The sequence below is a fragment of the Numenius arquata genome, chromosome 3, assembly GCF_964106895.1.
Source record: "Numenius arquata chromosome 3, bNumArq3.hap1.1, whole genome shotgun sequence".
NCBI lineage: Eukaryota > Metazoa > Chordata > Aves > Charadriiformes > Scolopacidae > Numenius > Numenius arquata.
The window spans coordinates 51,406,198-51,462,359 of record NC_133578.1 but is presented as its reverse complement, the minus strand read 5'-3'; the positions used below and the strand labels follow the sequence as shown (position 1 = coordinate 51,462,359).

Here is a 56,162-nt window from a genome sequence, read left to right as displayed (position 1 = left end):
TGTCCTTCCTGTCCTCCTCAAAACCCCCACCATTTAAGACACTTTTTTAAATTAAAAAAAAACCCAAACACCTCTACTCCTACACACAGCATCAAGGATGTTTCACAAAAAAAATGTCAGAAACTCAAAACAGTCTAACAAGAAAATGACCCTTATAATTTTTCTAGCGTGTCCTTGTACTAGGGGGGGTGGAATATCACTTGTTATGTCGGGGAAAGCTACTGTTCTTCCAGAAATTACAGAATCTGCAAAACCCGAGCATGCTAGCAGAATCATGACATCCAGTTTCTTCCCTATTAAAAACAAACAAGCAAAACTTTTACTGGGTTGCCACAGCTAAAAGATAAAACCTAAAATTCAAAGGTTTGGGATATCCAGAGGGTAATTTTCCTTAAGAATCTTTTCATTATTGTTTTTACTGAACAGCCCAGTTTTTCAGGTTGGATTTAAAGTATTATTTCACTGCATTTTTCAGCTTCTTGTCCCATGTAGGTTTTTTTTCCTCAAAGATCTCCATGTTGACTCTCATTCTGCAGTTGCCTGCAAAAACTGTGATAAAATGTTCCAAAGCAGAAGGATAACGTACTCAAGCAGCAAATCGAGCAGACAGCAAATACTGCAACTGAACCAGTGACATAAAACACAGTACACCAAACACTGATAAATATATGTTATCAGATATTAAAATAAAGTTTTTTAAAATCCGTTAAAGTAGTTCTACCAACCAGTGAAGAAGGTGCAAAGGTGGCTGCCAGAGAAGCCACTACCCAGCTCTGTCTCTCGGGGACCTCACCCAACCCCGAATGTTGGAGGCTGCTGGGCACACAGTGCAATTCTTCACAAGCATATGAGGTGTAAAGGCACACACATTAAGGCCTGTACAAAGATGTGTATCAATAATTTTCAGATAATTAAGTAAATTCATTAATACTCCAAATTAAGAAGTGAGCAATCTAAGTACAAAAGTGACCACAACACGATTTGCCACAAATAAACTGATTTATTACTTTTTGGCAAGTCCTATACGGCGCGAGCAAGGATCTTTCACTCACTATATTAAAACATTATTTTGCTTTATACAAATTGTAAACATCTTCAACAGGGCAAACTGTTGGTACGGGCATTCCACAACTCCAACATCTTTCCTCCGTCAGTTAATCAAACAAGAATGAAAACCCAATAAACCGAAGGACTTTTTTTTCACAGGGTATCTATAAAATGCAGCATGTGCATTTCATATCACATCAATTCTAAGCAACACAGAGAACAGTATATCTGACTATTATTTTTAGTGAAATTTATAGTGGTATTACAAATAAACACACCTTTTCCATAGTGTTGCATCCAATTTTTTGTTTGAAATTAAAAACATTTGTTTTATACAATCAAGGTAGTAAAGCAAATTGTACAGTAAACCAGCTGCTATAAATACAGCTATATTTGCTATACTGTATCAGATAAATAAGGATGTAAAAACTCGTGATCTGGTTAACGTTTTCCTGGCAGGCTCCAGTCTAAAGAAGCCATAATTCAAGTTCTGCTTGTCCAAAACCCCCTGCTATAACGGTCTGACTCTTTTTCCCCCACCCTTTCTCTCAAAGTGCTTTAAGTCAGACATAATCTGATCCACGAAGTGAACACTTATCTCCTCCTTCTTAAGTAAGAGCAGATTTTTCCTTCTAAGTCCCACAAATGTCAATCTGCTGGCTGGCTTTACTGAAGGACTACACGATGCACACTGGTAGCTCATAATCCTCAAACCAGGGCAAAGGCATTTAAACTTGACATGAAATGCTTTTCTCCAACCAACTCATCAGCACTAAAATGCAGACAAATTATCATGTTATTGACTAAGGCTTTTAAAAAATAAAAAATAAATAACTCACTTCTATTGTTATAAAACAATTGCATTGCAACTTTGGTTTCAGTATGCTGCTAATTTTGGAGTCACACTTACAGTGACTTAAAGACAAAAAAAAAAATAAATCTATGTTTCTAATGCAAAATGTCAAGACATTAAAAAAAAAAACCACAAAAACCCCACACCTTTCCAGTCTCTGTGCATCATAAGGAACAATGAAAAAAAAAAACTTAATTCTTCTGCAGATCACCTTTAAAGTTACTGACAAAACCTAAGGTGGTTATTTTTCAACCTGTATGCAACCAGCTGTTTTAAGGATTTTAAAACATCACATTTTAGATCACGAAGTGCTTAGATCAGCAGATCCATAAACGATGAGTTCAGATGACTTTCACTACCTGACGTGAGGACACTGAGGAGCTTTTTGTTTATAAGATTTCTGTATCACAGAAACACACAGATGAAAGGCTAAGAGGGACGAACAGCAGAGTTAACTTTCATCAATGTTATGATGTATAGTCAAAAACAACGACGCTCTTCCTACAGATTCAGTACTAGGATCAGCAGCAAGCATTCAGTTCCTACTGTCAACTGCCAAACAAAAAAAAAAAAGTTAAGTCCTCAAACTTTGGTAAAAATCTTAGATGAAAGTCTTTAAAATAAAGTTTGTGCAATTCCTTCAGCCAAGCAAGACATTCAAATACTGGATTTGCCTCCAGCTCTTCTCTGCCCAAATAAAGATGGGGATCCCTACTACAGCATTAAAGCTAGATCCTGATAGAACTAAAGAAACACTGTAGAGAACATTCCATCAATCAAAATAAAATCAGTTCTTTTAAATGCCTTAACTCTCCCACGATCATCAAAATCTGCCAGAAATAACGTAACAGGAACCTTCAGGTGACCTTAATTCTTCAGCAGAAATGCAGATTAACCAAAACATTTACTACTCTGTTTTCACTGCAGCATGGGATGACGCTCTATTAAGAAAAAAATACTTCTGATCTACACAGCTGCCATTTCAGAGAAGATCTTCTAAACATAATTAATACCTACAAGTTCAAACTACTGTTGTGTGGTTTTGGTTTGGTTTTGTTTTAAATCAAGAGCCAGTTCTGATTTATAGTCAAATTTTGTATGTCTTCTTTTCATTTTTAATCCATTTCACTTAGTTTTACTTTCCAGTATGTCTAGGAATTGTCTGTAGCCCAACATATGAAGACGCAACTGTTATCCATGTGGATTTATGAATTTTGTATGCTAGCTGCCGTTTTCTGTAGCAGCATCTGTTAGAATTTGTACAGAATTGTAATGTTCTCCTAATCCATAGGCATGTCTCATATACCTAAAAAAAAAAAAGTTAACAGACTTAGCGTTCATTGTAACTAGAAGTTTATCATGCCAAATATTAACAGCATTGGAAGATAGCTTAAATAAATTCAAGTTTTAGCACAGAAAATATATAGGTTCATTAAATAGGAGAGTATTAATAAAGACAGTTTTTAATTCTGGTGACTTCCAGGTACATACTGACATAAACTCAGAAGAGGGAAAAGAAAGTTTCCTGCTGCATCTTATATGAATTTCACTATCATTTTGTAATTATCTAACAGGTAAAATGACCTTGTAGCATTCTATAAAGCAGTGACTGAATCACATTTCAGACTGATTGTCAGCATTTGAAGAACTCTGATACAATATTTTTAAACTAAATGTGTCAACAACAAACAGTTTCTGAGCTGCAAGATCATTATTCAAGCAACATTTCAATATCAGATATGTAACAGAAAATAAAAGAGCAGGTGAGAATCAAAGCTGAGCCCTCTGCTATAGAAATAAGCGCACTAATTTTAAAACGGGCTAAAATTACATACTTACACAAGTATTATTGGTTTGCCTGAGTATTCTTCACCAACAACAATGGGAGGGGAATCCATTTGCACAACTTCAATAGGTGTTTGCAAAATGTGCGACAAAGCCCTTAGCTTTAAGGCATAAAAACAATTCAATAATAGGATTAAATCCAACGTAGAGAGGAAGACATGGGATTAAGTTTTAGCAGACATGAGTTCAGGCAGAACATTTCAAATATTGTTAGAAAATAAACTTTATTAAAATAAGCAAAATTATTTTAACTTTTTAAACTTTAATTGAAAACAGTTTGCCTTAAATTAATCATTGTTTTGATGATACAACATAGGTAACATTGGGCTAGCTTCAGTAACTTGGTAACTACTCTTTCATAAAATAATAAATATGATAAACTAAAATAAATAAGTGTTTTCTCAAGCTCAAGCTCTGGCTTACATTACATATATCTAGCATTGCTCTGCTATAGTCAGCCTTACTACCATCTTAAGTCTGCGTAACAAAATACTCTCCCTACTCATACTGTCGTTCTTTCTAATGATACCTAGGACTACTGAATTCGTTAACTTGCACGTCGTCAAATACATCAGAACACCAGCACACCATCAGAAAAGCTACTAATTTGGGAAAACCATTTATAACCATAGGAGAAACTTCTTGATAAACTATTTATGACCATGTTCCCTTATGCCTTCAGGTATTTTTTCTTAAGAAAGAAGCCCTTTTTTGAAGGTGTATTCACCCACTTGAGAATTTCACAAATAAAAATTATCAACGCAATACTTACTTCCAGCTGACCACCCCATGCAGCTGTATTTGCTATATCATCACAGTATTTTTCAAATTCCTCTGCGGGGAAAGAAAAGACAACTTTTAGTTGCAAAAAATACAGATTGCACAATGAAGAACTAGAACCTGAAAAGTCCAAACACATTATACAGGAAAATACGTATGTTCACTGAAGAGAATGAAAATAAAAGAAAAACACCAAAAGGCCAAAATAATCCCCATTCCTGTTTTAGAAAGAAAAATTAAGATTGAAGACAGGAAGGAAAACAAATATGGGAATAAAAATTAGTACAGGTTTTAATTTGAGACTTCTATTTAGGTTTATTTTAAACTTTCTATTCATGCTTGCTAATAACAAGCATGAAATTGCATAGCTTGCTTTCTTTAAAGTCTTAGAGCGTGTTGTTTGGAAACTCCAAAAAAGAATGGGATACTAAGTAGTATGCTTAGCTTTTATGTTACCTAGGTGTCAGGTATGGTTTTAATATCTTGTAACTATATTTAGTTCAACTGTTGGGTTTGGATTTTGATTGGGTTTTGTTTGTGGTTTTTTTTAGTTTCCAAATTAGCTGCCTTGGTTTTAACCTCTGAAGTATTTATTCCCAATAGTTCATCTGTTAATAGCTAAGTAAACCTTTTGCGGATCGTGTTCTACAGAAACCAAGCTTTCAAATTTATAAATTACAACCCTTCAGGCTTCTGAACCCTATGATTAGATTCTGATAAGGAAGGAACAGATTTTCTGAAGACTGCTCAGAATTGCTTTTCATACATTCCCCTTACAACAGACTTAAGAGACATAAGAAAACCACAACTCCCTGCTGCTCTGCAGAACTTCATTCAGTCTTCTCTGGGGGCACACTTAGCCCATGACAATTATCTCTGTCAACATGGGAAAGACATCTCCTACTTCACAATAGCCCCCAGTCACCAAATGAAATCCACAGCAGTAACTATTAAATGAATGTAGCGGTAAATTTAAAAAAAAATAAATTATAAAGTCATTTGCATGATGTTCCAGACACACAGTAAGAAATAAATAAACTATGTATGGCTCAAATATGAAGTCCATAAATTCCATTTAATTGCATTTACTCAGCTTACACCACTGCTTCACACTAAATTACTTTATATTTTTTAGTCTATTCTGTTTATAAGGGCTTAAAAGGCCTAGTACAGAGAAAATAAAGGGCAGAATACAAAAAAGCATCTGCAAGCTACTATAAAAGAGATTTGTTTGAATTTTGCACACATCTGTAACACCTTTCCTATGTAAATTGAAAACACCAGTATAAAAGTTGACAAAAAATCATCCCTAACCTGGCAGACAACCTATTTATAATACAGCTTAAATCACATCCCAGAACATGACTACCATCTAGTAACCAGCAGGTTCTGGATTATTATTTTTTTTTTTAAATGGGGAATCATCTCTGCTAATTACTTAAAAAAAACAAGATAAATTACAAAGATTCAGACGTACCAAGTTTCATAGCGGATCATAATTCTGTGTTCCATAAAACACAGCCAAACCACCAAAGCAACAAAGTTTGGGAACAAACATTATAACATATTAGTTCCAATTCAGCTGTAGCTGAGATCGAGAATGATCAGAAATAGTTACAACAGCTTCTAAAAATCTCCTAAGCCCCAAGTCTTACCTCTGCTATACATGTCTCCAGTACTAGGGTTTGTAAGAAACGGCAGGAAGTCATCAAAGTGACTTTGCATATACTTTGCTGTTTGGTTCCTCAGAGTTGCAACAGTCCAGGAATTCTGGCGATCCTTGAGCTGATCTTCGATAGCTCTGTACATGCAATGGCCATCCGAAGGGATCTGTTTAATCTCCAAGTGCCTTGCTGCCAACAGGGAGGCAAGTTTCTGACTTTCAAGATGTCTAGCACCCGTTAAATTTTCTATCTCAGCTTCAGCTATCCTTTCTTCTCTTTCTTTCTCCAAGGCAGCTTTTTTTTCCTTAGATTAAACACACATAAAACTTACATCAAATGTTAAAATTTAGAAGATGTCTGTACGGTTTTTGGCTTAGTGCTTGCTTCTAGCTCTTCAAATGTTTTCACAGATATGAATGTACTGAGAAATGTTCTCTCGAATCAGTACTACTAAATCTTAGAGACCTCCAAGACTGAAACTTTAGCAAATGGCAAGTGAACAATACATCCTAACTGCTTCTGACAACCACACCCAAAATTATGTGACAGGAGACACCTTAATTATATCAACATGCAAAATAACACTTCACAACACCAATACAAAGGCTATTAACGGTAGTAATTTCTTCAGGATCACCTATTTCACCACATTGGCAAAGAACTCAAGGATGAGAATTCTAAACAGAAAATATTACTCTTTCATAACAAGTGTGAGATCTACCAGTTACCAATTCCACGTCATGGAACTGAAACTCCCTCAGGCTAGGTACTATACATCATAAAAGACTGCTCCTAACCTAAAGGACAGATAAGAATGCATACAGGGAATACTAGAGGGGATATCATAATACATAACATAAAAATGACTTTATAGAATGCTTCGTAAGTTTACACTTAAGTTAATAAGGGAATAAGAGTCGAAGTAAACAAGCAAATAAAAAAGTAGGCAGTACAGAGAATGATCTTTTCACTTGCACACTTAAAATTCACCACAAATCGAGACCTGTCTGGTTTAGGCTACGACAATATAGGAAAACTAGACTAGAGAGTTTCTAGTTTGCCTAGACACAGCATGATGAATTAAGAACATTCTTTTATCATGCTTGTTACAAGGCAGCTCTGCAGCAGTGATCACGTAGCAGGAGACGGACTCTGCAATAAAGCAAGTGCTCCTCTGGCCTGGTACCAACATTCATGCAGGTACAATGAGAACGTTAATCCATCGCAATTTAACAGATGAAGCTTAGCAAGATATAACCCTAATAGCCTTGACACCAGGTACTGTTTCTTAACAACTCAAAAATTTACAAGCATTTTAGTATTAATGTTCTTTTGTTAAATGTGTAAAGTTCTACTACGTGCATATTTTCCATGTAGCTTTTTACATTATTTAAATTCAATTATTTTATTCCTTTATTAAAGTTCTTAGTGACATTATTTTAAAATCATTTGCTTTACATCATTTGTTTTTTCTGACTCCCATCTCCTGACCTATTCTGATTCCCAGCTCATGGCTGAGGGTAAAAAAAGTATAACTATTTATAAAATGCTTACATATCTCTAGGTAGCAGCTTTACAGATTTTCAAGGCACCCAGTAGGTACAGCATCAATAATGAATTAGCCAGGTAATGTCCCCTGCAAAATTGTTTAACTTTGGTTATTACAGTTAAGTTTAAGCGAATATAACTTCAATCAAACATTTGTAAAATTTTGAAAAGTTGTCATACCCGCCTCTTCTGTGCTTTTGATATTCGAGGATGCTGAATCTGTTGCTCTGCTCCTTCAAGCTCTAAATTTGCAACCCCATCAGCTATTGAATCTGTCTAAAAAGAAAAGATGTCAAATGTTCTTATTAATATAAATGATAGCTGAGATGTGCATCTCCTTCAGCAGTTCTAAGTTCTGTTCCTAGGTAATTGCAGGGTGTATTTATGAAGTTTAACCACAAGGATCTGTGCATAGCCCAGAACCCGTCACAGCCAGAAGTATTTCACATCCCAAACCACTGTCATGCATTATATTACTTTTTCTGTAGTCTCCACAAAGAGACAGTTATGAATGTCACATCTCAAATTTAGTCTATGAAAGGGAAAGTTTTCCTCACCTTACCAGCCGGCTGAAGTACCCAAACAGCCATTATCAAGTTCTGTGACAATTAAAATAAGTGAAGGCTTCACTTTCCATACCAAAGCATAACCAGCAGTTTGAAAAGACCGGGATTTGACACTCCTCAAGAAAAATGACAAAGCTAACCCCATAATGGTATGAACTAGAGGCCACCTTTGGAAGCATGGACATGTTTCAGTCTGAATAAAAAAGTTGAGACGTGAAAGAAACCACACATCTCAAAACAAAATCCCCTCACACAAAGCTATGTCCAGGGCAAGAATTTTAGCTTGAAAAGCCCTCCATTGTAAAGTTTTGACACCTCATTTAGCAAAATAAAACAAAACTCTTGAAATTAATCTAAGGTAAACAGAAGCATTATGTTTAATGCTCATGCATTAATCATCTGCTTAAGTATCCGATTAAAAAAATACTACAGATGATTGTTAATAGGGTCATAACTTGCAATTGAAAACTTTTTTTTTTCCCACAAGGATTCTCAGCAGATGCTTCTCAATCAGGTCTATTTCCCTAAAAAGCCATTCAGAAATGTTTTCTCTCCATTTTCAATTAAAGTATACTCTGCTTAAATCTTTGTTAGGTCACTAATCAGAAAACACTTAGTTCAGAAAGCCTCAGGCAGACAGGTTTTTGTTTGTCTCTTTACAAGATTGAAACAGCCAGAAGACACCTGCTGTTAGGTAAACACTTCAAGGAGATGTATGAGCATTGAGCATTAGCACCATTCACAGATAACGCTATTGCATCAATTTAGCCATAGGGTCTATTCCCGTTTAGGTAGGAGGAAGTATATGAACAGGTCTACTTGCACAAACACTCCTTAAATTCAGGCACATGATAAAAATTGAGTTCTTTTCAGTACTGGATATAGAGAATTAAGTCTATGGATTGCAAATTCACTATGACAGAGTAGAGTGTTGGAAACTCCTATTTATAAAGTGCTAAAACATAGGTGAATTTTTGTATGTTGCACAAGTATCTAGTTTCCTCATTCCTGCAGCTAAATTTGACTAATGTTAAACCTCTGTTAAAAATTAAGTGGTTTGCCATCAAACAACAAACTAGAAACACTTAAATATGTAGCTACGTTGCCAACATGGCAGAACAGTAGCATTTAAGAAGACAATTCTCATCATCACAGAAAGTGTCTTCTTACAAAAAGGTCTTGACAGAATTGCAAGACAAAACACACTGCATCAGTCAAACGCCTACTGAAGGCCAACAATACTCTAGTAGTCTACGTAAGATAAGCAGGATAACAACATAACAGGAACTTAAAAAAAATTTTCTTTAAGATGATTGAGCTACTAACATAGTTAAGAGCAAAACCAAATACTGCTCAACAACAAACAAAACCCCACAGCCAAATGCCCCTTCTAGCAATGCTCACCCACCACAACAGCTGAATCTTTCCAAAGCTGAAAAGAATTAATACTGTGAGGAAAAGGAGAAATGCTTTAAAGTGTTACTTCATTATAATTTTTAAGAGTTAAAGAAGCCCTAACACAAATTCTATCTGCACAACTTCCTCTAAAATTAAGGTACCTACCTTACTCTGCTCAGGTAAAGCTTCCTTCAACTCCTTTAATTCCTCCTTGTGCTTCTGTTCAAGTTCTGCCTCTAGTTTGGCAACTTCATCAGCCAGCTGTTTTCGTCTCTTCTTATCATTCTTGGGAACAGCATTTTTCATGCCTTGAATTTTTGCTGTTAGAGAAGTTGTAATAAAACATTACCTCTAAATATAGATACTCCACAGTCATTGCAGAAAAGAGAACTGCAAGTCATACAGAAAAAAAATTTACAAATATCAACACATCAGTATGTTTTAACAGTTTAACTATGAGATTGCCTGTTACAATCACATTTTAAAGCAGCAATATTTTTCTTATAAGATGTGAATGTTGTATCCGAAGAACAGAAAAACTTCTGTGAGGTTATCAACACAATAGACCTCAGCCTGTTGCCTTCAAAAAGATTATTTGGGCACTGAGATCCCAAATACTGTCACAGCAAAGATGTGTGAATTGTTAATCACACAAGTAGCATATTAAAAGTAAAAACAGGGTTTACCTGTCCTTAAAATAAAGCTTCTAAAAGGGAAATAGGCATTCAAGACAAAAACCACAACCCTCAACTTGCTCAAATTCAGTAAGTACTTTTAGGCTGTAAGTTAAGGCTCCATTTCTCAAATCACTGAATAGTTTGGTTAGAAAGGATGTCCGGAGGTCACCGAAGTCCAACCTCCTGCTAAAAGCAGGGCTGAATTCAAAGATACATCAGGCTACATTAATTCAGATTGTTCTGGAATTTATTCAGATGATGGTGCAAAGCCTCCAGGTATGGACAGGGATGGAGCACTTTTTTCCCCAATGTTTAACCATTCTTGTTATGAAAATATTTTCTCCTTTTCCTCCCATGAGGATTTTTCTTGTTATCACTTTCAGCCATTGTCTCTTGTCCATTCTCTACCCTTTACTTTGAAGGGTCTGGCTCTCTCCATTAGGCAGTGAAAACTACAGCCAGATTCCCCATAGTCTTGCCTTCTTCTCCAGGCTGGACAAACACAGCTTCCACAGCCTGTGCATGAACACACCCTGCTAGCTCTCATCACTTCTGTATTCACTGTTTCAGAGTTACAGCACCAATTATTTAACATTCTGCTCACCAGTCATCATCTGTACATTTTCCTGTCCTTCACCCTTGACTGACACAATTGAGCTGAAGATGATGGCGATGATAATGAAACTTTTAAAGAGGAGGCAGCAAGAATGCTCACACTGAAAAATTTATGTTAAGCATTCAGCTCACACATGAGTCAGCTGAGTTTGGCAGGCAGAAAAGCAGTTTAGTTCATAAAAATTAACATAATGGGGGAAAAGGAAACCCAGGACTTAACAGGCACACATAAATACACAAGGAGAGTATACAGGGGGCGGTGGAGACAAGGATCATCAACTGGAGGAGATGCTGGATTTTCAGATGCTGAAATGCACCTTATGTTATTTCTTACAAATAAATGGTTTTGCCATCTGTCGAACAGTTAATCATTGCACTTATCAGGAATGTATTTGTCAAGTAGGAAAACACGTGCCTATAGGCCACCTGCCTCTCCTGACTGGGAAAACTGCAGCTCTGTCTTCTGTATACCACTCCCATCTATGGGTAGTGAAGGGCTGCAGTTAGATACCCCCTTATCACATTCTCTAGGTGGAAAAACCCTCTATTCCTCAGCCCCTACCAATCAATGTGCCATGTGCTCCAACCACCTAACCATAATGCTTGTTTTCTACCCCTCTTTTCAATTTCAACCAAATTTGCGGGAGGAAAAGGCACCTCAAAACAGAAGATTCTTATAGATATAGTGACTACACAGCCCAATAGCATCTCCCCTCTTCTTTAACACTCTAACTGATAAAAGGCTGCAGATGGGCCTGCTTCATTACATACCAAAAAAGCCAAACAATGAAAAAGCCATATCAATATACCAGAAACGAGAAAGGCTTAACAAAAAGGTTATACTCAACTATAAAACTCAACAGAATCCAGCTAACAGAACTACTTAATTATGTTAACCTACTGTAATTGGGTAGGTAAAATGTGTCTCATGAACAGTTCACATATAGCCCTGTAAGATCACACAGGTCTTCTACTATAGATATTTTACTCTGGCTGGGCAGAATCATAGAATGGTTTAGGTTAGAAGGGACCTTAAAGATCATCTAGTTCCAACCCCCCTGCCATGGGCAGGGACACCTCCCACTAGAGCAGGTTGCTCAAAGCCCCATCCAGCCTGGCCTTGAGCACTTCCAGGGATGGGGCATCCACAACTTCCCTGTGCAACCTGTTCCAGTGCCTCACCTCCTTCATGAAATTAATTTCATATCAGCTGCACTTCAAACAAACACCTGCCTGGGCAGCAAGGACCATAATGCAGGCTTTTTAACCTCAAATGTCTTACAAAACCACACCTTCTCTAACTTAAAGTAGCAAAACGCTAACATAACGTTGATGGTCTAGCATTAACGTTACAGCTCTCAAGCTTTGTCAGGCTCCCAAGATCACAGCAAGGTGAGCTCAGCGGCCCGCATGCATAACCAGAAGGGCACCCAGCAGCAAAGCGTGGCAAGGACACCTCTGCCGAGACGCAGCATTGTCACCGGCAACGTCCTCCCCACCCCGGCCACGGGGGAGCGAGGGCTGCTCCCTCCTTTCCCAAGGCACTGCTCTGCCCAAGGCGCCCTCCCCCCTTCCTCCGAGCTTCTCCCGCCGCCATGAGGGGCTTCCAGCCAGGGGAAGGCTGAGAGCGGGAGGCCGAGGCCTCCCCGCCGCCTCCCCCAGGCGAGGCGGGCGCCCGAGGGGACCTTCTCCCCGGCCCGCCCTTCGCCGGCGCCCCTCACCCTGCAGCTCCCGCTTCTCCTTGCGCTGCCTCTTCACCAGCTGCTGTAGCGGCCCGTCGGCATTCGCCTCATCTTCCCCGGACCCCTCCATGGGGGCCCGCAGCGCCGGCAGGACGCCTTCACACCGCGGCGGCAGCGGCGACGCGCATGACCCCCGACCCCGGCGCGAGGCGGGAGCTGGCCGCGCTTCCGGCAGCACCGCCCCGCCCCGCCCCCCGCCAGCAGCCGCCGTGAGGGGACGAGCGGCCCGGCTCGGCTCGGCCCTCCCTTCCGACATCGTCTCTCCTTCGGCTTCCCCTTCCCTCCCCATGGAGCTCCTCCGTGTGCTGCCGGTTGTTGTTCGCGTCGTCAGCGCTCCGGTCACCTGGTGCCGCCGGTGGGCAAGGCGGCCTGTGCTTCCCGGCAGTGAGCTCGGGTGGCGGTAGGAAAGGGAAGCGTTTCTTTTATTCCAGGGTCGTGAGAGCAGGAGAAAAGCCGGGGAGGGAAAAAGTGACACACGCACCCCCCTTCCCCTCCCCTCAGTTCTGTCCCCTGAGAAAAATAACGGCGGAGCTGCTTGCCGGTGTCCCCTGCCCAACGGCGGGACCTGTGTGGACACCTCTTCACTGAGGAAAAACCGGCACGTTCAGCTCGACTTGAGGTAAATCCTATCCAACAGGAAGACTGGAGGTGAGAAAATAATTGATTGGGTTTTTCACGTGATTTATCACGTTGAGAGAGAAAAAAAAAGAAAAAATTTAACCTATTCACTTCTGTGCAAAATACACTGGGACCTGTGTGGACACCTCTTCACTGAGGGAAAACTGGCACGTTCAGCTCGACTTGAGGTAAATCCTATTCAGTAGGAAGACTGGAGGTGATAAAAGAATTGATTGGTTTTTTCACGTGATTTATCACATTGAGAGAGAAAAAAAATACTATTTAACCTATTCGCTTTTGTGCAAAATACGCTGTGCCCTCTGTGCGCAAGTTTGTTTTTTTTTACCTGAAGTTACTTTAAAAGATATACCCAGAAAGACTGTTGATTTTCCAAGTTGTGGTGTTTGTGTTTGTATCTCCTCACCACTGTTAAATTGTCTCATAAAGTGTTACATTTTTATTACGGTAAAATCGAGACTTCCCGGTTGGAGTCAAATTCCCACCTCAAAGTGGGAACTACAAATTCTTGGTGAGTGCTAGGGTGCACTCAGATGCTTTTCTGCCCAGTGCAGTCACCAGCGTTATTTTGTGGAATGTTCAGTTCATCTGGGCAAAACGTAATTGATAAAACTTTATTTTAATTGGCTTTAAAATTATTCAAATTGAGCAAAACCCTTGGTAATGGGAACAGTAAGTTTGTGCTTAAGTGTTACGGCGTTGCTATTACTTTTTTATATTCTTATCAACAGATCCTCTACAAGAAGTGCAGTGTAAAGTTCAAAGAAAGGAAATGGATCTAAAGCAGAACCGTGAGCTGATGGAGCAAACTCTCACTGCACAAAACCATCCAATTTTTAGACACACACACCCCCTTTAGAATTGTTGAAATGTAAATAATTTTCAGATTTGTGTATCTGTACATGGCTATATAATATATTTTACCCTTACCTCCACTTGCTTTTTCCAGCCTGTTGGAATAAAACCACAGACCAGCTAGAAAAAAAAGAGTCTCATCCAAAAGGAAAGAAGGGTGAGGTGGCTTTTAGCTAGGAAAATAGGTTAACACTGGAAATTGCTAGGGTGGCCCTGTAAATATTTTTGTGTACTATCAGCAAATCCCTGGTAGTATACAGAAATATTTATTTCTAGTATTTATTCTATAAGGACAAATCCGGGTTAGATTTCCTTGGCTAATGTATGTATGTGCTCTATATCAGTTTGTCAATGACATATATTTGTCCCCACATGTATTAAATGTCAGCATATTCTTATATACTTACATGTTCTTAAAATGCTCTATGTTGAAAAATAATAAATACTGTTTTATACCTGTTGCATTTAAGTTTCTTTTAGAACTTTATAAAATTACAGCAAAAAACCACCCCATTGTCTTTTTACAATAACGTGACACTGTAATTAGATGTTCATACATATGATCTAATCCCATCCTTCAAGCAGGCTGGGTTCTCCTGTGTTTTGGGGGCACTGCAGGCTTAAATCTTCCAGAAAAAAAAAAGGTACCAGAGGCTCCTTTCCTCCAACGCGACTATCCCCAGTCAAAAGGGACAGAGCCAGGGAGGTCGCTGTAGTGACTACTGGTTTTAGTCCAAACTTCTGCCATATCTTTAGCAGTAATCTGAAAGAGAATATAGAATAAATACCAATGACTAAATGTGAAGTGCTAAGTGATGATGAAGGTAGGTTGATTAAAGTGATCTTACAATACGCTAGCCGCATATGAACAACCAAAGTTACACAGGACTGGTGATTTTAGGACACACTGAATATGAGGCAGTACGTTTTAGAGAACAGTGGCTCCAGGGGTCCTGCCTGTCCCTGCCCGCTTGCCCCAGGATCCCTGTCTCCTCAGGGGCCTCTTGACCCCCCAGCTCATCAGGACCATGTACATCAGGATCACATACATGTGGTTTTTGCCCTCCAAATTCTGTGTGTTTTTCTTCTCTGACAACAGAACTCTTAAAGAAAGCCTTACTGCACGTAAGCTCAGCTTGGCTAATTATGATTCCTGGGGAGAAAGAGGGGTTTAACAGGCAAGGTCATAATAAAATATAATGCTTAAAAGCTGAAATGAAAAGGAAAAAAAAAAGATAACTGAAATCTGAGGTAACTAGCTGTGAAGCACTTTATCTAGGATGTGATGGGTTCACTGTCACACAAGTCTTTAAATCAAGACTGAATGCCTTCCTGTCTTCCTATGGATATGCAGTAGCTCAGCTGTAAGTTACAGGCTCCATGCAAGCAACATTTTCTGACGTCTCTGAATTCAAAGTCAGACTGCATTACCATAACGGCCCTTTCCGGTATTAAAATTTATGACTTCATTAATCTGTTTTGTAGGAACTTGAACCTCCCTTTGGAATCAATGAGAGCCGTAAAAAGCACTATACTAAGCACAGACTGTGCTTAGTGTCTTACACACTACCAAAATTGAAATGTTCACAATTAAGGGGCACTTTTGAAATGTGACTGAATATTGTCAGGTTTGTCACTGAAATCAATGACTGAGGGTTACCTTTGGTAACAGCTGACTTGGATGTTGAATTAACAAGCTGTCATGTTCTTTTTGTTAGATATTTCTTTTCTGGGGAGGAAATCGTCAATGGCTATTTAAAGTATTACACTTTGACATGCTTTCTAGTATCTTTCTCCCAGTGGTTTCCCACCGCTTAGTAAGCATGCTGAAAATCGGGGTGCTTGTTTGTTCATTGGTATTTTGTAAGTCAGGGTGCGGCCTCTGGTACTCCTGGCACTCTAAAAATCAGACTTTTGTTTCTTCAGTTGCAAAATTAATAAGCTAAGGCTGTCTAGCAGACAGTTTTCAAGACAACAGTAAAGAATATCCAAATCTTGCTTCAGCTAAATGATATAAAATGTTGGTCAAGCAAAGAAGGTGTCTTACTACTTTTAGGTAAGTGTGTATCTCGTTTCCCTTCATTATCGCCAAGATGTTTCTTGCTGAGCATTGAAGTGAATTACAGACCGGCTGTAGCCATACGCAAAACTCTTTTAAACTGGTTCTGTTGATTCACTGGGGTTTTGTTGAGAGTTTTCTGATCTATGTCCTACATGACCAGTCAGTCTGGGTCACTTGATCTCAGATATTGTAGCAAAAGTAGCTAAACTTTCCTTTACTCATCGTCAAAATTGCCTGGTAGTAAGATTTGCAATTATTCTACAGGAATTAAGGAGTATACATGACCTTGCAATGAAGCCTCCATGAGGATTGACATAGCACATTCTATTTGGCACCTAAAATATCCTAGTAGCGTGGTGTATGTGCTATATATTGTTGTCTGAAAATTCACGTATATCTGTAAATGAACTAGCTGAGTTTTTCCTGATGTTAGTTTATGTTTGCTGGAAACAGTGCTAACAGATTTTTGCAGCAGGAGATCTGCAGCTCGGATCCCTCATCTGTGAAACCGTTTTCTAATAATTTTTCAACACAAATCTGACAAGCCTCAGGACCTAATGCAAATCCAATTACTTGATAAAATTTGTAGTAAATCGTATTTATCAGTTAAACAAAATAGTGGGGTTTATTTCTGGATTTGACATTTTGGAGCTCACAAAGCCCGGTGTATTTACCTTTTCTATTTGTATCACCAGAAGGTGTAAAAAGAATCTCAGGTCTCTGTTGATGCAAACAGATTGAGGGTCACTCACTATTCACAATTATCTTACGAAGGCCGGGATGCAGAGACACCCTGGCTGTTACCTGGAGACGTCCTTGATTTCTGCGAAGGCTGCTATTGAGAAAGCTGTTGGTGGCAGCACAGTTTTGCACTGTGAGCTTTGTGGTGTTTTGCTTTCTTAAATCTCAGCAGCTGGAATGAAAACCCACGGGTCTGGATTTTTTAAGCAGTTTTCTTGGCTTTGTGACTGAGAGATGTGACACGTTTGACAAGAGGTGACTTGAATGCATCTTAAACACTCAAGAAACAATAAGCAGAAAAAGAAAAAGCCCAGCTCCAGCTCTTCACACTGCTTTTCAGTAGAAAAAGGTACAAAAAAAAAAAGGGACATTGAGATTTCCAGTACTTAAGTACAGTCACTTAATGCATTCAGCAGAGACTGTCAAGCAGGTTTCACAGGGTTAGCACTGAATGTCATCACGTTTTGCTGGTGCAGTCTTGGCAAGAATCTTGGCCAATAATCCACGCTCTGCTAAACCCCTCGAAGCTGCTGTCATTTTCACTATGGTCTTTATTTACTTTCCAGACTGTGGAGTTGCCAACTATAGCTCATGTTATTGCTATAAAGCAATGAAAGAGAGTGTTGCATGCTAAGCAAATTTTTTTTTTTGCCAGGTAATTTTCCCATATCTTACGATAATGAAAGAGAAGAAGAGAGACCTTACGTACTCTTTAAACTGCTAAAAAGTATAACTGGACGTTACTAGAATCTCTGAGGCTCTCCAAGTAGCATTCAATAGTAGGCATTCCAGCTAAAATTGCATTTGATTTGTACATAGACCTCAAGACAAATATATGGCTAAAAATTTGTACTGTGATTCATGCAATATAATTTCTCATATCAATAAAATACAATTACACCTTAGGCCAGACCATTGCTGTCCAGCATGGTCTGGCCTAAGCTGGTTAATTCTCTCCATCATTGTCACAACTCAGCCAGAAAGAAGATCTGTCCACGTCAGACAATCTGCTGATGTACTTGAGCAGGGAACCTACATGTGCATGCATACTCGACAGCAATGGGGGGGTTTAAGAGTAAACCTGCTGGGTGACAATCCTAAATGCTGGTGGTCTGTGAGTAGTGTCACATCCCGCCTATTATACAGACCCCCCCCACATTTAGATCTGTAAGTAGGACCTTCATCTACAAAGCTGCGCAAAGAACTAGGAGTAAGTTTTTGCCCTACTAATTTCATGTTTGACCATAAAAATGAGGAAATCACCAAAACATTAATTAGCTATGATATCAGATACACCTTTAGTATGGAGATGGCAGACAGTACGATTACCAGAAAATTTTTATTCTCAGATTCACTTTTTTCCAAGTTGCTTGTCAGCATGCAAGATTACATCAGCAGCCCTGGCGCTGCTCCAGCTGGGTACAACCGGTCCCACAGGTTGGTGGAGCACGGCCTGGCCAGGGATGAAGCACCACGCTAGACCCATCCTCTAATCCCAGCGCTGCCGCTGGGCTGCCGTTACCCTCCACAGGGCTGAGTACTAGAGCCCACCTCTAGTGCTCTCATCTGCTGCGTACCCAGGGAGGGAAGAAAGGAATCTGCCTAACTTAAGTGCCCTTAAGGACAAAGAAAAGACAGGCAGAAGATTCAGAAAGTGAGTCTGGAGACCCAGACACGAGGAAAGGAAAGGGAAAACCCTGCCTGAGCGCTGTGAAAGGAACGTTGGTCTAGAGAGATGATGGCTGGAGAGAGACCTTGGCTGTGACAAGAGGAAGGAAGGTCCGGAGCTAGTACAAAAAAGGGAAGAGGGAACTGGAGAAGGCGTGTTTGACAAAGGGAGGAGAATTTGGGGGACAGACTTTTTAATAGGGCCTGTTGCAATAGGACAAGGGGTAATGGTTTTAAAGTAAAAGAGGGTAGATTCAGACTAGATATAAGGAAGAACTGTTTGACAGTGAGGGTGGTGAAACACTGGTACAGGTTGCCCAGAGAAGTGGTAGATGCCCCATCCCTGGAAACATTCTATCTAGGTCAGGTTGGATGGGGCTCTGAGCAACCTGATCTAGTTGAAGATGTCCCTGCTCATTGCAGGAGAGTTGGACTAGATGACCTTAAAGATCCCTTCCAATCCAAGCCATTCTATGATTCTATTCTATGAATTTTTAAAATAGGGGATAAACAGTGGGGCTAGGACGAGTCAGAGAAGGAGACAGGGAATCAGTAATCCCTATCACAGGTGGGTGGAGCTGGGAGATAGCTCTGACAGGAAGCAAGGCTGCGAGAGAAAAGTGGGATAAGCTGAGTGAGAAGCCAGAGAGAATCATGGAATTGTGCATGCAGAGGTCAAAAGCAAGAGGTAAACCAGGGTAGGGACCTGGAGCAGAAAAACGTGAGCACTGGGGTGGGGAAATGGTTAAAAGAGATTAACAAAACAGATGGACAAACTCCAAAACTCCACAGTGGAATCCCAAAGTGAGTGGGCTGCACAAATATTCTGATTGACACGCAGAGACATTGCTGCACACACTCCAAAGAAAACTGTCACCCTACGTTCAACATTTACAAACAAAGAGCTGATTAAGTAGTTGATGAGTTTGGCAACAGATTTTTGTTTGCTCTTGTAGCCTGTTGGAGTGAACACCCTCTATGTGGAATGATTTATGACTGAATTGTGGAGAGGATGAGATGGAGTAAGACAACAAATGATTAGACAATGAACACAATTTAGTTATTTGAAAAGGTGCAGAACGTATGGAGGATACAGCGCTGGGTAAACGAGGAGAATAGGTCAAAGGACTCAAAAAGCTGCACATTACAACTATGGGGCTGCAACTACAAAAGCACTACTGCAAACATTTCAAAGCAGTGTTGGTACATAACATCAGCTATCTTTCAACGCTTCCCTCAAACTGTTTCGTGAAATTTTATCTCCAGATTTATAGAACCTATTAATAAGCACCTGCGAGAACTCTCTATACCTTTGCTGTGCATCATGCAGGACAAAAAAAGAAAATCCAGCAGTTTCCCCAAAACCAAACCAATGCATAAACAAAGCTGATGTGTACTTCCATTCCTCTTATTAAACATTTCACAAAAATCCTTTTCCATATTTGTAAGAAAGTAATACTCACAGAAACAACTGACATTATTCCTTCCAGGTCTGGTTCGGAGATTTTCTGGAGTAGGAAAGATGGTTTTAGGGCTTGAATCTGTGGCAGAACTGAATTTTTCATTTCCTTAGAAATCCTAAATTGGTGCCTTTGAACTCCAAAACTTCTCAACTTCCAATAACTCGCCCTCAAAAATGTTGGAGAATTGCATTTGTTCTTGGTCTGTCCTCTCTTGTAATAATATTCCCAAAGATGGTGCCATGTCTGATCACTGTCAGATGCTAAGGACATATCAGAGAACCCAGATATTATAAATATCATACAGAAGTTTTTGGTGGTTTTTTTTTTTGTGATCTGTAATAGCATACTAAAGACTTCAAATGGTACAGCAGCTCATCTGGGAGGGGTTGTGGAAGGAAGGCAGAGCTGGAATTATAATTGCTGCCTGCAGGAAATAACGGTGGTGGAAGCTATCCATACTGCTATATACACATTAAATAGGAGCGTGATGCGAGGTCTTCCAGCTCTGCAGGGAGAGAGCAAAATATTATAATTTAAGCGAGTAACCTGATAGCAAGATCACAAGAAAATTAAGTCATTGGTTCCCAAAGCTGATGCGTACCAATGTAACTTTTGCGGAGATACACTGGAGCAACTAAGTCTCTTGGTTTTGCCCAGATAAAAAGATCACAGGAATTGTGTTTCATGCATTATGTGCTGAATAACAATGTGCAAAGACTCCATATTTATTAGTTCTTCATTAGAAGAACTACTTCTAAAGATGTTGCAATGGCATTAAATACACTCATTTCATTGCAGCTTTTTCAATTGTATGGATCTTAAAACTCGTTTGTAGTACCAGTAAAGGGATTTTTTTCCATTCAGTTCTTACCTTAGTTGCATCACTTTGCATTCTTTCTCCTTCTTATACATTCTGCATCTTTTCCTGACAATCGTAAGATATGTCAATTGATAAGGATAAGTAGCTCCTGGCTCTGCTTTGACCTTTGCCAGGAGAATATCAGGTTTTGTACCAAACAGCTGTAAATTATTCTTCTGCAGAAGATCATGATACTATTGGCATGCTTCTCACATCTTTTCCATCAATGGGAGAATAATGTGTGTTTTCACTTTTCCATTTTCAATCTGTACTGGTAAGATCTAGACACACACACACAAAAAAAAAAAAGCTGGTATTTTTATTATAGTGGGAAATTCAGCCTTCTAGTAGCTGGAGTCCCTCCAGGCTCCTAATGTCTGGTTTCTCATTGCTACTATGTTTTGCCATTAATTACAATTTCCTCTTTATTGGTGGCTGTGATTAGACTAGCTGTTGCCACCCTTGCATCACATGCTGAGAGACACACTATAGGACTGTGTAAATCTAAATTATTTCTTTATGAAAAGAATCAATTAAACAGGTTCTGCAGATACAGCCAATATTTAGATGCAAACATGCAAACAGTTTAATTTCTGGGTATCCACAGTAAACTCATCCCCCCTCAACTTGTTTTCTTTCCCATCCAGTTATGTGGAGGTTTCCTAATTCACAGAAGTCTTGCAGAACCCTGAGCCATAGCAGAGCTGTTATGGTTTGAGAGAACCCATAACAATCTATTGTCGTTAGACAATTATTCTATCACCCGATGACACCCCCACCCCACCTGGAAAGGGGAATCGGGGAACACAAAGAAACACAAGGGTTTAAATATAAATAGATTTAATAGACCAAATAATTGACAATAATACTAAAGAACCAGTATTAATCCCGATACTGATATAAGACATAACAGGAATTATACTCAGCCAATTATATCAGTAGGAAGCTGTGCACTCCCAGCAGGGACAGCAAATGGCGGCCACTGGGAGCGCAATGGCTTCAGGAGGAAGGGAAGGCCTCAGGGCTCCGGCACCGGGGCAAGGAGTTGTCTGGACCCGCCGCCATCAGGGAGAGAGCCAGCTACACAGCACACTTTTCTAATTTATATTGGATGTGACATTCATGGTATGAAATAATCCTGTTGGCCAGCCTGGGTCAAATGCCCAGGCCTTGCTCCTCCTCGTCCCTGCACCTGGCAAGGCTCGAAAACACTAAAACCTTGAATCCCACAGAGCCTGGCTGGCTATAAAGTAAATATTTTCACAAATTCAGACACTAGTCTTCTAAAAGTGCAATTTTCCCCAGCATTAGAAGAAAAGCTAGTCCTGTGTCTCTCAACCCAGGACAGGAGGCAAGCTCAAGGCACCCGATGCTCTTTAAGAACTCTGTTCGATGAGATTTCCAACATCTGCACATTCCTTTGGCAGCAACGCCTTTTTTGGCAGCTCCCAGTAGTAAAGCTTATCTTGGCCATCACCAGCATTTTCACTCCCCCAGTCTGATTTCAAATGTTTACTTCCAGAGTGCTGGTGACTCAAAGATCGCCAGTTAAATACGGCTAGTCTTGGTCACGTTTGAGCACTATGGGAACAAACGCAGTGAAGCTGAAAAAGCAGCAGCGTGCCACGTCAGTCCACACAATCCACATCGATATGGGACAGTCTTTGCAATATAATTTGCAGTATTGTCATGAATCTACTAAGGATTAGATCATCAGCAAAACTGCTACTTATCTGAAACGGAGAGTGATGCTCACATAAAAATAGTTAGAGTAGCAAGCCTTGTCACTCTTATTCTCCTGGACAAACCATGAACTTCCTTATGTTAATCACTTCATCCACCCCTGAAATGGAGTAACTCTTTAATGAACACATTGCATGAAATGAGTTCTGGTTGAAAGTGAAGGCAGCTGCTCATTGAGACTGAAATGGGAAAAGGAATTCAAGTCAGACAATTAATTATCCAAACTGGAGTTTGACCGAGATGCTGCTCTTCTTGTGATACTTGTCATGGGGCAGCTCATGATCAAAAGCCGTCATAACCTTGACTTCAACTTTAAGCTCCCTTCTTTATACTTGGTCTCCACCTGGTGCCAGGAGGGTACAGCAGCACCGTTCTTGCTTAGAGCAAAGGGTGCCATCTACTGAAGCACCAGAAGTAACTTTAGATCTTTACCTATTTTTCTCGGATGTATCTTATCTAGGTATTGACTAAGCCTGATACTGCTTGATTTCATAACCATAGACTCAGAGATGTTTCTGGTTAAAAAGTAACTCCAGTAGAAACTGAAAAAAAATAATGTTCAAATAAAAGTGTAAAATGACTTTTTCCCTGTTCCCCTCAACCCCCCACCCTCACAACTGAAAAGCAGAGATCAAGCGAAAATCGTATGGGATGCCAACATTTAGAAGCGTCCACAAATTTAGAAGTACCTAATTATCTCTGTAATTTTCATCCATTCAAGAACAGAAAAGAATGTAGAGAAAAGGAATTAAAAAGTTATTGAAAAGCTACTAGTACGATACCATTTGACTGACATAGGTAAACAAATGGAATGATTTCACAGAAGGAAGGGATCTAAATACAGGTATTTATTGAGTTGCACCCTCTGACAAATAATAAAGTAAGGAATCTTGAGTATATGTTGTGTGATTAGGAGGAGATGAATATATTAAATTAAGATTTTTGAATGCGGCTGATGTCTTCAAGATGACCAAGAAAGTGCTTCGCAGTTATGGTAATACAGTGATACAGAGCTGGGCTGGAAAGGCATTTAAAACCCATAAACAATTTTCCTGCCAATCAAGATTACATTTTCCAATGTGAACTGCTTCTGAACTGAGACTGAGAATTCCTCTATTATTCTAAAAATAAGGTTAACTAGAAATAGTACCAAGAATGTAAAAGAAATGACAGGTGTGCAATCAGGAAAAGATGATAACAAGAATAAGCTTTACAAGAATTGCAATTCCCGTTAGGAATAACAGAAGAGCTCTCCCTTTGTGTAAATGAAGATATCTTTACCATGATAATTTCTGTCTGTCACAATCTACTGTAGTAAAATTAATGCAATCCAGTAAATTGCAGCTTTGTGACTGCAGCCTCTATACATACATTTGCATGAGTGCTCTGTAGTGACAGGAATAGACTACACAGGATAAAAAGAAGTGACCAAAAATAGCCTTGTCTAGTCACTGGCTGAATGCTAGCCATCGCTTTTGGGAGCAGAGGTTGCCGACAAGCAGGGGCTGTCAGTGCAAGGGAGCGTGTCCCTTCCCGTGGCGCTGCTGTGCTGCTCTCCTGCCTTCATAGCCCTGCAGGTGGGAAGGAGTAGGCTGGAAGAACCGCCACTTTCTGCAACCTTAGCTGCTGTCAGCCTCCTAAAGTCATCGCTGAGTAACACGATGTTCTTTGTCTGTGTTTTGCCAGTGGGAGGGTGACTTGTCACACAACCATAACGGGATGAGCAGTGTTGATGGGGCTAGAGATAAAATTCTGCTGCACATAAACAGGTTCCTATCTAGGTCCTGTGCTCTGTAGACCTACTAACTAATTTCTGCTGTACGGGGAGAAATCAGCCCTTTCCCATGTACAGATAAGTATGGAATTGTATGACATTCCCATTTTCACGGTGCTTATATACTTTTGCATGTGAAAGACACTTATTTTAAAAGAAAAAAAAAAAAGAAATTAAACCTCCCAACATACAAATATTTCCAGCAGTTATGACACTATTGCTCATATCAATGCCAAGTCACAAACCTATCTCGAGTCAGAAGTCTGCGCTAGGCACAGCACAAAGGACAAAAGTCAGAAGTGTTTTCAAAAGACTTGCCCATCTGTCAAAATACACCCTCAAATACTGTCCTGGACGCTGCATCACAGTTACGATATTGGATTATGTTGAATTACCCGAAACCACATATGCAAACCTACAGTTAAGTGTTTTTTATAACTGGTGCTAATTATTATATCCTACATTTCATACTATACACAGTAATGTAATTACGTTTCTCAGACTATGTACAGAGTAAAATTTTATCTTGCTGTACACTTGATCTTGCAGCACAGGGTAGCTCTGCAAATGAAAATCACTGGAGGATTTTGCATACACTGTATATGCTGCCCCTATGCATCTCTCTGTATTATAGTTTTAAAAAATAAGCCAGGTCTTGTGTTATCTTACTATGCCTCTTTCTAACGTAGCAGATCTGAGAAAATATAAGCAGCTTTCCTTCCATTTTTATTCAATATACTTGCCAAGTAGCAGAAGAGAAATTAGTGTATTTTAGTAACATAGAAAAAGAGACATTAATACAAAGGCACAGAAAACAATCTCAGAAAGCTTTAGTCGCAATTTACCTTCTCCTTCCCAGCATAGCCATAGTCAATATCTGACATCTCTAGAAATTCAGGTATTTTACCACTTTAGCCATAGACCATAGCTAGATCCTTCAAAAATTATTTGAACTGACAAAAATTCTGCAAACTTATTAGGGCAGATTTGTATCATTCTCTTTTGCTGTCTTATTCAATATCAAAACCAGCAGTAGATGGGCTTTTCATTGTTTTCAGCCGTTCTAAGTAAGAAAGATTTTACCATCCAAAGGTTTAAACAGAACATACGACTTCAATTTCTGTCTACTTAGATTATTATGCTCTTTGCGTAGCATCCGAAAACTGTGCCGAGGCCACAGCGGGGCGCGAAGTCTGGGCCACGTGCAAGACAAATGATCCCAGGCTTTTCTTTCCTCTTCCTTTGGCCATTAGGAAGAAACTTGGTTTAGCAACCAGCCCTTTGACTGGTCTTGAGAAAAGCTGTATTCCACTTCTTACACGTCAAGTGAGATGTTACATGAATTTGCCTAACCCGTAGTAGTAGTATTATTATTATGCCTGAGTGGTTTTTTTCTTTTTTATCTTTTAAATGGTCAGGGTTTTCTTCTGTGTCTTTGAACAGCTCCTGTCACAACGGATTTATGCTTGCAGTCTCAAAGCATTATCACAAAAATAAAAATATATATAGATAATAAGATAAAAGATCATTATTGGAGGTTATTTGTTCTTAAATATAACACCTAACTTTACAAGGCTACCTGAAAAAAAAAAAGTCAGCAGAACACAAACAGACTCCCTAAGATATTTTTTGCACTTACTAAAGAGGCAAGATTAACAAAGAGTTGTAATTGTCTACAGCATTGATGCACAAATACCTTTGCACTTGGCAATGAGCTTCCACATTTGCAGTGGTTTGTCTCACACTAAACTTGTCTTATTCTTTCTTTGATCTAGGGAAAATCAAAAAAAAAAAAATATCCAATGAGCATGATACTTTCAAAATCACGAAAAATAAAACTTGAGCATTACCAAGCTTCTCAAAAGATCACACTAAGCATGGGAAATTATTAAAAATAGTAGAAGAAAATATGTTCTACACTGTTCGTTTCATCTCTCTACTTAATTTAAACCTTGTTAGTCTTTCTCAGCCCTCATTTATTTGGTACAGAAGTTTATACGAAACAACCCAACTTTGGGGCAGGATGGAGAGGTACATGCGGGATTCAATGCCGTGACACATATGAAGACACCTTGAGAAACCTTCTGCAAGGTTGTTCTCAGAGGTACAGGTGGCTCATTCGCCTGTGCCGTTTTCAGAGCTCTGTAGCAGCACGTTTTCAGTTTACCTGCACCTACAGAGGCATCTTCCATGGAGGCACGTGGTTGGATCCACGGTCTTTATCATTCAGCCTGTATTGCCGGGAACCCGCAAGATGCCTTGGCAGTATGAACAGGCACACGCCGGGTGGGATGCCACTCGCCGGTCAAAGGAGCCGAGGGGCAACGAGGCCAAGTGTAGAAAACCAGTGATGTGCCCTGCACTCTGGCTTGTGCTATGGCACCGAACTCAAGCAGTGATGAGTAGTAACCCCAAACTCTGGGTAGCTCAGTCACAAGCAGGGCTTCTCAGGGCAGAGCATCCTACCCACCGGACAAGGCAGGATTTTCATAGAAGGAAAACTGCACAGCAGTGTAATTAAGCACCTGTCTTAGGGCTGACCTTTGTAACCTTAGACCTTTGTCTAGGGCTACAAAGATGATTAGGGGCCTGGAGCATCTCTCTTACGAGGAAAGGCTGAGGGACTTGGGTCTTTTTAGTCTAGAGAAGACTGAGGGGGGATTTGATCAATGTTTATAAGGGTGGGTGTCAGGAGGATGGGGCCAGTCTTTTTTCCATGGTGTCCAGTGACAGGACAAGAGGAAATGGGCACAAACTTGAATATAAGAAGTTCCACCTAAACATGAGGAGGAATTTCTTCACTTTGAGGGTGGCAGAGCACTGGAACAGGCTGCCCGGGGAGGTGGTGGAGTCTCCTTCTCTGGAGACATTCAAAACCCGCCTGGCCATGTTCCTGTGCAACCTGCTCTAGGTGGACCTGCTTTGGCGGGGGGGTTGGACTAGATGATCTCCAGAGGTCCCTTCCAACCCCATGTGATTCTGTGATTCTGTCATAAGGCGTTCGTGTCCAGAGGAAGAAGAGCAGGAAGAAAGTTGCAAGTCCTCACTGCCTAAGTGGTCTTCAGCCTGGCGCTATCTGATGTTTGAATTCTTCACTTTATGGGCTGAGTAACATCCAAAGAAGGTTTGTAACCAGCCGAATGCATCACCTTGTTTCCCAGTACACTTTTTGGTACCCTCTGTTGTTGTTACTAGCTGGGTCCATCCAACTTCCTGTAGATACTGCAGCTGATGCCAGCGGATCTACACATCTGCACAGGCTGCAGTGTTAAGAGTTGGAAAGCCCTGCAGACCTTTGGCTACCTCAAATGTGTTGACTCAAAATATTGAAAAACAGAGGCAGATGGCGGAACTATTACCTAATTTCTGCTATTTAGACTATTGAGCTGTCTAGGTGACTAGGGCTTAAAGTACTCTGACAAGTCAAGTCACAGGGGCTAGAGCAATGTATTTTTTTTTATCCCAAATGGCTACTTATTTAGATGACAATAATATTTCCAAGAATAGGTCAGCACGCTGGGATGCTTAATAGCAATAATTCTCAGCTGTATGTGCAGGCTTGAGCTGTCAGACTGAGTTGTGACATAGCTTTCCCTGTGGGCCCCCGGGAGCGATCATAAGGTTTTCAGTCTTCTTCTGAAGCACAGAACACCAGCTCAGTGGAGAAGGAGGTCCCACAAAGACAATTTGCTGTAATTGCAGTGAGATGGACCGGGCATTGATGGAACTCACTGCTGCCTAGTTGGCAGCTTTAACAAGGTATAAAATTCACTCTCTCTTCCCAAACAAGAAAAATGGTAAAGAAACCTGGTTGCTAATGCCAGCTCCTGCATCAGGACTCCAAAAGAAAGCCTCCGGCTTTGGACTTGTTGAAAATGGGCAAGATCATGGGCTGAAGATATGTCCTGACTAGTAATATTAATGATCTACTTCTGACCTGCCAAGGTCAGCCTCACAGTACCTCATCAAGACAAAGGATTCGGGAGCGCAAAACACCTTGAGCCCTAAAAATCCTCACAAAAACCAAGCTTCTAAGTATTGATTTGAGCTTGAGAGAGTTCATTTTAAGCCGACTGAAAACTGAAAGCTCAATGTAATTTATACCAAAAAAGCATCTTCCAAGTTAGTTACCACATTTTCCAAGGGAAGAGCAGTTTGACATGGCATGACTGCATTTCTTGCACAATGAAGACAGTTGGCGTAACACAACCAGCTGCCTTGTAGCATTATTCCTTAGGTGGTAATATCAGAGTTCACTCAAATTCGGAGTTTATTCCTGAAATAACAACGTTCAAAACCACAATTTTGTCCCAAATGAGAAAGAACGAAGATTATTTCAAAATTTGCCTCAAAATAAAACATTTTTTTTTCTTTTTTGGAAACATGACCTATGAAAACATTGTGTTTTACCACCACAATATTACCATACCTTATTAATTCCATATGATAGTTATTAAAGAATTCCTTATCATAGTTATTAGAGTAAAAAAATGAATCATTTAATTTAGTGATTATTTCTCATAGGCTCTCAAACACATCAGTCTGTTTTCATAGAATGGTTTGATTTCCTAGATCAAACATTTTTTGGTGAAAAACAGCTCCCGCAGAAGAATTTCAACAAGAAATACTATTTTATTTAATTTTAGAAAATGTATTTTTAGAGAAGGAACATGACCAGCTTGTGAACTCTCAGGCCACGATCTCATCTTTACCCAGTTCTTGTGGAAACATCTGCACGCCTTCTAGGGAACGCGTTTCAAGAAGTGGCTTGGTTCCGGCTAACGGCGCCGTGGGGATGCCGGGTGGCACTTGGCAGTCGTCTCTGCCTGCGTGCAAAGTAACTGCTTATCTTCTGGTATTACCACAGCCTGGCAATCTCTGACCTGCGGACAATGGCAGGCCGGGTGACAAACATCTGCCTTATCTCAATAAAGGCTGAAAAACTCATCAGGGAAGGCTATTTTACCTCTTTGCCAGAGACTTCCAGATGGTGCCCGAGTGGGCTGTCTAGCAGAAGGAAATTAAGTCCTTATGTCCTTGGAGAGCTCAGTGACACTAGGGGAGAGACTCCCCGGTTGAGCAGCAGATTTGATAACTTGGAGATTTATCTCCTCACCTTTAGAGTGCCCTTAAGGGTTACCACCATTTTCACACCCCACTGGGTACCGACTCAGTCTAGTCCCTCACCGCCGGTCAGCATCCTCAGACTCCTGGAAAAGGCGACTGGCAGCAGTTAAACCAACTATGGCACTTCCCTAGGATTGATATTTATAACCACTGCGTTTCAGACAAAAAAAAAAAAAAACAAAACAAAACAAAAAAAATCAACAGCACTTTAAAAATAATAACAAAAAAAAAAAGATTTAAAAAAGAAGGTTGCTACGTTTCTCCTCCAGACACCCTCCTGCTGAACCCGCCCTCCCTTTACCGCTCCGTGCTACGGCCACCACCGAGGGGCTGAGGCTCTCCCCCCCCGCCGGTGCCGGCTGAGGGAGGAGGGAGCCCGCCCGGCCCCCCGGGGCAGCGAGGGGCGGACCGGGCCGCGCCTCTCCGCCGCACACCCCCTCCCTCTCCCTCCTCCTCCTCCTCCTCCTCCTCCTCCTCCTCCTCCTCGGCCGGCGCTGCGGCTGCCGGCAGGCCGCAGGGAGGCTCCCCGCCCCGGGAGGCCCCCCGCCCCGGGAGGCCCCGGTGCGGCCCGCCGCAGCGCCGCTCCCCCGCCCGCTCCGCCCCGGCCTGCCCCGCTCATTAGCCCCGTGACGGGGGGCGGCAGGCCCGGCTCGCCCAGCCCCCGCCCCGGTCCCATTCATTCCCAGCCCCTTCCTCTCCCCTCCTTCCCCCTCCCCTAGCGCTACCGGCCCCGCCGCCGCCTCCCCGCCCCTCCCCGTAGAGCCCGGCAGCGGGAAGGGCCCTCCGCGCCGCAGCCATGGCCGCCGAGGGGGTGGACGAGCGCTCCCCCCTGCTCTCCGCGCCCGGCTCCGGCAATGTCACCCCGACCGCGCCGCCCTACTTACCGGACAGCAGCCCCCGAGGTAAGGAAGCCGCCGCCGCCCTCCCGGCGCCGCAGAGCCGCCGACCCCGGAGCTGTGCCGGGCGAGGGGGGGTGGCCGCTGGACCGGGAGCGGTCGGGGGGGGCTCGGCGCGGCCCTCGGGGGGCAGGGCCCTGCGCCCGGTGAGGGGGACGGGGACGCGGTGTCTCCGCCCGGTTGCGGCGGGGCTGGGGGCACCGGGGGGGGGGGGGTGTGTCCGTCCGCCTTTGTCGGCCGGGGGTAACGGGAGGGGTGAGGGGGGGAAGCCCTGGCTCTGCCCCGGCGGCGGGGGCCGAGCTGGGGAACAACAGGTAAGGCGGCTGAGGGCCGGGTAGGCCGCTCCGGCGCGAACTCTTCAGAAGGGGGTGTAGGGGGGCGGGAATAAAAAAAAGAAAAAAAAAAAAAATTAAAATAATTGTTTGCAGTGGTAGAACAAGCCCTGACCGGTCTGCTTATTATAACTCACTCGCATGCCGGAGCTTGCAAGGTAATTGTTGGGAGTTGGGTTCCCCTCCATTAATTAAGGAGCAGGATTAAGTAAAAGATGCCTAGTTATGAACAGCCCAGCTGGGCGCAGCGGGGGTGCGGGAGCGGAATAAGGTACCCCCATCCCTGTTTTATCCCTGGTGACCCTGGAAGAGCCTTATCCCGGGTCTGGCACCGGCATTGAAGTCCTGGAGGGTCTCTGTGCAGCCCGGCAGTTTGGAGCCCAAAACCACTAGGATGCCCTTGCAAACACGTTTCAAGGCCATAGCTGGTTTTGGCTTTATGGGTTGGTTTTTTTTTTTCTTTTTTCTTTTTTTTTTCTTTTTTTTTTTTTTTTTTAAGCAAGTCGGATGCTGCGGTTACAAATCTGGAATTGTGGCTTAATGATAGATATGGTATTAGCTCTCTTCTACAGACTGAGGAAAATCATCTTGTTGGTCAATAATGAATATTTAATAAGCAAGTGAAAAAATTTCACTTAGAAAATATGAATCAGGAGGTTTACAAAATACATTAATAGATTTATTGTTTTTTTCCCAATTAAACATTTTAGAGCAGAAAGCAAGGGGAAGAGAAAGCTGAAGGAATCAAGAGTAAATAAGATTAGCCTTGCTCCACTAGCAGTAGCGTTTAAAATGTAAGATTACAGTCCTGATCTCACTGGCTCCAGTGTGTTGGCCCTTTTTTTAGGATTTTTATGTAATTGCATAGTTTTACTACGTAAGTAACTAGAATGCTATGAGTGAGCATCTCTCTGTTTTGAATAATATTGAAACCCGTGGAAAGCTAGTCCCCTTTGCCTTGATAGGAAAATGTATTTCAGTTAGTGCTGTAGCTGATGCTGACTGTTCACTTTCATTTGAATTGCACAAACATTGGCCCGAAAAACAGCAGGGGGGTTTGGTGCGTTTTTTTCAATCGAATTGTGTAGGATTGGCATCATCCCTTAAGTTTTGTAGTTTAAAAAAAATCCAGAAGTCTAGTTTAAAGTCCCTGGTTTCGTTCTTGGTATTTCTTATCCCGTAACTATGACTTTTGCGTACATTTCAATCCGTTTTTAAAAGGGTCTTTGTAGATTTCAAAAAACAACGAAAATGCTTTGGATCAGTGACTCTTGTTTGAAGCCAGGGTGAAACTCACGACCTGGAAACAAGGTGGACTCCAAGTGCTCCTTGCAGTTGGTGGCTGTGTCCTGCTGCATCTTCAGCGCCTGTCCGTAACTCTTGTTAATTGGTCCAGCTGTGGCGTGTGGCGCTTAAGTGGCTTACTCCCAAAAGCGAGGAGGAACCGTAGAGCTTTCTTAAATGTCAGACATCTCTTCACAAGTTGAGGATCTCCTGTTTGATCAGTCCATGAGCAAGCTTACTAGGTAGCACTTCAAAACTGCTCTTCAAGACTTACAAAAAGATAATCTGCAGAACAAAATTTTGCAGAGCTGTCGCGTGTGTCGGGGTAGCTCTAGTTTCCTTGCTCTGTCAGTTATCCTTAGTGAAAGGATCTACGGAAGCTGAACCACCTTTTTAGCTAACAGGCAGTTTGTATCTCTCTCCCTAGTGCAAGTTTAGACGTAGAGGGAAGAAGCGTTCTTGTGAGGTGATGGGGTTTTGCTTCAAAACCCCTTTCTGCAGAGCTTCCTTGCTTAACATCACCTGAGTGGTGTGGGGCTGGAGGTAGAGGAAGGAGGAAGCTCTGTGCACTCCAAACTACCACCTGAATGAGCATTAATAGATTTATCCCTGTAATTATCTACTCTGCCCAATATGTCATTCTGAGCTTTAAATTAGAGAGGCCGTGGTTTGAAAGTAGCCTCCTCTTCCCTTGTTGGGCTGTAGCAGCGACCCAACTTTTCACACAGACAAAGGTTGGGACCATCAGCGCTGCTCCCTATAATAAGGTGCTTATTCAGCACTTTTGTTGTTTGGGTGTTTTTGTTTTTGTTTTTTTGTAGGGTGGTGTGGTTTTTTTTCAGGCTTTCTTAGTTCTTAACGTAGTTTTCTCAGTTCTCTGACATAAATCACTAACTCTTTTTCCCTCACCCAACCCTCCCAGGCCAGGATAAAAAAAAATCTCCTTTAAAAAAACAAGAACAACCAAAAACCAAAACACAAATAAGCAAAACAAACCCCAAAACAAACTCATTTCTCTTTGACCCAGGTAAGCTGCAAGTGGTTCACCTGTCACTTCCGCCCTTTGGATACCAAGGGAGGAAAACGCATGAGCACCACAAGGAATTTCTGAGGTTGAATATGTGGTATCTTCCACTGCATTGCTGTCCTGTGGGACGAGGAGGGAGTCGTAGGTTAGTCAGACGTACTGCAGGGCAGGGCACTCTGCTAATCTTGCTGAACTAATTACTATTGGATTTTATTTTATTTTATTTTTTTTAAGAAGAAGTGATAATAAAGCTATAAACTTGGTATGTCAGCAGCAGGAAATTCAGTATCTCATTAAATGTGTCCTGAAACACCTGGTGTGTGCTTGAAACTTGCCTACCATCCAGTCACATCCAACATGATGCACCTTCGTGAACTGTTCTTAGATGTTGTAGTTAGCCTGAAATTAAAACTGTCCAAAAAAAAGTCTTACCAAAGTACATCTGTTAAAGTGCTTTGAAACCTAATTTTTATTTAAGAAGTAATGAGCAGCCATCTCTGAGACAATGCCTTTATTTTCACTTTCAACTCTGCCCCCCCAATATACTTTAATTTAAACTTGATTTTGATGGCTTTTGCTGGTTTATTTTTTGGAGCTCTTCCAAATGCACTTTTTCTTTAAGCATGAAGGTTGCAGTGCCAGGCTACCTCCGGCTTTCTGCTCCGTAGCAAATGTTCTTTGCTGCAGCACCACTCTGAGAAGCAGCCATTATTCCCTCGCTATCTGCAGTTTGCTGAGCCAGCAGGACAGGAATACCTGGAAGCCGAGCAGCTCCAGTAGTGAGGCTGGAGAAGTGGCTGGTGGTGTCTGTAGGTGCTCACACAAAACGTTTTACTAGCTTTCAAAATCCTAAATCACTTAGGATTTTACGAGTAGGCTGTCGCTTACAAGTAGGGTATAGAATATTATAAATGTCTAGAAGGTTATAGTTGCCAATTCTTAAAATACTCCAGGCTGGTGGAAAGCTGAAAGGCTGGGGGGGGGGTGTCTCTTCACTTCCTAGCATCCTTCAAGATACTGTTTGCTTTTCCTTATTACAGCTGTCCTGTGCCCAGTTGATAAGGTTGAGAAGTCGCACCTGAAATGGAGAGGACAAAGCCAAGAAGTTCTGTAACGTGATTGTTGCCTTTCAGAAAAGCAGCCTCAAAGCTGGGATTGAACTGTAGGGGTGTCTTGATGGAGAGTTTGGTATTGGGTCTGCTGGACGTGCCTTTTGGTTTATTCTCCCAGCCACAAAGCCCATCAGCCGCTGGCTGCGGGAGCAGTGGGGCAGCCAGCTTATGGCCAAAACCCCCTGCTGCAGCCTTGACTTGGCCACTCGCCGCTAAGACACTGCTCTTCCCATCATCTGCATCTCAAACCTGGCTTCTGCAGTGATCTAGTAGGCTTGAGGCTGTTGCCAGTTGCCGAAGCGGAGGTTTGAGGGTTGGGGTTTTGTCTTCTGTGTGTTTTGTTTGCTAATATCTTGTAATATCCCCTCTCTTGCATGTGGCAGCCTTGTGTTGAAAATAGGATATCGCGGTACTGCAAAATACTGTTATTCTTCAAAATTTTTGACTGGATGCTGTATTTTCTCAGAATGTGATTCCTCAGAAACAGAAAAAAGTCAGAACAACCCTCTTAAGTTACCTGGTATTTCTTAAGGATGTTGGTTTCTGCAAGCAGTATATCAAAGCTGAAGGGGTGAAGTTCACTTGCTCAAGTAATGGAGCATCAGTTCTGTGTGACGACTTCAGAATTGCATTGCTGCATACAAGTTAATTTTCTTTCGCGTCTGAAGTAATTCAAGTATGTTGGATGCGATTCTGAGACCCTCGAGGTGTCCGCCTTCCTTCTGCTGCCTCTGTGAGTTATTACCAAGTACGGGTCCAGATTGTTTGTAGCCCAAGTAGCAAAGAGAGAGCGGGCACCCAACAGCAATGCTGCTTCAAAGGTTTGGCATGATTTTTGGACCTGAAGGGCAGGCAGGGTTTCTTACATCCCTCCAGCTTATGACATTCACTTTAAAACGGAGTGAAGGAGTGCTGAGTGCTTTCTTATAGAGTTAAATTTAATATTTGGGCTTGTCAGCTTTGATAGGAGCCCGTGATTTTTCCCTCGCCACCCCTCCAGCAGATACAGCTCCGTGCAGTCCCCTTCATGAACTGAAAGTAGGTTGATCTTTCACTGCTTCCCCCAAGAGTTTGTTGGCTGCTTGGATGTAATTATGAAATCATTTATTGAAGTCCAAGGCTAATAGTTTCAAATTATTAGTATTAAAAAAAAAAAAGTTAAGTGTGAACTACTAAATATGCCCGTTCCTTGTTTGCTTACCTGAAGAACCCTGGACTACTCGATGAAATAAAAGCCGGTGCTGCTACATGCCAAATAATTGTGGTAATAAGCTTGTGAGAGGTTGCTGTGTTGAATTGTTTTCATTCCATGGATTCTTAAGCTGAGAAGGCTCCTGAGTGTTTCCTCCCTGATTTGCCATGGGCTCAGGACCGGCAAAGCTGAAATCTGCTCTTCCCCGGGGGCCTGAGGCCACTGTACTCTCCCTTGTGTTACCCGGTCTTAAGTGACTTAAAAGTCCTTGTGCTTCCATGCTTTGGATCTTGGACAACAAAAATATTTGGAACCCTTGCAAGCAGAAGCTCTGATGGTTCAGTTCATCTTTTTTTTCTTCAAGATAGCAGAAATTTGCTGTTGCAGCACTCAAAAAAGAAGCCATTTATACCACTTCCCATTCAAGACCTGTTTCCTTAACAGAACTTTTCTGTATTTTTACCTGTAGTATGTGATACTATATGGTAAATAGTTGACTGTGTTTCAGTCTCTGCAGATGTTTGTAAATGCTGGTTATAGTTCTTCTGTCTACGTTGCCTCTTGTATCTTCTGCTTCTTTTTTTTCCTTCAGAAGCCAGTCTCTAGTTGCTACTAATCTGTAATGGGATTGGGTGGGGTTTTTTTTCCTCCCTTTCCTAAAGTCTGTAAAAAGTTGGTTTGAAATTAAAGTTGCATCGATGACCCTTTTATCTGATCCACTTTTGTGGGGTGATTTACGGTGTGTTTGTGTTGCTGGTATGCTTTATGTACAACTACATAAAGTTGATGTTGGCGTACAAAGAAGTTGTGGGGAAGGGGAAAGCAAACTTACGTTTGTCTTACGTTTATGCTAATTATTGACTCAGATATTTTTTTTTTATATAAATACTTTTTTTTCATTTTTTTGAGGCTGTGACTGTTAGAGACTATCTTTGCTGATGGTGTTGTGGGATCCCCTGTCTGGTTTTTCAACTGAGATTTCCTGATCTCTTGCAGCAGAGCTCCCTCCTCCGTATACTGCCATTGCGAGCCCAGATGCCAGCGGTGTTCCTGTAATAAACTGCCGCGTGTGCCAGTCGCTAATCAATTTGGATGGCAAGCTGCACCAACATGTTGTTAAGTGCACAGTTTGCAACGAAGCTACGGTAAAATGGATATTTTTATTTTTTTTTTACCATTTTCTTTTTGTGGAGGGAGGTGGGGGGATGTTGAAGTGCATCCTTGGTAGAATTCGTGTCCTCACCTACAATGGGTGAGTCCCTTCCCACCACCCTCCAAAGGACCTGTCAGCGCAGCTGGCTGATAGTGTACGAGTTTGAGGGTGGCTGGCACAAGGATGGCCATAAGCAATTAGAATAAACCTTCGTGCTGTTGAGGCTGTGCAGGATGTTTCCTTTTGAGGCAGAGGACAAAGAGCAAAAGTTTAAGTAATTACTCTTCTGTAAAGAAGGGTAAAACTGTTTTAGATGGGATGAAGAGAAATGAAGAATTGAATTATTTTAAGAATGGAAAAAACAAAACAACTAATCCACACGTTTCCCTGGATGTGTGCTTTCCTCCTGCAATACTACTCAGTTAATTTGTTAGCTTGCTAACAAACCACAACACAACAATTTTGAAATGCAGAAATTGTTGTTTCTGTTCCAGTGATCACAGACCTTTTTGCTCCTCCGCCCCTTCTCTTAATACAAGTCTTCAGCTTTTGGCCTCTTGCCTCTTTTTTTTTTTTTTTTTTTTTTCTCTCCTTCCTGCCAGTTTTAGTTTTGGGATCTGATACTGCAGCACTCCACAGCTACTCAGGGCATTTGCATGAAAAACACTGGTTTGGATTTATTTTAGGAAAAGAACTTTAAATTATGTCCAGAAAACAGGAAGCCTTATATCTGTAGGAAAACATTCATTTTTTTTTTCTGCTTGCGAGAGAGAGAACCTGCCATTAATACTCACTTTCCATGCTAATATATAATGTTTCAGGCCAGACAAAGTATCTTGCAGCTTTTGAGACTTGTGATTTGCTGTATGAAAGGGACCCAGAAACTTGAGTCCCAGGTTGGAGAAAGATCATTTCAGTACCATTTAAAATAAGATTACAGTTCAGTGATGTCTATGTATTCTCTTAGTGACTGAGAAGCAGATCCTTTCACTGTTGAATAAAGCCATTGTACCAGGCAAGGAGGCTTTCTTGATGTTTTGACTGTTTTTTTAAAAAAATACCACTACTTAAGCACACATTCTAGAAAATAACTAAACTGAAGTCTTGAATTCATTGCTAAAATATGTTTTTTTCCGTTAGTTTGCAGAATCTCTTTTTGTTCTAGTGGGGAAATTTGCACTTCTTTCTGTGTGCAGAGAGAGAAAACTTCCACTTTTGTCTTGACTTTCAAGTTTCCTCTGTAAGAGGAACTGTATTTCTCTGTTAGCAAGAATTTGCCACTGAGGTTGTTCTGCTTTGTCATACTGTTATGAGGAAGAAAAGTGAATTACCATGACTTCTGATGTGTGTTCTCTGGTGTTTTGGTTTTTTTTTTTGTGTTGCTGTTTAGCCAATCAAAAACCCTCCTTCGGGGAAGAAGTATGTTAGATGTCAATGTAATTGTCTCCTTATCTGTAAGGATACGTCTCGGAAAATAGGCTGCCCAAGACCAAACTGGTAAGAATAAAAAGCTGTAAGTGCCTTGAGATAGCTTTCTTTAAAGCAGTGGTGCTCTTTGCATTGAGTATTTAAAACTGAAAGAGGTTCAAGCCTGTGCCCCTGCACATGTACACTCACAGAGCATTACTGAATTACTGCAGAGATAAATTGTGGTAGTCTCAATTTTGAATTGGTTTTTTTTTTTTTTTTAAGATTAAAGAGGAAAAAAATTTCTTTTTTTGTGCTTAGTTGTAGTCTCAAATGTATGTTTTCCATTTTAGCTACTTTATAAGGAACAAATGGTATAAAGAGCAATGGAGAAGAAAATAACTTCCTGTTTCTGGGACTTAACAGTTACAATGTCTTGCCAACTTAATTATTGTAAACAGGTTGCTCGCTTTGCTTGGTTCCAAGTGGAGTCTTAGGAATGAAACAGGAGAGGGAGCAGTAGGTTGGCTTCAGTCCTGTCCTCCCTTCTTCGTTACACTGAGTTTTCAGTCTCTTCTTGGCTCTCAACTTTAATTTACACATTTGTTATCACAGAAATAAGTCCGATTGCCATACTGTGCGTTCTTACTATTGGGCTTAGGGTGTTAAAGATCCCACTGGGGTAGGAGTAATTTGATCATACGTGGTGCAGCTCTAGTGGGCGAAACTGAGATGAAGGCTAGATCTACAGCTACTTGAACGAAAGCTCTATGGCACCAAGTGCCCTAGTCACCAGTCTGTTGGCTGTTCTGGTTTTGAAACACAGTTTGAGACTTTAGGTTGTTTTGGGTTTTTTTTTTTTTTTTTTTTTTTTTTTTTTTTTTTAAAAAAACACTAATGCAGTGTTAGGGAAAACTTCAAAACATTCCAAATATTTTGTCAGAGTGAAAAAATGTTCATGGGATACTTCAGTTGTAATAGATCATATGATTGGTAACCAGCTGAATCAGAAACTCCTTCGTTTTATTAAAATAATTTCCAAAGTACATATCTCAGCAGTTTCCCTAAGATAACCTATGTATTTATCTTACTAGAAGATGAGCAAAATTAGGGTGTTTTGAAGGAGAGAGTTGGGAGTATGCCCTAAATAGAAGGTTCCAGATTAAAGGGAGGCCATCTAGAATATAAATTTGGTTGTATATGGGGAGAGGTGCACTGCAGTTTAAATAATGTTTTGGTTTTCCCTTTACTTTTTTCATGCTAGGCTCAGTCTGCTTTGAGTTGGTTAATTTGGGTACTGTCGTTTTGGACACACAAATTGTATAATTACACTGGAAATACATTGAAGATAAAAGCAAATACTTACAAACTGGTTTTTTAAAGTAAACTGATTGCATTTAGTCAACCTGGGGTGGTTTTCTTCTTTAATTCACTCCATTTGAATGGAATTTTTACAAGTACAAATGTGGGTATGCTGCTTATATCGACATGGTTGTTAGTGGGGTGGGAAGGAGAGCCAGGTTATGGAAAAGTCCTTACCCTTTCTACATGTTTCACATGGGTACGTACATTCCAATTCATGGGCTTGCTCAGCCTGGGTATTAAGATTTCATTTTCCTGAGGAGTGTTTCTGCCATATGATGGCAAGTCTTTGATCTCTACAGGGTTCTGGCTTGAATGGCAGATCTTGCAGTGAAAGAGAATGTTTTCAAAACTGAAAACACTTTGGAGAGAGACCAAAACTGGGTGCATCATCTGTTTAAAAAGCAGATTATAGTTTAAAAGTGTAAAATGTTTGGTAGTGACTGAGCTAATGGCTCAAACACATCGTCCTTCTCTTTTGCTAGCTTAATTACATGTACATCTAATGTTCTTAACGCAGTAGACGCATCATTACTCTTGGTCCAGTAATGCTGATCCCAGAAGAGCAGCCAGCTCAGCCTGCCTTGCCAGTTCAACCAGACGGAACTAGAGTGGTATGCGGGCACTGTGGAAATACGTTCCTTGTAAGTAAAGCACCAGATTCTCCTCCTCAGCTTGCTGTGCTGTCCCTCAAGCTATTCGTTGTAATCGCTTTTAAGAGCATATTGCCTCACTCTGTGGCATCATTGAGGAACTAAAGCCTCTGTGCTCATGGTGCTGTGGATGTATGGTCTGTATGTTATCTCTACATGCATTTCAAGAAAACTTTAACAGTCTTTTTGTGCATACACGAATAAAGCCCAAAGTCAGTCTTAACTGCTTAGCCACGTGAGAGTGTATGGTGCTGGAAAAGGAAGTTAGGCTTCCAGGTTCTGCTTAGGCTTGGAGTGGTGGTTGTGTTCTGCAGTGGCTGAGAGCGCAGTTCCACCATTGCTGCGTGGACCCCTGACAGCTGTTTGTGACAGCACTTTCCATTAGCATATCTGCCAGTTGTTACACAACTGGAGATTCTGGGTTACGTGTGCGGCTGATAGTTGATCTTGTTTTCTGAATTGGAAGGATGCAAGAGTACTCTTTTTCTGTCAAACTGTTTGCAGCCTTTTACATGGATAAGGGCCTGCCATACTTGAATTTTGATTTAGGAAGGTTCTAAGTTAGCCTTAGCTTCATCATCTAATGGTGCCTGAATGTTTATCAGGTTTGTGAGTGATGCGAAATGCCTAACATAAGTGGTACAGCTGAAGGACCTGCATTGTCACCAGAGTGGTGTTAACGTTCCTGAAACAAAGGATTGTAAGATACATAAAGGCCAGAGAATCACAGAATGGTAGGGGTTGGTAGGACCCTCTGGAAATCTTGAATATCTGCAGAGAAAGAGATGCACTCATATGGAAGGAGAATACTCAAGGGCATTTTGTGAAAATGTGTAGGGGATGGTGCTCCATGTTGGCTTCTATCAGCAGTGAGAGAAGGGTTCACTTGTGATAGGCTCCATAATGGAATAGACTTGTGCCTTCAAATCTTTACTTCAGGTTTATGGATAAATGTGTGATCCAGGTGTGTTATCGTGGCTTTACTACTGCAGTAGATGAGGAATGCAGGGAGCAGGTGATGGCTCTTACACTTTTTTTTTAAAGGCGAGCTAGGGATTTGATTATGAATTTACAAGTAATATACGACCTGAGAAACCATTAGAGAGATGTTTGAGAAATACTCTATCTACCAATTCTGCCTATATATTAAGAAAAAAAATATTTCTATTATACCACTTGCTGAAGAAAAGTGGTCTGTAACTGGAGATAGCTGGAGTGGGGGGTGTTTGCTTTTTTGTTTTTCAATGCAAGTCTCTATGTGACCTTAACTAGTGAGAACGTTGTATGCAATATAGAATAATGTAACTAACAGAAAGCTACTGGGATCTATGGAAGAAAAAGGCCATCTCAACTATTTATTCTAAACCAGGAATCTTATTAACGGTTACCTTTTCTTTTAGCATTTTTTTTTAAAAGTAGTATTTAACAAACAGTTAAGTACTTGCATGAACACTGTCGTTTGATACAGTCATAATTTAATTTTGTAATGCAATTATGCTTTTTAGCAGAGCTTTAAAACTGCACAGGGAAAAGCAGTGCTGTAGAACAGTTACAGTATTGTTTTAATGGCGTCTCTTAACACAAAAGACTATCGCTACTATGTGATTTTAATTCTTTTTTTATTAGGGACAGTCAGTGTTATGAAGTAAAATTCTCATTGCTAAACTATTGGCCTGTCTTTGGGGGACTTCATAAGCATGGGAGTATTATTTGTCTTTGTCCCCTATTTGCTTTCTATAAGAGTAGCCCAAATTAATTCTGCAGTTTACACTATGAACTTCTTTAGGTGAACGTAAGGGGGGGGCGGAACCCAAAACCCCTAAAGGCTGATTTTGCCCATAATTACCAGATTATGCCTTAAAAGGCTAAGTTTTCTTACTTGGCATTTGTGTGTGACTTCAGATCTGATGATTGCTTTAGGGAACTGCATCATTTTGAACTTCATAGTCCCGCCTGCCAGTAAGATGAGTTTACCACTTTGTGGTACATTGAAAAGAAACCCTCAAAATCATTAGAAGTTTGAAGGTTGTGTTCTTTTATGCTGAGTTATCAAGAAACAATTCCTTTTTTCTCATATTACACAGCTTTCCCACCACTCTTTTGCTTCTACCTTTTCCCATTACTAAGTTTGAGAGTCTGCAAATAAAATTTCTAGTTAAGAAAAATCAGGACATTCCTTAGGTTTGAGAGTGAACAGAAAAGAAAAAAAAATAGAAGGGCTTTAGCCAGCCTGGAAACTCCGCTTCTGTGAGGGTATTTCTGCCCTTTGATATCTCCATGTTGTAAAGCAAATATGTAATGCCAGATGCATCTCTCAGCAACTCTTTCCAGTATCTTACTGATCAAGGTTTTAGATGAGATATTAGGAAGAAATTCTTTCCTGTGAGGGTGGTGAGGCACTGGAACAGGTTGCCCAGAGAAATTTTTGGATGCCCCAACCCTGGAGGTGTTCAAGGCCAGGCCAGATGGGTCTTTGAGCAACCTGCTCTAGTGGAGGTGTCCCTGTCCATGGCAGGGGGGGTTGGAACTCTATGATCTTTAAGGTCTCTTCCAACCCAAACCGTTCTGTGATTCTATCTCTTTTACTTTACCTGGCAGTTAAAAAATAAAAAAATAGACAAACACAGCTAGAATCCCTGGCATGGAAAAGTCAAATTGTCAGTTGCTTGTTCTGTGTTCTTTTAAGACTATCAACTTGTTTACCACCTTTCTAAGAATTTCTTTTTTTGCATAAGCATGGGCTGTGCTTTCCCTGCCTTTACACATGTGGGGGAGTGTTTTTTACAAATTATTAAAAGCATGCTTCATGCTGTGGAGTGCTTCAAGTTTCTCTGTCTCAGCTGGGAGAATGACTTAGTACTGAAGTGATCCTGTAGCGGAACTATCACTAGTTATTCATGTTTTGTTCATCAGATTTTTTTTTTTTTTTTCCCTTTGGTAATCCGATAGGAATCTTTTCTGTGTTAAGGTTTGCACTGTTTATAGCAGATTGGAGTTCAGATAAGCAGTAGAATAGAAAAGGAGGCCAGGAGGAGAGTTTTACTGTCCTACTGAATCGCAGTCTGACCTGGTTTGGGCTTTTTTGAGAGCTTCTGGACTCGGGCTGTGGCTGAGTTAGTTCCTGCCAGCAGTAAGTCATTCCCCACAGCCCCTCTCCCAGGGCCCTGTGACTCAGATGATTTGTGGCTGTCGAGGCCAAATTGGCTTTGGAAATGGTGGCAGGCAGGGGAGGGGTGTCCCTGTCCTCCTGCTGTCAGAGAGACCCTCAAGGACTAGAAGCCAGGAGCGAGCTGTGTGAGCCACAGGCTCTAGGTGAAGCACTGCGGTTTGCCCGTTGTGCTCGGTTGATTTTACTTTTTTAAAAACTAATCAAGTATGAAAAATATTCCTTCTAGAATAATTGAATAGAAGGCCCTTTAAATTCTTTAGAAAACTAATAAATGTTCTAATCTGCAGAAGTATTTTGCTCTCCCAAAAGACATGAGGGGAGCGGAGGGAAAGCTTTTTTTGGCAGAAGCAGTTGTATGTAGGGATGTGTGTGTATATATGTCTTTTTTTTCCTCTGGCTTTTATTGAATGCATTGAGAACTATTTGAGGCTCAGAAAGACGCAAGTTTGACATATTCTTCTAGTAAATCCCTCAATGGATATCTGTCTTTATCCACAGTTGAAACATCTAAGAGCTCTGGAATCTTTATCGGTGTTTCAGTACATCGAATCAGGGATTTAGGCTATTTATTATATTTTTTCAATGGGAAAAATACAGTTTGTATTGTTGACAGGGAGCTAAATTTCACGTAACTGTGACCTCAAGTTTTCTTAATGCCATGAAAAAAGATTAGGTACTTTAGATCACTCGGGAATACGAGTGAAAATACTAGCTTTAACCATGTATTAAACTACTTGTTAAACGCACCAAAACTCCAAGAATTAGAATGTGCATGAAAATAACCTTTCCCTAGTGTGCTACTGTGATCTGAATTCTTGTAGTTTGAATGTTTTGTCACGTTTTTGCTTTTTTTCTGCAAATATTTTTGATTTGCGCAGAAGGCATCATAACAGTTCATGCTTCTCTTCCAGGTAACTCAAAATGAAAACAGATTTTCAATGCCTCTTTTTTCCCATCAATATTTGGAGCCCAAATACATTTGAGTTTGTATCCATTACTAATTATGGCTAATAATCAGAAATAAAAAATAAATAAAACCCTAGAAAGGTCATTAATGAGTAGCTTTGGAAATGGAGTTGCCTACCCTGGAATAAAACTAGTGTACAGATGTGAAGTTGAATTACAAATACATAAAATGTAAGTCCTGGATTTAGATTTGCTTCTATTTCTGGAATTGCAGTTTAAAAAGCTCAAAGAAGCACTCTCAAGAGGCCTGTCTCCATCCCTGGTACTGACAACCACACCTTACCCTGCTTTTGCTGTGTAGAACTAAGTGAAACAGTCATTTTTGACAGGGATGCAGGCAAATAACGAACTCTGGCAGGAATGTGGAAGTAGAGTTAGTGCTCCTTAAATGCATTGCTCAGCAGATTTCATTTGATTTAGGGATAAAATACAACTGTGCTAAATGACTTTGGCCAAGTCTTTGTAAACAAATAAATTTTAAAGAACAACTACGTAGCTGGTATTGTAACTGGATGCTTCAGAACCAGGCAAAAAAATGATGGGTTTCTTCTTTGTGGAGAATCAGCCCCATTAGAAGTAAATAAAACTGAGGGAGACCTTCAAAAAGCAGGAAAATGCACTCTTAAATACTACAGATGAGAATCTCGCTCACAGCAAAACCTGCACATACTGGCAAGGCATTACAAGCCACATCCTCTTCCTTTGCACATAAAATCATAAATTTCTTTGCAGTGTTTAAATGGTGCTGTGCTGTAGGTAGGTCCTGTTTTCCCTTCGAGGCAGGGCTCTGATTCTGATTGGTGTTTGTAGCACTTAACACGATTCACTTTGGTAGATGGACTTCTGATCTCTCACGGAGATAAGGAGGATCCAAATGGAGGCATTGGTGGTCTGTGCTGTGGCTTCTTCCCCTGCTAGTAACTTGCAGTGTGACTTTTACATAAATTAAGAGGGGCTTTTACATAAATTAAGTGGGGAGGGGAGAGGAGAATTATATCCCACCAAGAAACTGTGCTAACTACCTCCACTTGAGAAAGGCAGCAGGAGGGAGCTGCAATTACAATATAACTGCTTACAGAGCAAAGAACAATAATCTTACTCCCTTTGTTCAAGGCAAACAAAATTAAAATGCTTGTTTAATACTTCTGTTAGCACAGAATGAAATTGAACGAAAGCTGCTGTTTTTAAATGAGTATATGACTGTGTATCCTCTGGTTGAGGTAGTTCTAGGCATTAGTTCCACTAAGGTTGTTTTCCAGGCAGATTGTAGTCTACGCATGGAAGGCTATGACCATACCAGGTACGGTTTTCTATACCACCTTCTTAAAATTATCATTTAAGTAGCCAATAATTTTCTCTATTTTATGTATGTAAAACTTGATCAAGACATCTACTTTCTAAAATACTCTTTAGCTAAATCTTCCTGTGCAAATGATGCAAGGGTTGGGGAAAGATGGAAAATTGCGTCTATCTGTAATTGTGCCAAAGAAAAAACACACTTGTTTTGATTCTGGGTATATTCATAGTCATGGAAGGAAGAGAAAAGCCTGCATTAATATTATGTTGCCCATACTGCGCGTGGGGATGGAACCACATTACGTCAAGCGAATCCTGTAATACTAAGGCAAGTCATGGGAAATGTTCACATGGAAATCCCAATCCGATGTTCCTTCTGTCAAAAGGGCATCCCATTTATGGAAGAAAGCAAGAAACAAGTCAGAGAAAGCCTGAGAAGCAAAATGTTTTCACAGTGACATCTAGCATGAAATACAACAAACGTTTTCTCAGGCCAGTTTTTCAACCTTTTTATTTTTTCTTTTTACAGTGGATGGAACTGAGGTTTAACACACTAGCAAAATGCCCACACTGCAAAAAAATGTAAGTTCTCTGAAAGCAAGGTTAAGAAAATTAACTGTTAAATAAGTTGCCAGTGTTTATTCCGTAAAAGGCTTTGGAGTAAAATGTGTCTGCTGTGCTGATTGTTTTGCTGTGCTCACCTGAATTTCAAGGCTAAAGAGCATGTTATGTGCATGTGAGTTCCCCGTTCTTTGTGCACAAATCAGTAACTTCTACAAATCCAACCTGCATTTATTAGAGTTCTCCCATTGAATTGCTAGAGGTAAAAATAAGCTGCTAACAATAGACGGGAATGGGTTGCTAAAATTAACAACTTATGTCCTTGAAATTTTACCCCTTCATGCAGTTAATGGCATGTCATGTTTAAATGTAGAACTTGAATTGGCGTATTGTAACAGTTGGGAAGGAAATAATCTTGTCTTAATTTGAAAGAGGTTTTACTGAGTTCATAAACTCAACAACTGACTTGTGTTAAGCATCTTCATAAACACTAAACACGCTAATGCATGAATTACTGCGGAATAACTGGTCTACTCATTTGCTATTACTTCACTAAGAAGGAGAAATAGAATACAAGAACCGTAAGAGGTTTTTATGTGTTGGGTTCGGTTTGGGGCTTTTTTGAGTATTTGCTTGGCCTTTCTTACCTGAGGTGAGGAATACTTAGTTTGAAGTGGTGTTACGAGCTATGCTACTAACGTGCTTTAAATTTGTGTGGAATCTCAACCACAGGGTGGGAAGTAAGACTTCAAAAATACTACTTCAGAGACTTTCTTGTCCTGCTTATTCATTTAAACATTTATCTTCCTTTGATAGGCAAGTGTGACTTCCAGTTAAAGGAGCAAATGTGTTTTCCAGTGGGAATGGAGTACCACAGCTGTGTTGCATGTTGTAGGGAAACGAGCAGGTCCCTTAGGAAGCAGAAGGCTTGGGATAAACACACTGTAGGTGTTGGCATGGCCTGGCCAAGCAGTGATTGACATCTTTTACTGGAGTATTTGATATAGAAGTCAGTGTGGTGGCAGGTTTAACCTCCGGAGTGTAACCGATGGGGTGTGGAGTGGTGAGTCTGTTCTAGTTCGCGTAGGTCAGATAAACTCAGGGTCTTGAGGAGGTGCTGCTTTTGCAGGGGTGTTTTCACTGAGGGTTAATTGCATTCAGTCTTTTCAGTTGGGCAGGGAGGGGTTGGTGCTCTGTGGTTGGGTTTGTTTGCTTTTAAGCTAATTGCCATTATGTTTTATATTTTATCATGTCACACTTGATAAATGAGCTCAGCTTTTCTCTTGACTCTCCTTAGGTACAAGATTAGTTGCTGTTTAACCTTAAGAAAAACAACAACAGAAAACAAACCCAGAAACCCAACCCCAACAAAATAAAACTCATTCCAAACAACAGTCCAAAAGTTATACCATGTGATCTTTTGGTCTGTCTTCTTGCGATTTATGTTGCTTGTATTTTAAAATCTGGCTGGAGTGTGAGGATTTCTTAGTATTTTTGTCTATAGTGCAAAGCATATAATAAAACCAGAGCATCGCTGAATGGCAGAATACAAACCAAACTTCAACAAATAGGCATTTCTGCCCTTGGGCCACAAGGACCCCACGCATTGGTACAGGCTTGGGGCAGTGTGGCTGGAAAGCTGCCTGGCGGAAAAGGACTTGGGGGTTCTAATTGACAAGCGGCTGAATATGAGCCAGCAGTGTGCCCAGGTGGCCAAGAAAGCCCGTGGCATCCTGGCTTGTATTAGAAATAGTGTGACCAGCAGAAGTCGGGAGGTGATTGTCCCCCTGTACTCAGCACTGGTGAGGCCACACCTGGAGTATTGTGTCCAGTTTTGGGCACCTCAATCCAAGAGAGATATCGAGGTGCTGGAGCGGGTGCAGAGGAGGGCAACAAAGCTGGTGAAGGGCCTGGAGAATAAATCTTATGAAGAGCGATTGAGGGAGCTGGGACTGTTTAGTTTGAGGAAGAGGAGACTGAGGGGTGACCTCATCACTCTCTACAACTACTTGAAAGGACACTGTAGAGAGGTTGGTGCTGGTCTCTTCTCACAAGCAAATAGTGATAGAACAAGAGGGAATGGCTTCAAGCTGCAACGGGGTAGGTTTAGACTGGACATTAGGAAGAAGTTCTTCACAGTGAGAGTGATCAGCCACTGGAACAGGCTGCCCAGGAGGTGGTTGAGTCACCATCCTTGGATGAGTTTAAGAGTTGCTTAGATGTGGTGTTGGGGGATATGGTGTAGGGAAGAACTTTGTAGAGTCGGGTAGATGGTTGGACTCAATGGTCTTTTCCAACCTAGATGATTCTATGATGCGAACTATGGAATATTGTAATTTAACTTGGAACGAGTTGCTTGGTGTCTTCCCGCGTTTGAGACGTGATGCTCAGGAGTTCTGCGCATCCAGCACCATAAACATTTCTAATGCATGGATTTAGGGCACAGCATAGGCGAGGCAGAGCTGTGAGTCGTGATGGAGGAATAAATAACTGCAGTGACCTGCTGCTGTCTATCAGCCCGTTGTCAGAGGTCGTCGTACCTGTCGCTGAGTAGTCAGAAGGGAATGTAGGGTTTTTTATTTCAGTTTATTAATGCAAAACTTCTTTCATTAGTAGCCGACTAGTCAGACGCAAAACTATTCATTCCTTCTGTTGACTCAGTTGATGGTTGTCACTGAAAAAAGGATACTGTAGACTGAGGCAAACAGCAGGAAGAAGACATCTGCTGAGACTCTCCGATTCTCAAGTAATTTTCATGATTTTGTTTCAAACATTTTTAAAAGTGCAGTGAATCTCTGCAAATAGCTTGCTTGTGACCACCTATTTGGTTGACGGAGACTAGATCTTAATATGAAGAATGCCTTGTAGAATTGCAGGGGAAGTTAGGAGTTATTATACAAAAAGGTCAATAATGAAATAATGTTCAGTGAAAATAAAGCGATCGTGCCCAGAGCGCATAAACAAAGGGACCTTTCGTATCTGGATGTTGGGGGAAACAGGATCTTGGGTTTCTTGTTTGTTTTTAATCCCATCTACCTGCTGCCATTGTGGTCACAAATGTATTATTTTGTGATATGCTTTCTTTCGTTTGTGTCATTGTCCTGTCCCTCCCTCACCCCCCAAGAGTCATTTGTTTTGCAAAATAATTTGGGAAATATAGGAAAGTAGTTGTGATGCAGAGAATAAAATCACTTAACTGGGTAAATGACCAAATATCTTTGGAAACGGACTACAAACCTGGTCGTGCCGGTATAGGTAAGGTGTTTGCAGAAGTCCTGCTGGTGCGTAGTGGTTCTGCCTGATGCAGGTTCTTAGTTGAATGTTATCTCCTGCATTGGGACAACAAATGTAGCGAAGGAGGAAATTATTGCAATATAGTTTTATTTTATAGTGTAGAGGCTGACGCCTGGGAATTGGGGAGAAACTTTCTTTTGCCTTTTTTAGTGTTGTTTTGTGTTTTAAAATACCAGATGTTTATCAGCCTGTTTCCCAAAAGAGTAAGAGGTTTAAGGAAGGCTTCTGGTTATTTTTCTAATTTAATGATGGAGAAGAAGCAGGAACTGTTTTTTGTCTGCTGCTCTCTTTCCCAAGCTGTATGTTACATCATCTAGAAACTTCAGGATCATGAATTCAGTTACCAGAAACAGAATTGAATCATACAATTTTTTATTTCAGAATGCCAAATCTCTCTTTTTTTGTGTGTGTGTTTTGTTTTGTTGTGGGTTTTTTTTCCCTTCAGAACCTATTTATTTTTCTTTTTAAGGTCTGACAAAATGATGAACCCTAATGAATTTGTAACACTTTGTCCCCGTAAAGTCTGCAGGGCCTTTAGGAAAGAGAGAGATGTTGGAACTCCGTCACTGCTGTGGAGCCTAGTTTCAGCAGTGCTATTCACCTTCAAAATACTGGTATTTTGATCTTCCTCTTAAAAACCCTTCTGAAAGCATGTCTGAAATCCTGGCAGTAATTCCTATTATTTGGAGCACAAGAGACCCTGCATTCTTTCCTGTGCTACTCCTTTAATACTCTGTCACTCGTGTCCCTCTTCTAATTGCTACCTGATGCTAAATTGGCTTTGGTGTCTCTTATATCTGCTGCCGCTGCCCGAAGGTCTGGCAGGTGCCTTTGCTTCCTCAGCAGCATCTGGGAAAGAAAGAACCGCTGCCTTCTGGATAGCTTTGTAGTGACTTCACCCTCATTGGTGCCACGATGGAAACAGCTGCTTCTGCCATTTAAAAATGTTCTTTTGACCCCAGTTTTAATATTTCTGGATGTGCCTGTCGGAGTTGCCGCAGTTGGTAGGTTTTAGGATAGGGTCTCAGCTCGCTTTATTCAAAGTTAGCTTGTGGTGTGTAATTTGGGGTGGGTAGAAGGAAACCTCGCTATTTGGAGTGGCCAAGTGGCTAATATCACTGTTGGGAGATGAAAAATAAATTATGATTTATTGGGTTTGCTAAATATTCCCAGGTCTGTTATGTGACCGTGGAAACTTAATACATGAATTTTATCTTTGTTTTCTGTGGAAAGAAAAAGGCAGTTAAATTAAGACATTCTTTACGTTCCTTTTTGCGGTATTTGAGATGGTGGTTTCTCTCCCAGCCTTTCTTACTGGACAGGAGGGGACAGAGCTTGAGGGAAATAGGGATGGAAAATACACACGGCACCTGCGGTTTCACCATTTACAGCTCTGAAAGTGAAGGTCTCTTTCCCAAAATGAACTTTGTCTCCATGTGAAATAACCAGTACAGTAAATATCATGTGTGTTTTAGATGTATTGAACGTGACATTTCTGCCGGCTTATCTTAAGGTATCCAGCTCTGTAATAGAATTAACTTTCTGAGTACGTAGCCAGGAAATCCTGCGGAGGAGGGAACCTTAGGTCAGTTTGGCAAGCTCAGTGCTCATCGGTTCAGCTTTTGGAGAAGTCTCCTCCCTCTCCGCTTTTATAAAAAATCTCTGTTTTTTTGGGGTTTTTCCTTTGTGTAACTTGAAATGAGACAACATATCCCTCTTCTAGGAGGGCTGTCGAAGTATTTAGGGTGGCTTTTGGTGGGGGGGCGAGAGGGTGGCCACATACCCTTATTTCCCCAATTGCAAATTCTCCCAGCCCAAATGTGTATGGTGAGGCTTTCGGTAAGAAGTCATTTTCCCTGGGAAGTTAAGGAGCAGAACAGTTTGGGGACTTTTCCTCCTCTGAAACAGTATAACAGATGGCTCGTGAGTGGTCCCTCTATTCAACCCTGGCCTTGCAAGGTGAAGCTCAGGGTGTTAGCGTGAGCACTGTGGTTGGGGTTTTCTTGGAGCGTTTTAGAAATTCCTTGTAAAGAAATAATATTGGAGTAAAGCTGCTTAAACCGATCTATTTGAAGACTTTGTAAGATGAATGCTTAAAAAATTCTAGTCACATGCTAAGCATATGAGGCCTATGTGGTTAATCAACTGGAGCCAGAAATTTGATCAGTCATATGACAGATGTACTACTTCAGTAGTCCAGCAGTGCTTTCTTCTGTTACATGTTTATCTGGAGTATGTTGAACTATCACGAGATGGAAATGACCTTCCCTTGCATCTTTGAACACAGAGTACAAGCATCTCAGCATTTCCAAAGGCATGTTGATCTCCCAGAACAGGATGAAGTATTTAACTAATGATAACATAGAATCATCGAATTGTCTAGGTTGGAAGGGACCTTTAAGATCGAGTCCAACCATCAACCTAACACATGCTTCAGGAAGCTTCAAAACTACCTCTATGATAGATGGTACATGTTTTATGAAAGCACCTCTCTCGTCCTTTCAATGGACCTACGTGTTAGCTGTGTTTCAATGGAATTAAATCATGTTTCTATTTTCCTCATTAGTATAGCTGTGATTGCAAACGTGTGACTCAAGATGTATTTGCTAAACAACGCTGAGCTCCTGAAATAATTTTTCTAACCCGTAGTAAAGAATGTAAGGTTTTATTTGCATTTTATATTCTGTTTGACTGAAGCACTGTAACAATTAGCTGAACGCAGCAGGTCGAGACAAATCTATCTGTGTTGGAGTTCACAGTCTAGACAACGAGTCACAGAACTTCAGGGGATTTATTTACCTTGGTTGTCAACAGTGATTTATGCAGCTCGTGTAACTTGTGGTAGAACTCTAAAAGAACATTGGAAAGTAAAAAGAACTTGTCATGTTTTTGAAGTAACTAAAACTGACTTGAACGTGCCTAAAGAATTGCAGTCTTTGGAAATGTTGAAACATTTGTGACTAAAATGGTTTGGGTTCTTTACCTTCAAGAAGTGGGGTAGAGTTTAGCCACTCAGCAGTATTGGGTGAGCTATTCCAAGAAATAGGTAGTGCAGGTTCTTACTGTTAATGACATTTAGGGGTGGTAGAAGTGATTTCCAGTTACTTAGATGCCTATGTGAATGTATTTAAACCCATGTATTAGAAGTCTAAAGGGTGTCTAACAACCTACATAGAAGTTGCAAAGCCAGGTTGGGTTTTGCAATCCAGAGGCTATTCAAGATGCTTATCTGGGTGCACTGTGGATATAGGAGGTGGAGACACTCGAACTGCAGGTGTGGCACCGCTCCCTTTGTTGTAAGCACTTAGATTTTTAGATACTAGATAATCTTCACCAATAGTTCCCCTTTGAAACAAACGTGGACTCTTGTCGTTTGCTGCTTGGTATAATTGTAGACTTTGCCTACACCTTTATAAACTTGAGATGGTGTGTGTGTATGGCCATTCCCCTCCCCTCCCTCCGTTTAGACTGAACAGTTACTTTTTACGTAGTTTGGTCGGTTTTTAATGTAAAATACTGTTTCTTTTCTAACAGTTCTTCTGTTGGAAGTGCCCTGCCACGGAGACGCTGCTGTGCATATATTACAATTGGGATGATATGCATCTTCATCGGAGTCGGATTAACTGTGAGTGATGGACTAGGATACGTTTGCAGCTGTGTGCAGGGGGTGTACGTGTACAAAGGAGCTCCTTTGCCTGACCAGCTCTTCCTTCCCCAGCATTTGAGTTTGTGTGGGTTTTATCACCTCTATTAAAACCATGGACTTAATCATCCAAGTTTGCCAGAAAAATGAAATGTTCCTAAAAACCAAATGTTCTGGCACTTTGAGAGTCTCCTCGATGTTAAATTTGACTCTTCGTCTCTCTAAAAACTTCAGTTTTATGAAAAAAAGGTTTTACTTTACTGTAGAAATACTGGAACATCTTGCTCTTGCTAGGGCTCTCAAAACGTTCAGTTTTCCAGAACTGCATATTGCTGTATAGCCAGGAATTTAAGTTCCACTGCAGTGGAGGGGAATGGGATTCCATAAGTCAGAAACACGTATACGCAAGGCTCGCTCTGTTGTTACTCTATTACTGAGAAAACTCTCTGGCTCGCTTGGCTCTGAAGTACCTGGTACTGGTTACTAGGGTCAATTTTCTACCCATCAGGCCCCAAAAAGTACATGTGAGGAAATACCTGCAGTTAAATTCAGATGTATGATTCTCATTAGACCTCTAACTTGCCCTATAACTGGAATAATTATGTGCGAGCTTAAATGAGTTACGAAGAGTTTTCCGGTTTCCCTAATAAAAACAGTGACAGCCAGAAATAAAAACATTAAAAGACAGATTTCTTTTTTTTTTTTTTTTTAAACATTCTTACTGAGTTTGAAAATAATGAAAACGTTTCACCATTCGGCATGCCCAGAGGTTTGTGTAGCCTCCATCCTTGGAGTTTTTTGGGACCCAGCTGGATTAAAACCCTGAGCAACTTGGTCTGACCTTAGAGTTGACCCTACTTTGGTCAGGAAGTTGGCACTAGAGACCTCCCAATGTCCCTTGCAAGCTCAATTATCCTACGATCGTGTAAAATTAAGCTAATAAAAGACCTGATTTAACCTTACCAGAGTAAAAAAGGTGCTGAAATGCTTCTTAATATAATCTGCTCTTCCCTGAAAAGCAGATAGCACTGTATGTTTTGACGCTTTTCGTTTTCTCTTTTTAGGTTGGTACACAGGATTTCGCCAGGCGATTTCACGCAACGTATGTTTCTTGGGCTATCGCTTATCTCTTAGGTTTAATCTGCCTCATTCGAGCCTGCTACTGGGGAGCCATTAAAGTCAGTTATCCAGAGCACAGTTTTGCGTAGAGAAATTGTTAGGTTATAGCGGATGAACATCTAGTAATTCTGGATATTACATCTTGGACACTTTTAAGACCTTTCCTGTAAGGATTCCATTCTGTTCAAAGTAGTTTTAAGACTGGGGGTCTCTAAGAACAACTGTTCATTGCACTACATAATATGCAAATAGTTTGTTTTGCTGCTAGATTCCCTAGCTCTGAATACTAAAGCTGTGTTTACACGTTCATAACTCTGTCTTTATAGGTGTTGAATTTTATTTCAACAGACAGTATTAAGTTTTACATTTCCTTTGTTATGTTAAAATCCGTCTGCCATTTTTCTAGATGATCAGTAAGAATTCAAAAGCAAGAGTGTTTATAAGTGTTTCTACAGTAGCTTCACATTTGTACTTAACGTTTTAACTAAAATCATATAAAAGTGGCTTGCTTTAAAACCTAAGCAATAAGCATTTTGCTTGAACTGCTTACTGTATCTTTTGCCTAAGATCATAGTGACCTTATTCAGGAAATGAAAGTTCTGAGTGTACTTTAAGGACTGACACTGTTGCTCGAGAGACATTTGTAAACACTGTACGCTTTGAGATTTTTTTCAGGTAGAGAGATGCTATTTTGGTAATCCAATTAAATTTCCATTTATCCAGGATTGGATTTCAGTTAGGATAAATGCTTTCTTTTCAAGGATCCTGGGATGCAGGTGTTTTGGTTTTGGTTTTGTTTTGTTTTGTTTTTTTTTTAACCTGGCAAATCCTAAAAGCCATGCTCGGATTATGGAACTTAACTCCGGTTATTCGTACAAGTTCCTTTACAGGGTCTAAGGGAAGCATTTCATACGACTTGTTTCATAGTACTTCAGTGTCACGTAGGTGACAATAAGATGGTGATGGGTTGCCTCTTACTTTCCTCTGATCATGTCAGATTTTCCCTGTTTGGGAGAGTTCCGCACTGGTCACCGCAAAGGGAGACACTGTAAATTCACATTAACTGCTGTAATAAGGAAATAAGCAAACTATTACTTGGACCATTCCATCAAAGTAGATCTCGTCAATTTAGCACTGACTTGCTATGAGAATACGGAAAGAGAAAGCTTTTTCTAATGATGTATTCACAAAGGATTGAGGGACCAGTTCTTGCACTGCCCATCTTCATAGTTTTAAACAAGTTTTTGCTAAATTTGGAAGGAATGTCCTGAGTGATTTAGACGACTGTAGTAATTTAGATAATGGGGTCAGATGGGTAAATTAATGTGGATGTTTCAGGGATACATGTAATTTAAATTATCTATGTTCCTGCTAGGACAAAATGGTATTCAGATAAGGATTTTGGAGCACAATAAATGTAAATGATCAAACTGTAAATGATCTGTCTTTGTATGATGCTAAATGTATAAAAGCAGTAGCTCAGGATTACAATGTACCTTTTACAAATAAACTAATAAAGAAATAAAGATTATTATTCAAAAATTAATATATTTTGTTCTTTATATAAAAATACACAAGTGGAAGAATTTCATAGTTGGGTACAGGAAGAAGGCAGGCATTGCGCAGCAGAGGCGAGCTCTGCATTTTTGCCAAGTGGCAGCCTCAGGAATACAAGAGAGCAAGAACAAATCGCTGTTTTCTTGACTTTTTGGGAAGAATGTGGAAGTAAATAAGGGATGAGACCACTGTTGGGATTACGTGTTCTTTAGTCAATGGCTTCTCGAGGGGAATATGGTAATATACTCGCTTCTTTTCCTGATGCTATTTACATCCCTTCACTGTAGGGATTTGCTGCGCTCGTTTGCATCTTAAACTGTTGAATACTCTTTCCAGTTGCCGTATGTTTCAGAGTGCTGCCTGCCCTCCGCAGCCTGAAATAAAGAAGGCTGGGGCTGTACAGGAGATCATCCGCTGCTTTTGTAACTCCAGTGAGGGTGGGGGGTAGGAAGCCTGGGTATAATGTTATATTAATG

At 40.9% G+C, this 56,162-nt stretch overlaps 2 protein-coding genes and 1 long non-coding RNA gene across 5 annotated transcripts; 1 reads left to right on the top strand and 2 right to left on the bottom strand.

The window, feature by feature from the left end:
- Positions 1-983: 983 nt before the first annotated feature.
- On the bottom strand, positions 984-12,875 carry OTUD6B (OTU deubiquitinase 6B). 3 transcript variants are annotated; one of them, XM_074145362.1, is made up of 7 exons: positions 12,715-12,875; positions 9,863-10,021; positions 7,918-8,009; positions 6,181-6,493; positions 4,518-4,579; positions 3,740-3,846; positions 984-3,206 (listed from the first exon to the last, which is right to left on the bottom strand). In XM_074145362.1, exons 1-7 carry the CDS (start codon positions 12,803-12,805, stop codon positions 3,122-3,124), a joined length of 909 nt encoding a protein of 302 aa, XP_074001463.1. In that variant the 5' UTR covers positions 12,806-12,875; the 3' UTR covers positions 984-3,121. The 3 variants fall into 3 exon arrangements, with proteins under 3 accessions (XP_074001463.1, XP_074001462.1, XP_074001465.1); XM_074145361.1 differs by having other exon boundaries at positions 7,918-8,013; positions 9,867-10,021; XM_074145364.1 differs by lacking the exon at positions 7,918-8,009 and having other exon boundaries at positions 9,867-10,021.
- Positions 12,876-14,569: 1,694 nt separating this feature from the next.
- On the bottom strand, positions 14,570-26,304 carry LOC141463410 (uncharacterized). The gene is made up of 4 exons (XR_012463228.1): positions 26,233-26,304; positions 21,032-21,300; positions 20,161-20,665; positions 14,570-14,989 (listed from the first exon to the last, which is right to left on the bottom strand). It is a non-coding gene; the product is annotated as an uncharacterized lncRNA (long non-coding RNA).
- Positions 26,305-30,459: 4,155 nt separating this feature from the next.
- Positions 30,460-55,666, top strand: PIP4P2 (phosphatidylinositol-4,5-bisphosphate 4-phosphatase 2). Its single transcript, XM_074145466.1, has 7 exons — positions 30,460-30,565; positions 36,503-36,651; positions 38,050-38,156; positions 39,949-40,072; positions 46,042-46,094; positions 52,902-52,992; positions 54,075-55,666. Exons 1-7 carry the CDS (start codon positions 30,460-30,462, stop codon positions 54,216-54,218), a joined length of 774 nt encoding a protein of 257 aa, XP_074001567.1. The 3' UTR covers positions 54,219-55,666.
- Positions 55,667-56,162: the final 496 nt, after the last annotated feature.

Excerpts from the sequence above, each read along its gene's own strand:
- PIP4P2 (XM_074145466.1), top strand. The coding sequence starts at position 30,460 with ATGGCCGCCGAGGGGGTGGACGAGCGCTCCCCCCTGCTCTCCGCGCCC. Across the intron at positions 30,566-36,502 it reads ACCGGACAGCAGCCCCCGAG|CAGAGCTCCCTCCTCCGTAT; the intron begins GTAAGGAAGCCG and ends GATCTCTTGCAG. Across the intron at positions 46,095-52,901 it reads TGCCCACACTGCAAAAAAAT|TTCTTCTGTTGGAAGTGCCC; the intron begins GTAAGTTCTCTG and ends CTTTTCTAACAG.
- OTUD6B (XM_074145362.1), bottom strand. The coding sequence starts at position 12,805 with ATGGAGGGGTCCGGGGAAGATGAGGCGAATGCCGACGGGCCGCTACAG. Across the intron at positions 4,580-6,180 it reads TGGAGACATGTATAGCAGAG|AGGAATTTGAAAAATACTGT; the intron begins GTAAGACTTGGG and ends CTTTCCCCGCAG. Across the intron at positions 3,847-4,517 it reads CATGGGGTGGTCAGCTGGAA|CTAAGGGCTTTGTCGCACAT; the intron begins GTAAGTATTGCG and ends TATGCCTTAAAG.